The sequence below is a fragment of the Ursus americanus genome, chromosome 2 (assembly GCF_024610735.1).
Source record: "Ursus americanus isolate L20-20 chromosome 2, mUrsAme1.1.p, whole genome shotgun sequence".
Classification (NCBI taxonomy): Eukaryota; Metazoa; Chordata; class Mammalia; order Carnivora; family Ursidae; genus Ursus; species Ursus americanus.
Window position 1 is genome coordinate 81,500,797 of NC_142128.1, and position 71,923 is coordinate 81,572,719.

The window sequence follows — 71,923 nt, forward strand, 5'->3', positions numbered from 1 at the left end:
TTTTTTTTTTTTTAAGATTTTATTTATTTATTTGACAGAGATAGAGACAGCCAGCGAGAGAGGGAACACAAGCAGGGGGAGTGGGAGAGGAAGAAGCAGGCTCCCAGCGGAGGAGCCTGATGTGGGGCTCGATCCCAGAACTCCGGGATCACGCCCTGAGCCGAAGGCAGACGCTTAACCGCTGTGCCACCCAGGCGCCCCCAGGCTGGCCAATCTTAGTGGGAACTTTTGTGAAAGCAGACAGGATGCATCGAATGGTGCGGTGAGGAAAGGGAGTATCATTACAGAGGTCAGAAAGGTTGGATTTGGATTTCTCACATCCAAGCTTCTGGAACACATCACTGGCTGAGAGGTATATTGGTGGGGATGTTTGCGCTCAGGCTCTGCCTGCATTTGCACCAAATGGAGGCGCCCCTGATAATGGAACTACCAGTGTCACCTGGGCAGAAGGTGTTTCTGGGCAAGTGACACCCCAGAGGTGCCAAGGATCACGGTTTGTAGATCAGTTTATGGACTGTGCAACATTGCGGCAGTACGCGCAAGCCTTCCCTTCCTGCGAGTTTCATTTCTGCCTCAGGTCTGCTCTTGTATCGTCAGTGAGTTTTATGTAAGATTTGTAGCCAGTGGGGACCTTTTGAAAGACAGCAAATCATTCTTTTGCTGCACAGCAGAGCCGCCAGTGGGGTCAAGGTGCTGGCCGGCCCAGAACCCTCAGCCTTGTAGCTGCCTGCCTTTCCCCCTTGTCCACACCACACAGTCCACGTTTCCTCGGGCTGGGGTGGGGCTGATTTGCTTTTACCAGGGGGCACACAAAACCATTTCTTCCTCCTAAATCCCTTCCTCCTCAAATATTAACTAGACCTCTCAAAATAAGCCCTCATTCCTCCAGCAAGGCTGGTTATAGGTTGGTTTGCGTTAACCCTCCTCCCTGTTACATTTGGGGAAATCAAGCTGGGGACTGACGAAGGACTGATGTCCCAATTTCTGTGCTAGGTACTGGGGGCGTAGTAAGTGGCTCTGCCTCTCATCAGCTGTGTGACCTTCAGAAATTACTTGTGTCCCAGCTTCCTCATCTGCACATCCGAGATAGTATGAGCTGAGGACACTTCACTATTTCATACAGCCGTTTTAACAATCATCAACATTAGCACAGACGAAGTACCTAGAACAGTGCCAGGCACATAGAAGGTGTTCAGTTAATAGGAGTGAGGATGACGACAAATGGAATGATGAAGGTCCGTGTCCTTAAGGAGCTTCTGTAGCCTCGTCACCTTGTCCCACACAGAACTGAAGGCAGGTTCTTTCAACTGCCAACTGGGATGGCCAATATTCTTGCTGGCCATCACTTCGGTGGCGGGGGGGGGAGGGAATAAAAGACTCAGGTCTGTTTGTGCTCTTGTTTCTCTGCTCCCCACACACTCCTTGTCCCAACTGAAACTGTGCTGTACATAGTGTGGTTATTTTGGGGTTTAGTAATTCATGTGACTTGCCCAGCCAAAGAAAGCACAATTTATAATTCAGATCTTCCAACTGCCACACACTTTCCCCACCGCAGGCGTACGCACATGTCTGTGTTTATGGGGTGGGGGCAGAAGGAGGGCACTGTGTGTAGGGATGAAAGGAAAGAAAAACAAAGACAAAAACAAAACCAACAGAACTTAAAAACAACAACCCAAGACAAAGGTTCATGGTCTCTCCATTTCTCTTTTAATACTGAACAGTATTCTTTGTACAGCTGTAACACGATTTCAAGAGCAGAAGTAAGAAACATTACTGATAGACTTCAGGGTGTAAAAATACCACTTTGAAAGACGGCTAGTTGAGATTTTTCTTACACAAGTATTTTTAAAAAGTTTTCAAGTGTATAGTGTCATCAGTTTGTTTAATGTCAGGATTACACGCAAAGCTGTGGAAGAGGTTTTATTATGCAGGGATGGCTTACTGTAGCCTAAATTCCACGATGCAGTAGCAGTGATTCTGAAACTGGGCGTCAGAACCCCCTTGGAGGGCTTGTGAACTCCCCAGAGTTTGTGACTCAGCAGGGCTGAGGGGGGCCTGAGAACCTGCATTTCCTGCAAACTCGGGGGGTGATGCCGCCCTGGCTAGGCCCACACCACACTTGGAGACCTGGCCTGCAGAAAAAGCAAGAATGCATCTACCTGTGGCGAGAGGCGTGAACTGACACCAGGACCACCGGGTTCCTCTACTGGGGACTGGGGTGCGGGGCGGGGTGGGGGGGGCACCATCTGGAAATCCCCCAGGCATTTGCAATTCTAATCTTTGATCTCACTTCTTTAGTTTGTACCTTCTCCTTATTTAAAAATGAAACACTGTAGGTTGTTTATCCTTCGACGAAAAATACAATGCTTTAGTCCTGCGAGTACGGCCACGTATCACACACTGGATTTTTTTCATTACACTAATTTCTGATTACAAATGAGCCAGTGAAAGCATATTTTTCCACTTATAAAAAACGAATCCACAATCATTTATAGCTTGCTGTCTTTGGCCCCTTCCTGGCTTCCAGGCCACCCTCACCCAGGGCATTCTCCCAGCCTGGGTCAAGCTAGGACGGAGCCACGTCAAGCTTACAAGCAAGTTCCAGTAACTTATTCTAGTGGGGGACACCCGGCTGGCCTCTCCCCGCCCTCCACGGGTAGGACTCGGATGTCTGCCTCTCCCAGGGCGGATTTTACCTACAGGGCTGCAATTCCCACTGAGGAGCAGGGTCTCAGCTAAAACCTACTTTCTGCAGTGCAGAAAGAACGGTGCGCGCGGTCTCAGGCCAGGGCTGACCGAACGCCCGGCTCGTGTGGAGCGCCGGGCTGCCACCAGGGGGTGCACAAGGCCCCAGAGCTTTGCTCAGTGAACAATGAGGCTGGGTGGTCTTAGTTCTAACACCCCCCAGATAACCGAGTGGCTTTTGGGTTCAAGAACTCATAAACTTGAAAAAAAAAAAAAAAGGATAAAATACACTTTCTCATAGGTCCATGCCAAGCAGCCAGGCAGGTGACGGGGACAATCACCCTCTCAGCACAGTTCCCGTCTACACAGCCTTAGGGAAGGGCATTTCTGGACAAAGGTCACATGGGAAGGAAAACAGCACCAACACATTAGCTTATGTCCCAGGGAAACCAATTTCTTTCTCTTTCTTCCCCACCTCGCCACACACCTGTATCGGTAGAGACTAGAACAGAATGAAGAACTCCCGCCTTAGGTAGAGGCAGCAAGACGGCCAAGGCCCCTCGGGAGCCTTCAGAGCTTCAGTGTCTGTCCAAAAGCAAACAACGCCAAATGGCTGGGGTGGGGGATGCGCACGGCAGGTCACAGTGACCAGCCTACCTTGTGACGTTGCCAAGGTCACTTGCTGCCGACCGTGCACGCGCTCCCTGGGGCCAAGTCCAGAACGCTGCGCAGCCCATGACCCCCGCGTCTATCGGGGGAGCTGTGCTCGGCTCATCTCTGAAACAAGAGCTGAGTGAACCTCTCCCGGAGGTTCACCGCACTGCTCTTCTAGTCTGTCCCAACGGCTGTTCTACTCAGAACTGTCTTGATTTTCTGGACCCGGCACCCGACGGCAGCTTCGCAGAGAGGAACCACGGTGAGGCCGGTGTCCACGCCTCCGTACAAGGACTGGCGCGGGCCTGGCGAGAGTAAGACCTCGCTTTAAGCGCAAGCATGGCTGTGAAGGCCGGGAGCCGGGCAAGGGCAGCCGGACAGACCAGCCTGGTGACGCAGCTGCCCCCCACTCAGAAGCAGAGGCCCCGGGAGAAGCCCGCTGCTGCGCCCCCGCCGTCTTCCCGCACGGACTCTGGTCGGGGACGGCGCCGCACGTCAGAGGGCCTGGAAGTCTGCGGGCCCCCCGGTTTCACCTCTCTCTGCTCTTGATGGAGTAAGAACATGTTTTTCGAAAACGTTATTCTTAAAAAACCTGGGAGGGAAAGAAATGCCAGCGAGAGGAAGACAAAGAGCGAGGCGGTGTGAGCCGTGCTTTACAACTTCCGCTTCCGGGGCCGGTCCCCTGCGGCTCGGCTTCCAAGTTCACCCCGCAGCTCGAGGTGAAGCCGGCAGTCCAAGCCCAGGGCGCTGAAAAGCAGCTCCTCCGTATAACTCGGTTCCTACATCTTCAAACGCTATGAATTCTCTAGAAAGGTAACAGTCTCACTTTATAGCCGGGGAAATTACCAAAAGAAAGATCTTGGCTCTGCCACCTTCACTTACAGAAGGTAAAACGCTTCACAGAGACAGATTTCTGTTGGAGTTAGACTAGATTTCTCTTCACAGCCCTGCATCTCACGAGGTGAGAAGGAGTGGGAGTTGCCAAGTGGTTGGCTACCAGACCCATCAGTCTGTTTAACTCTGGCTAAAAGCAGAGAATAATGGGCAAGCGACCAAGTTTCTCCCCCTTCGGCTCTGGCGTGAAGATCCTGGTGTAACACCCACGCTGCGACTTCCAATTACCGCGCGCGGCGGGCACCCAGAGCGAGGCACGCGTGCAGCCCACACAAAGGCAAGATGAGAGATCAGGACTGAAAACTAAAGGTATTCCAGTTTTCCAGCTGGATCCCCACTCTGGCAAACTCTCTCAATGCCTCTCAATGGTTCATTCCCCCAATCTACCCCCAAATCAGCTGATTAGAAAAAGTTCTTCCAATAAGCCGACAAACGTAAGCCGATCTCTCTTCTATCCATCACGTTCTGCCAGTTCCTTAGACATGATAAGCATGTGCCGAGGCGCAGAGGCTGCAGGAACAAGCCCATATGCTACAGGATGTGCCTCTGAGCAGGGCAGAGGGTCACCAGGGTCTACTTCTCTCCCCATTTTATGGGCAGGGGGACCACGGAGGTGCCCCGAAAGCCTGGCAGTGTTAGGATCGCAGATGAGGAAACATTTGTCCTCAAAAACCAACCTACGCCCCTGGCTGGTTCCCTCGGACTGCCCCAGTTTGCCTTCTGAGCGGGCACAAGGGGTCTGACCCAGGATCACGCCCCTGGGCCAGGAGCTCTGCTGGGGCGGAGCCGGCACGGACCATTCCAGTAAGAGGCTGCCTGTCAAAAAGCAGTTCCTTCGAGGCGCAGGCGCGGAGACAGTGGCACCCGCGGGGAGAAGGCCGGCACTGCTTGTATACTGAAGTAAACTCCTAAATAATTCCCCAGATTCACCGAGAGTCTGGTCTACAATAGCCACTGTTTAGGAAACACTTGAAATTAAGTGAGGTCATCATGCCGATTCCAAATCTATCCAGACACTTATTAAGTCTCTGGGTCACAACACTTGCCGCCCCCACCCTCCCCACCCCCGACTTCAGGGAAGCATCTTACTCATAAACGACGAGGCCGTTCCGTTCCCAACAAGCCCCACGGACACACACGACAGTTGTGCAGGGCACAGTAAACCTGGGAATAGCAGAATAGCATGGCTTTGAAATGGCATGATCGTATAGGTCAATATAGGTCATTAGGCTGCCGGCTGCCTCTTGTAATGCGGAGTGTGGATTACAGTACTGAGACAAGGTCCCCATTTACTGTGAACAAAGGCCTGTACATTTTAATGCAAATCTAAGGACCATCCCTGTTCTAAGTTTAGAGAAGACTATTTGAATGAATCTCAAAACTTGTGAAACAAATAATCTAGTACCCTACGTCTGAAGCCCTTTGTAGTAATCTTTTTTTGCTAATTTTTTTGCTAGTTTTTTTGCTAATTTGAAAAAAATAACTTATATATCAAATAGAGTTAAGTGTAAACGTGGATGTCAACCACCCTTAGTTTTACAAATCTGCTTTTAGCTTTTGTCAAGAGGCAGATTTCCTTACCTATCATCATCCTAACCATGAGAAAATACCCTTCTTTAAAAAATTGTTACAAATATTTATTAAAAAGTGCAATTCATAAGTCAGCTGGGCGAGTACATCATTGCAAATCACAAAAAAAGGGGGGGGGAAAGCCCAAAGCAAGTAAACAACAACAAAAAACCCCCCAAGAAATACAGACAAAACATGAAAAAAAGGAAAAAGAAAAAAGTTTGCTGAGGAATGGGCCCCAACAGATGAGGAAACAGGAAGTCAAAGCTAGAGCTCTATCCAGACGTTGCTGTGCTTTCCGAGTGCAGGAGGCAGTGGGGAGAGCGTGGCCGCTGCCCCGGGCTCCGGGTCAGCTGCCACTTCAACATTGGTGACGGCATCGGGGAGGTTACAAAAATATCCTACAGACGCCAGGACGCTGGAGGCGTTTAAAAAGTAATCGGAAGCTTGAAGTTTAGCATCTCAGCAGTTTCAGCTACTAAAACTCAATTAAAGCATCCGTTCTTTAAATTTGGATTGGCTCAGTTATTTGAATGGGTAATGAAAAACTGAGTTGTCATCTTAGGGGAAAAAAAAAACCCCACCCAAGTGCACCTACCCATTCTTGCCATTACTCACAGGGTAAGAGAAGTCCGGTCCAGAACTAGCCTTTTTGGTCATTACGGTTTCTGAGTGAGCGTGGCTGCATTGCCAATGTACTAAGCACCCCACCCCACCCCCACCCCCCATGCAGAGTCCACAGGGATGACCTATCTGGCCACCTGAATCCAGACCATCCAAGTGGGCGGCTGAGCTGCGCAGCAGCCATACAGGTAAGGGGCGTCCGAAAAATACGAGTTGCACCGGGATAGCCACATGAATTCGGCAAGGCTCTGACCTCCGGCAACCTCACCCACCCTTCCCTCAGCTGTGCAAACCCTGGGTCCTGCTGCCCTCTCCTCCCTTCGGTTCAAGCCACCAGCTGTTGGCACCTCCAAAGCCTAGTGCTTCCCATTATTTTCCATTAGGTATTTCTACCACAGAATAATGAGCCTGGAAAACAATTTTATCCCAGCACTTATCCCTGAAAAATGGATCACTGCGTTTTCTGTCACAAACTGCTCCTGGGCCTTTCGTCCCCATTAGCAACCAGCTCTCGGGGGCCACAGGCCGCTGCTGCAATGGGAAATGAGACCTGCCCGGAGCCCGCACTCCCGACGGCGCTCTCTGGGACGGGACAGCGGCGGCTGTCTGAGCCGGGGGAAGGTCTGGCTGGGGGAAAGAGCTGCCCAAGATGGGTGGAATGAGCAACAGCAAGCGCTGGTTGAGCTGCAAACTTCTCTGGATTCCTCAGAGGCTGTCCTGGGGGCCTGAGGCCCCGGGGGCGAAGCAGTGGCGAGCCGTCCTCAGAACAGGACAGGTGGCGCCAGGAGCGCACAGTCGTATGCTTCCTCTTCCCAGCGGCCCCGCCAGCGCTGGGTCGGAGCAGCTGTCTCAGTGGTGGGGTCACAAGGAGGGAAGTCAGTGCAGGCTGTGTTTTCCAGAGAGGAGTGTAAGGAGACGGCAACATTGGGGTGCTGCTTCCCGCCTCCCCCGGGGTTCGTGCGCAGGAGCCACGCCGGGCCACCGTCACAGCACTAAGAAGAAGACGAGGACAACCAGCAGGACCACAAAGAGGACGGCTATGGCACACCACTGGCGCCGGTCTGGAAGGCAGGACACAAGGGTTAGCACTCATGACTCCGCGGTCCCCAAGGTACAGTCACGGAGAAGCCCTGAAGCCGAGAGGGGACAGAATGTGCGCATGACTGGCGCACAGAGGCTCCGGAGCTGCCCGGGGGGCCGGGTATCCCGGCCTGCACTGCGTGTGTGGCCACGGCTCCTGAAACGGGCCTCCTGTAAGTACAAGCTTTGCAGCTCAAGCCTTTCATTAAAATCTGTGGCTCTCGGCTTGCTGCTGGTGGGTACCATGTCCCTGGAAAGGTGCTGGTATCGGCGTTCCAGGTCCAAGCCCGCTGGCTTTCATCCCCCACCGAAGTCAGATCATTTCATTCAACAATAATCACGCCCTTTGCTCAGTGAGAGCTATGGGAGGATGGAGAGGGGAAAAAAGCGCCTGCTGGTCACCTCAGGAAACGAAGAGCTGAAAAAGCAAGCTCTGGGGAGCAAGAGCACGATCAGCAGGACCCCACACCCAGTCAGGAAAGAAGAAAGATCACTTCGCCAGGAACTTACACAGCCTACCTGTCAGTGGAAGCGGAATGTCTTCTCTGGACTTTCCGCCCTACCGACACCTGAGGACCAGCACCGGAAGCACAGTGGCCAGAGTCCATCTGAATGGCCGAGAGCTAGGAGGCTCAAGGGGCAGGAGGGCCCACACCAGTCCCAGGGCAGCCCAAGCTGCACCCACAACCCTGACTGCGGGCCCTCACGCTGCACAGGGACTGCCTGGCGGGGCTTTGTGCGAGTGAACACGGAATCCCTCACACGCTCTGGGCCAGGCCGGCCGTGTGGCCCAGGATGCTGCCACTGCCAGGATGCCTCCTTGACTCATGTCGGTGTAGAAAGAACACGCGGTCTTTCCGTAGACGAGTCCTGCGTTTTCCACAAAGGGTCAGACTGATAGAACAGAATTTCACTGGCCTATGAAAATGCAGTTCAACGGCTAGAAATGATCACTCCGTTTAAACAGAGCTATAAAGGTATGCTGATGCATCGAAAGTTTACTGGAAAGCCTGCAGACTGGGGCACCCCGTAGCTATTGAGACTCACATTATAGAAAGGTCTGGATCTAGGTAAACAGACTGCCAAACTTTCTACAAAGCAGTGCTAAGTCCACACACCAAGCACTTAAATTATTTAAATCTTATGGAGAACAAAATCTTAGAACCGGCCAAGAGATTGCCACCAACGGACAGTAAGCCAAGCAAGTACCTTCTTAGTGGCCGTCACCTTGTTCTACTTCAGTTGTGTCAGAAACTCACTGTGATGAGGGCAAAGACCCAAGTCTGTCACGTCCTTATCTCAACAGGGACTAGTCCAATGGGCATGGGAGGCCGACTCGGCCTACCCAGATAATATTTTCAATCTGTTTATTGCTTCACTGGCCAGGAAAACGTAAGTGTCTAGCATTTTTTCATCTATTTAAAAATGTTTACAATAATTTAAAAAGACATTAAAATGTCAGTATTCTTCCAGGACAAAACAGTCAAGGTAACTGCTTTGTAACCACCCCCCCAGCCTCATACAGATCCCTGCCCCTCCCTCCACCCTGCCATTCTCAAGCCCAGATTCCCAATATTGAACCAGTTTTCCACTTTTTGGCTTTCCATCAGTCACTACCCAATCCCCTCCCACCTCCGATCACTTGCTCTTCCACAACGGCATTAAACAGGGGGTTTCCATCGAGAAGTTGGTCACACAAGCCAGCACAACCCAGGAACGCCCTTTTAAAGCCATCTTCCTCGGCAGTGCTAAGCTCGAAGCACGAACCAGGTAACCTCTGGGAGCTGCTCCCCAGCTGACTTCTCCCCAGAAGGGTGCGTACTGACCACAAAGGCTCCTGTGCTCTCAAGTGAAAAACCTAACCAGCTCAGCAAGGTCAAGACCTGCCTCAAAAAGTCAGATGGGAACAAAGGGAATTCCAATGGCAGGTTTTTTCCCCCCCTTCCAGTATATTTTTCTTCCCCAGAGAGAAAAGATAAACAACAGAATTTTGGAAAACGAGGGGAAGAAAACCTCCATACCCACTCAGAAGAACACTTTCCTTGGGTCACTCGAAAAGGCAGGTGTGACATCCTGGCTGCTCTCCTCCGTGGAGCCGCCAGCCACAGGGAGGGGGCAGGCACCCTCCTCTCCAGAACTGTGCGGTGCGTGCTCAGTGACCTCCTCACCGAACTTCAGTGTGTCTTAATATACTTTAAGAACAGATTAAAAGGTAGTGAACTTGCCCAAAAGTTATGGAGGAGAACAGAGACAAATACAAACTGCCTCGTTGTCAGACTGAAGCCAGCACCATCGTGCGGGAGGCCCTGAGCGAGCTTTCTTTTGGGAGAGAGCAAAGATTAAAATGAAAACCCCAGGCAAGCTGTCCAAACTGAAGGGCCTTTCAGGCTGAATGCTCTGTTTCCTGGCTCTTTTTCTTAGACAAACATAATTGAAGGCCCCACTTTGCTCCCCAAACTTTTCTTTCAGGATAAAGTAGAATAAAGCATAAGTAAGACTCAGTGCTATTTATACACACTGAACGGCTTATCACAATGCAAGTACTTTTCTAAATTATTCATCCCCGGAATGCTGAGAAACAAAGACACAGTGCATCTTTGTTCTTTGCTCTTCCCCAAACAACACTGGGGCTGAAGTAGCTACTTGACTTTGTGACTAATACATACACTAGTGAGAGGCCTGGTGTTTCAGCTGGTTATATAATACTTCATTAATTTTTTTTTTTTTAAGTAGAGGGGTGAAGGTGGGAGAGGAGAGACCACAGAGGAATACGGAAGGCGGCTTTGCAAACCTTCCTCTGAAGTGTGTGAGAGAAGAACTAAGCTGGTGTCTGCTTCAGGCAATGACTTGCTGGAAGCATAAAGGTATTTGTCCCCGGAGAGAGAGAAGGAAGGAAGTCTGGCCGTGAGCTTCCCTCTGTTTAGGATTGAACAGGTCCTTTGTCCCGTAGGGCCATATTCTGCCTTACTATTTTTTTAAAACACATATTACTAAATACTAATATATGGGAGACACTGTTAGACACTTGTACATTAATTACTATTATTTCATTTAATCTTCACAATGATCTTGAGAGGAAGGCATCAACCTTTTTTTTTTTTTAACAGGTAAGAAGCTGAGCCCCAGACAACTGTTCTAGAACTTGACTATGAGTTGAAGTGCTGGAACCCAAATATACATTTGTATTTAAGTTTCAGCTCAAAAGGCTGAACTATTAGATCCCGTAACACAGACCTGATGGGAGGAAACCCAAAGAACGACCTGTGTCAAGAAATAGAGGAGGTTCCAGGGGAAGCTGGGTGCTCTGGTTCAAGAATACCTACATCACCTCAAGGAGCAGCTCAGGTCCTCCCTTCACCAAGTCACCCCCAGCAACTAAAGGAAAAAGGAGATACTGGATTTTCTTTGATTTAAAATATATTATTTCTGGGGCGCCTGGGTGGCTCAGTTAGTTAAGCGTCTGCCTTCGGCTCAGGTCATGATCCCAGGGTCCTGGGATCCAGCCCTGCATTGGGTTCCCTGCTCAGCAGGGAGTCTGCTTCTCCCAGTGCCTCTCCCCCCTGCTTGTGCTCTCTCGCTCACTTGCGCTCTCTCTCTCAAATAAATAAATAAAATCTTAAAAATAAAATAAAACACATTATTTCTAATGTACTAGGGGAGGTGGGTTGTTGCAATAAAAAAAAAAAAACAGAGTCACTGGAACGTATCTTCCTACACAGTGGCTGATCTGAAACCTGTTACTTCTTCATCCCCATCTTGGTGCAAAGCTTCTGGAGTATTTCACTGCAGATTTCAATGAGAACAATTTAAATTAGATCTGTAAGGCCATCTTATTCTGAAACGGTAGGAGTTTCTCAATAAAAGATAGTCCAGGAGAAACAGTAACTGGCTTCTTAATCACTGTTTTATAATAAGTTCCCTACTTCGGCAAGGAAATAGAAAAACTAAAATTAAATAAGAAAGGATTTTCTAACTGCAAAGAGAGTTGATCCGCCAGGAGAAAAGCCACCCACACCAGCAGCCTTGTGCAGCGTGGGAACACAAAGACCACTTCTCCAGTGCAGGCCACAAGCGGCAGACAGGCCCGTGTTACCAGTCTCCCTTCTCTGACCAGAAAGCAGAACCCAAAATGCGCCACAGGACAGATTGGAAGGCACACACCTATCAGAACCCCGTAGACTGTGTTTCTAGAATTAAGTAGGAATTCTTAAGCTTTAAATACCATACATACCACTGGTCATGTGAGATACTTTCGCAAGTTTCTTCATCACATTGTCCAGCCGAGACTGAGTGCTCTCCAGCTCATGAGAAAAATCATCCAACATACTAGAAAGAGAAGCAGACACAGAAGGGTAGCTGGTCAGCACAAAGTCTTGGCAATGCATTGGCCATGGAATGATAACATGATCTACAGCTCAGTTTTAGCAAACCCAAAACAGGTTACTTTGGGATTCAAGTCCCCAATCTATTATCCAAAATCCTTAGCACAAGATATGTTTTTGATTTCAAAATTTTAGGGAATTTTAAAAAGTACTAGGTTACATGTGCTGTATATTAGTCAACACCCTCAAGCAGGTCTGGGGCAGCGTCATAATCAAACATGGTAATATTTCTGCAGAGAAAACTATGAGGAATTATGGTTGCAGTCAGTTCAGGTCAGGTTTTTTGTAGTAGGAGCTTGCTGAAAACTTTTTTTTTTTAAGATTTTTTAGCGCGGGGCGTCTGGGTGGCTCAGTCATTAAGTGTCTGCCTTCGGTTCAGGGCGTGATCCCGGCGTTCTGGGATCGAGCCCCGCATCAAGCTCCACTGCTGGGAGCCTGCTTCTTCCTCTCCCACTCCCCCCGCCTGTGTTCCCTCTCTCGCAGGCAGTCTCCCTCTCTGTCAAATAAGTAAATAAAATCTTTTAAAAAAAATAAATATTAAAGATTTTTTAGCGCTTTCTAGACTTTAGAATCGTATACCAGGCAAGCATGGACCTGACTATATAAGAACACAAGTCAGGGGCAGTGCAGCATACGAGAAGGAAGACAAGTGAAGCCCGACAACCAGGCTCTGCCACTTGCTTACCTTGTGACCTTGACAAAGCACCCCACTTTGGCACTGTGTCCACGTCTGTAAAATGGGGTAGCTCCCCTGCTGGGGTCTTGTGGGCACCAGGTCATAACACAAAGCGCTTTATGGCAATAGGAGTTACACTTTAATCATATAATAATCTCCTTTAATGTGCTCTGTGCTTTGTCATAGAGCTGGGAGGCCCTGGGACTGACACTCCTGACCGTGCACGCTCGTCTATACCCACAGAGAAGTCTGTGTCTGAGTGCTAAGAGAAGCCGCTCTAGGAATCGAATACTATGTGCTGTCCAAGCTGCAGCTGGAAAACACCGAAATACTCTTATTCCAGCGGTGTTCATTTCATAAATGACTCAACATTCCAGACTTTTCAACTTGGGGTTAACATATGATTATCCCGAGTATGGAACCTAACATACCAATTAGTACCAGAGGTCTTATTAAAAAGGCTTTATTACACTGACAGCATCAACGGAAGCTAGAAACGACTGGGCTGGGTCTGTGCCCACACGAGGCACCTGACCGCCTGCAGGACTCGGGGCAACCAACTCCTCATTAAGTCGATTATTCAATAAACTCCATGTTGACAACTAAATAAACAGATCTTTGTCCCATACCTGAAATTTCAAATTAACACATTATTAGCTCATCTAAGATCCTGGTAGCATCTTGGCCTGCAGCTGCAGACCTACCCAGACAGGGCCAAATACTGAAAAACAAGAGCCACCTTTGTATGCTGGGCATGACTTTTCCTACCGAGGACAAAAAGGCCAGTCACCCAACCTCCAGCTCAAGGACACCCACAAAACTAGGTTTCTAGCCCAGCTCTAGCTAACTCGTGCTGTCCAAAAGAAGCAGACTGTGAGTTCGATATGCTATTTAATATTTGCTAGTAGCCACATTTAAAACAAAAAGATGAAATTTTAATAATCTGTTTTATTTGGCCTAATATATCCCAAATATTATCATTCCAACATGTAATTAATATTAAAAAAATCACTCACAGCTACTTTACATTTTTTTTTCATAGGAAGTCTTCAAAATCTGGTGTGCATTTATACTCAGGGCACATCTCTGTTCAGACTGACCACATTTTATGTATTCACTGGCCACAGCTGCCAGTGGTCACCAGTGCTGGATAACACAGGTCAAAGTCCAAGACCCAGGTGCTTTCTTTTTAGTTTATTATTTTTACCACAGTGAGACACAGTTTAAAGAGCTAAACAGCGTGTTCAGGCTTTTTATAAAACAAACCACGGCTGTTTCCCGTCCCCTGGGACAATTGCTGCCAACCCCTCCCACTATTCCCTGGGTGCCTTCTCTATGTGTTCAACGAACACGCTCACACCAGAAATCCTGTCCTACTGGCTCTATTCTAAAAAAGCTAGGATTTAGCCCTGCTCCCACCTCCTTCCCCATCTCTGCATCCATCCCACTTCTCTTCCCCCTTCCTTGCAGTTTGATTATGTCGCAACCTGATGAGCGCCCTTCGGGACTCACACTATGGCGAGTGAATGCTCTCCCCCTGCCGGTGGCCCAGGGCGGGAAATGTGCTTGCTCCTTGGCGCCCCCCCCCCCCCCCAGCTGGTGGAGGATTCAGCTTTCTCCGGTCTGTTGAGCCAGTAACCATTCATTTTCCTACTTTCCAGGACCCAAAATGTTATGGTTACTGCTTCTTATTTCATGTTCTATGTCCCCATAGGTCTTATGCCAGTTTTTAAAAAAGATCCCTCTGCTAGTGCCCTAGTGGGCTCTAAGGAAGAAGCCTAGGGCTCTAGCGAAGGAGCGAGAAAAAGGGTGTGTTCGGTGTGTGCAAGTAGCCATCTGTAACTGAAGGCTTCTCTATCACCTACCAAACCCCAGGGAGTCCAGGCAATTAGTCCTTTTCCATCCACAAACTGAAATTTTAAGGGAAGAATGCATTTTAGACAGAAATTCAACATGCACGCCTAGATTCCCATTCTTCCAGCTTCCCCCCCGGTCTCCCTGCCTCCAGTCTTGCTCCACTGTTGTTTGTCATCTAAACCACAGCTAGATAGGTCTGCCCCAAAAGTAAACCTGTCCATGGCATTACTCCCAACACAACCTTCATGGTTTCCTATCACCCTCAGAGAGAAAGTCCTAACCCCCTGAAGGGGCTTCAAAGGCCTCCCTGCTCTGTTCTCGGCCTCGCAGTCTTGACTTCTGCAACCCTCCTCTACATACACCAGACCTTTCTGTCCCATGCACTCTCTCACTCTAACTCCTGGTCAACCCTCCCCTCACCCTCACCCCTTCCCCGGGCCACCTTCCACTCATCCTTCAGGTTCCAGTTCCACACATCTTCTCAGGGACCTGGGCTAAGTCAGGTCTGCAGCTTGAGCTGAGTGAGGGCTCTCAAGGACCCACACTCTGCCCCCTTACTTCTCTGCACCTCTTACTGACTTGCACTATTTGTAGAACGCCTGTTCTATGTAGTAACTGGTGAACTCTCTGATGGTAGAGACACAGTCTGTTTTGTTTGCTCCTCTATGGAAACCAGGGACCTCCCAGCAGAACAGATACAGAGTTTGAATTTCTGAAGAATGAATGTATAAGGCTGAACTCAAGACTGAGATAGGAGAGGTTCTGAAATATCCTAGTGGATGGTCTTATTTTTTCAGAAAGAAATTTGTAAAATGAAAGCATTTAAGAATGATACTTTTGGTGTCCGACTTCTGAGCACAAAAGGAGACTGTGCTGAAGGAAAACCAAATAAACCCAGTTATGTTTTCGTTTGCTTTGTTTTTACTTTTTGAGAGGGAAGATTTTTTGTATTAATTGAAGTTAATTTATAAACTTTTTTCCATTATGTTAAAGTTCAAGATGCAGAGCAAGAAGTTCTGTTCGATGGAGCAGAAGAGTCCTGGGATGACAGAGGGAAGTCAGCTCATGTCCTATCCTCTTCGGGACCCAAATCTCCAGGGAGGTTCCACAGCCCTGTCTCACGTGCCCATTCGTCACAACACTCTGAGAATCCGCTCCGAGGAATCTGTATCTGTTTTTGCAGGGTGTGAAAGTAATCATGCTAATAACTTTGCCCAAACCCTGTTGAAAATTTTATCTGCTAAATGTGCTTCTTTAGGGGAGGCTAGTCTGTAAGACAGAATAAAGATGCAGCGATAGAAGTAAAACAGCTTTTGGGTTTACTAGCCATAGAACTGTCAGGCTTTTTAGGGGTCTCGTGAGATGGCTTTGCCCCTCAATTTCACTGCAGCACGAGGGGCGTGTCAGTACTCACACGGCCTGTTCCTCCAGCTCCCCTCCGATGCGCTGGGACATGTTCTTCAGCACCCCGATGCTGCCAGAGACCAGCTCCAACTGCTCATCCTGCTGTTCCACGATCAACTGGTGCCAGAGAAATGGGAAATAAGCAATTAAAATCCATCTTACCTGGTTCCAAGCCCAGTACTCTAGCAGCTGCTAGCTTCTTTGCCAACTTGGGACAATTCTCATTCAGAAGCAAAGCCCAGAAATCGAAGGACCAGACCATTGCCTCTGAGAACACGCTGCTCAAAAGGCTGGGCTGTCAAGCTACTGATACTTCCTGCTGATCCAACTTGTGAACAGTCAGCAGGCCCGGAAACCACCAAGAGCGATTTTCTCCGATTGGCTCAAGTCCAACAAGGGAACAAGGCAGGGGCAAACGCACCTGTGCAGTGACCACTGAGACACGGGATGTTGGGGAAGAGGAAGCCCACCGCCAGGGTCAAGGTCTCAATCCACAACAGACTGCCTCGGCCTGACTACGAGAGAGGCCAGCAAATCTGTGAATGTGGCAAAACTGCGTGTAGAGTCCTTTCCTTCCTCCTCAAGGACAAACTAGAGGAGGCCCCGTGGCAGTAAACTGCCTCAAGGACAACTACTTAGTGATAAATCATTACTTTTAATTGTGGTGTAGCCTCCTCGTTTTTTATTTAAAAAAAAAGTTTACCTGATTAATTACAATTTAAATGGACAATTGGTTAAACAGACATGCTAATGGAAAAAGAACACACAAACCTACATGTATAAAACATAATATTTAAGAACCAGTAGTTTCAATGGATAATCCTCAAATCCCCGGATGCATTATTATTAGCTTCCTTTCTAAAATACAGCATGTATCAAATGCCACGATTATAAACATAATCGACCTCACTTTCCTTCTACCCTACAACCTCCACCAAAGTAATCATTTTTACGTATAAGGGAACCAACAATAATTTGCAACAAAAAAACAAGGACTCAGTTTTTCTGAAAGTGCCTTTGTTGAGATGAACAAAAAACTGAGCATACAAGTGGAGGCGGGGGAAGAGGTTGTTGGGGTATTTTTTTGTTTTGTTTTTTTAAAATCAATGGCCTTGTCTGTCCATTTGGATGTCTGGTCTGCTTTTCCTAAGAGAGCTAATCAAGCTTGGTTCTCTTGAAAACGTCGTGCTCTGAAGGAGGTTTTACAAACCCTTCATCTACACAATCGTTGCCCATGTAGACACAGGCGGCCGCAGGCGAGCTCTGGTCCCGCTGGCTGTCACCAGTCACAAAGCCCCATGGCCGGCAGAGGAACGAGGGAAGTGCCCCGCTCCCACCTTGGCCTCTCGGGTACCTGCTGCTGTGCTTGCTGCTCCTCGATGAAATGGGAGTTGGCTAACTGGAGCTCGCGGTCCAGGCGCCCGTACTTGTCTGTCGTTCCCGAGCTCCAGTTCTGGCCGCCACTGTCCCCTAGGAGGGCCTGCAGGAGCGGGGCAGGGGGCAGCCGGGTCAGGGGAAACAAGCTGTTACTTTCTGAACAAATGCTCCACCACAGTGACATAAAGAGTTCACGTATTGCTCACAGTGCATTTTCCACCGGGTCAGCCTTTTGTGCAGTGGTGTAGGTTGGTGCCTGCGTGGCACAATTTCAGGAATGCCAGGAAGGGCACCCGCTGCCTCCAAGCTCTCCCAATGGGGCTCAGAAATGGGCTTTGTCCCATTAAAACACAAATAAAGGTCAACTTTAAATCAACAAACGCCCATCTATACACGGCTTTACAATCTAAAAGCACTTGGTCTCTTCAGGCCAGCTCTCCCCAGCACCCTTGGAAGTTCATCAGAGACCCACAGGTTCTAATCTGATTCCACAGGTCTAGGGTCCTTTTTATTCAAGCATGAGCCAGGAAGGTTTCTGGGTTTCTTCGGAAGGAGGCTGGGAGAGCTCCCTGGAACGACAACAAGCCCAGTCACAGCCCCTCACGTACAGAAGACACCAGAACCACCAATGTGTGTTCAACTGAACCCATGAATCAATCCCAGTACTCTTGGGTTGAACTGAAAGGCTACAGGCTTCCCAAATAGGAACCGGGGGTTGCTTCGGAGGCAGGCATGGTCACAAATGAGCGCTCGACCCTGATAACCCAGGCAAGTGCTGGTCCCGAAGTCAGAACTCTTCCCCAGGGTCAGCTTTCTCAATATGAATTCAAGGAAGTTTGCAGCCAGAACAGGATAAGTCTGGAAAAAGGATAAGTCTCCCTTACATGAAGAGGCCGGCCAGGAATGTGAGAGCTCATTCTCGGTATTGGGCTCTGACCGGGAGCCCCACAAGCTTGTCTGACTAGTTGGTCAAAGTTACCGCTCGCACGAGCCCTGCACAAAGAACCAGATGCTGCTAAGATTCTTTTTCCTTGTGGAGTTGCCAGATCTTCTTACCGGGTACTTCTGATCTCCCTGGAACTGTTAAAAGCCTAACTGGTTACTTGATTTTCTGTCTGAAAAGCCTTTCAACAGCCCCTCAATACGGACGTGGACCTCCTGGCCTGATGTTCAAAGGCGACTTCAGTCAAACGGCAACTCTTCAGGGATGGGGCTCAGGGAAGCTCGGGACGCAGAGCCCAAGCTCAGAGGGAGTCAGGAGAGCTGCCGGCAGCCCAGGGCCTCGGTCCAGCCAAGAAGCTGGATGGGGACTGTCTCTGGCATAAAGCAGACCCTAGGCTTTTGTAGATGGCTCTGCCCAACCTGATCTTAGGGCTGTCAAGTTTAAAAGATCCTGCTCATTCTGAGGCAAAGACTCTAAGAATCTCTACAGAGGACACTGGAGGCCTAGTGACAATTTTTTCAAGGTCAGAAAAAGTCTATATATAGTGCATCATTAGGCTACTGACAGAGAACTGGGGGCTCCACCAGCCTTGTGCACTCCTGGGGTCACAGTAGGGACTATTTTTTCTAGTCTATTCGTGGTCTGCACTTAGGTGGACACACGTCACGCTGTTAAGAGTTGTCTATACTGTGAAGCAGATTAGATGTCATCAGTCTGACTTCCAGGAACGAAGATGGAGAGGGCCCAGAGCGCTAAAGGCCAGCCTGAGCACAGGTGCCAGAGCGGGAGTCCTGGCTGAGCAGGCCGGGGCACAGCACCTGGTCCTGGCATGAAGCCGTGAGGCAGACTCGGCCTGCTCGTGTGTGAGAGAAAACTGGTCCTGCCATTCCCCGAGAATTTGGGACTCTATGACATTTCACTCCACGCCAAAAACAAAATCCCAAGCCACACTTGGAAAGGCAATGTGTAAGAACACATTTTATTCATGGTAGTTCAACTTTCACTATCTAGAGAATAAAACAATTCAAGTTCGGTGTAAACCGCTTCAGGTACCATCCCTCAACTTCTGTAAGCTCCAGTGGAGACAAAAAGGGAACTCTCAAACTGCCAGCCTCGGCCATGTCCTAGCTTCTTTCGAGAGTGAGTGCCAGATGGGCCGGGTTAGCTCCTGTCTTTTCCTCGCTGCACTGTTAAGAGGAAGGGAGGGAGACAGGAAGAAAAACTACAACAGTGACATGAAGAATGAAATGCAGGGAAAAGAAACAGGAAAATTAAGTTAGGTGATATCTGGAGAGCCCCTCCCTTTCTTTGAACTCTAATAATACTATTTTCAAATGTAATGGGTCAACAAACACCTGCAGGTCTAAAGTAAGGATGAACCGATTCCTAGTTAATAATGATGAGCTGTTTCTTAAGAGTCTACTTAGTGGACTCTCAGTAATTTAATGGAGTCTGAATAGAACTGAAGTTAAATCTAAATTTTAGGTGACTGTTGTATATTTTTTAAAAGGATTTTATCAGAGGGGAACTTCTATCCAAACTGTCTAATTTTAAAAAGCCACACTTAAGGGGCACCTGGGTAGCTCAGTCAGTTGAGTGTCTGACTCTTGGTTTTGGCTCAGGTCATGATCTCAGGGTCGTGAGAAGGAGCCCTGCGACCGGCTCCATGCTCAGCAGGGAGTCTGCTTGAGATTCTCTCCCTCTACCCTTCCCCCTACTTGCAAGTGCATGCACACGCTCTCTCTCTCTCAAATAAATAAATAAATGTTTAAAAAGACGAAGAAGAAAGATACAGGGCAGCTGCGTGGCTCAGTCGGTTAAGCTGCTGCCTTCGGCTCAGGTCATGATCTCAGGGTCCTGGGATTGAGCCCCGCCATCAGGCTCCCTGCTCAGCAGGCAGCCTGCTTCTCCCTCTGCCCCTCCTCCCTGCTCATGCTCACTCTCTCTCTCAAATAAATCTTTTTAAAAAATAAAAAATTTTAAAAAAGGTACTTAAATTCAAGGACTGGTCTCTTTTAGCTTTATCTTTGATATGTCATTATCTGTGCTTGGGTTTCTGAAATCAGGTTTCATAATTTACCTGTAATAACTAATAAAAACTGGACTTCATCTCAAAAAAATACTTAAAACAATGAAAGATTTAATTTAACACACATTTAAAGTTCTTCCAACGTCTACATAAAATTTCACTCGTTAGATGTCTATTAAGTTCTATGGGTAATGGAATAGCAGCTAGCGAGTTAAAAACAGCCTATGACAAAATTGCTCCTCACTTTCAAGGAGCTTGGGGTTCAGCAGAGAAAGACAGGAGACAAAGCAATTACGGCACCTCCCAGAGCCCAGCACACGGAATGGGGGCAGCATGTGCAGAGTGAACGGCTGTGTAAGGCCTGCGGGGATAAGCAGAGGGTGCGATGGGGGCCCAGACGAGAGAAGCAGAGGGTGTGAGGGAGGGAGGGACGGGGAGGATGGCACTGGGGCAAGCTGACCAGACTTTCACAACACCTGCCAGCCTCACTCCAGGCTCAGCACGTACAGGTCTTCTGCGTGAACACACAACACACAGACATCAGCATTTTTTAATTCCAAATATCTAACCACACTATTTATTTTGATTGATACTATGTGTTCAGATATTTACTCACCTGTCTGTTTTTTCGCTCAGCTAATGCCTGCACAGATGAAGCTGACATCTGATCCTTCATGTCCTAAACGAGACAAGTAGAAGACCAGAAAACAAACGAAAATAAAATCATGGTTAACATTTTACAGGCTAACAAAATACACATAATTATGGATTTTTTTAAAACGAAAAGACAGCATTCTTTAGCGTCTAAGTCTCAAAAATAAAGGAAATAAAATAGAGAGACTCATATTCCCTTAAAAGAGAGTAACCTGGACACTAAATTCAAACAGGAAGAAAGAGGAAGGGAACTAATGTCCTGGGTACCTACCACAGGCTGCAACACCATTGTGCACTTACACACTTTATCACTGAATTTTCACAACGACCCTGTGAAGCTGCTGTTATTTCCATTTTACAGGTAAGAAGACTGAGATCTAAAAAGGCTAAGATACTTTCTTAATGTCACACAGTCACTAAACGGCAATCCTGGGGCACAAACACAGAAGTCTGTCAAGAGCTAGCATCTTCAAACACACTACACGTGAAACACCACACACTTTGGGATCAAGTACATTTACCATTAAACATCAGAGAACACTTTCTAGTATTCTTATTTATTTAATTTCTGAGTTGAATTCATGTGTAGTATGGACTCCCCTTCCTTCCTCCCTCCCTCCTTCCCATAATCTCTACACCCAAGGTGGGGCTTGAACTTACAACCTTTAAGACCAAAGGCACATGCTCTACTGACTGAGCCAGCCAGGTGCCCCCAGTATAGACTATTTCTAACACAAGAGTGAATTTCCAGAGCGGTACCAAAAATAATTTTGTATAGAAAGAAAAATGAATGGATCCATTACTTAATCTGAAGTAAAACACTTTATTAAATATAAGCCTTTTCCTTATATTTAACTACAACCCAATACACTTTAAAATGATTTGAACTGAATACACGATTACTGTAATACAAATTTTCTTAAAAAAAATACTTATAATTTTCTGTTGGCAAGTAGGCTACTTTATAGATGCAAATGTTGACGTATTAGGCTCTTAGAAACTTCTTCCAAGGGGCGCCTGAGTGGCTCAGTCATTAAGCGTCTGCCTTCGGCTCAGGGCGTGATCCTGGAGTTCTGGGATCGAGCCCCACATCAGGCTCTCCCGCTGGGAGCCTGCTTCTTCCTCTCCCCTCTCCCACTTCCCCTGCTTGTGTTCCCTCTCTTACTGGCTGTCTCTCTCTGTTAAATAAATAAATAAAATCTTTTAAAAAAAAAAAAAAGAAACTTCTTCCAAGACCTATGACAGGTCAATAGCAGACTGGACAGTGCCACAGTTTTTGTAATCCCTACTGTGGTGAATCTGAATAACCACCACCTTGCTTCGACTTTCCAAGCACATCTTTACATTCGGCAAATGCTTGCTGAAGCCTAATTCATGCTCACATAGAGCAGTGAGCAATACAGGCATGGCCCCTGCCCACGTGGAGCACGTACCATGGTGGAGAAGGGGCACACAGTAATCCCACAGACACGTCAACAGAGTGATGACTGTGCTGGGAAGGAAGGGAATAACCAGGGCTGGAACTGAGTGAGGGATGGACATTAGAAGGATGGGGTAACACTGGAATCGAGATCTGAAGCACAAGATGAGCCAACCACAGAAAGAGCTGAAAGCTGAGGATTCCAGGCAAAGGGAACAGCAAGTACAAAAGCCTGGAGGCGGGAAAAAGCTCAGGGCCTTTAGCTCTGGCAAAGGCAGGCCAGGGAGGCTGAAGGAGCCAAGTACGTGTTCAGGGGCAGGGGAAAGAAGAGAAGGTTGGCCAAACACACAGGGTCTTCAGGCTGCTTTGATTTCGTCCTGAGGCACAGGTTGGCAAACTTTGTTTGATAAGGAGTAGATATTAAGTATTCGGTCCTTGTCATACAGTCTTTGTTGTGTGTGTGTTTTCTAATTATCCTTTAAAGAATGTAAAACTGTTCTTACAGAGACGGCAGGCCCCTGTGCAAAGGCAATGGGAAGGCCTTAAGGTACTTGAAGCAGGGCCATGGAGTATTCTGGTTCCTGTTTTAGAAGCTTACTTTGGTTTTTCTGTAGAAAAAAAATGTTAATCAAGCAGAGCAAAAGTAAAGAGATCCTTTTACAATAACCTTTCCCAAAGTACCCGTGCTGCCCCAGATAAGAAAGGGTGCATGCATGGGGCGCCTGGGTGGCTCAGTCGTTAAGCGTCTGCCTTTGGCTCGGGGCGTGATCCCAGGGTTCTGGGATTGAGCCCCACATCGAGCCCCATGCTCTTCTGGGAGCCTGCTTCTTCCTCTCTCACTCCCCCTGCTTGTGTTCCCTCTCTCACTGGCTGTCCCTCTCTCTGTCAAATGAATAAATAAAATCTTTAAAAAAAAAAAAGAAAAAGAAAGGGCACATCCAGATGGAGCAAGCTCCCTGCTGTTGGGGGCCTTCAACAAGAGGATACGTAAGCCCTTGGAAATGACACTGGGTATGCAGCGCATCTGAGGGGTGCTCCTCTAGGGTCTGACCCAGAAATTCTAGGATTCTCTATTTCATCCATTCACAAACCTCAAAAGACAAAAACTAAAAGCCCACCCATAGAAACTGAGAAAAAAACACTTAGTAAAAGAAAGTATCCACCACAAAAATAAAGATATAGATACTAGCATATTTAAAACAAAGGAAACTCAGTGATATCAGCCATATTTCTTAATTATGTGAGATTTGCTTAACTCAGTCACCTGAGGGGAAGTGCAGGTCCCCTGGGCGCCTGGGTGGCTCAGTTGGTAAGTGTCTGACTCTTGGTTTCTTCTCAGGTCATGATCTCAGGGTCCTGAGACTGGGCCCCAAGGGCTCCATGCTCAGCATGGAGGCCACTTGAGATTCTCTCCTTCCCCCTCCCTCTGCCCCCGCCCCCCACTTGCACCTACACTCTCTCTCAAAATAAATAAATAAAATCTTTTAAAAAAAAGGAAAAAATGCAGGTCCCTGGACCCCACCCAGACCTACTCAGGTACAGCTAACAAGTCCCCGGGTGAGTCTTATGAATACTGAAGTTTGAGCTGCTCTGGTCTAGATTCTAGAAGCCTTAAAGTGAGCCTGTCACCTAATAAATATCTCCTGGACTGCAGGGTCCCAATAATTACCAATTAGAGTTTAAGATGACATTCTGATATTCAATCAAACAAAAATAATAGTACAATCCTATATATATTATTAACTATGCAGAGCAAATATCTGAAATGTTCATTGGTTTGGATAATATATGCTTTAAAAAATGCACTTAATACATTTTTATAATAGTCTTTTTTCAAAACAATGAACATTACTTGCATAATGAAAATATCAACACACGTGTATGGAAAAAGTAACAGAAATTCAATTAAACTTTGAACTTCAGCTGTAGAATGTGTTTTTGCTGTTAGAAGTCAGGACAATGGCAGGGAATTAAAAGACTGTAAGGGGGCACAAGAAAGCTTCCAGGGGGTGCCGGGAGTGTTCTGGAATGCTTCTGGGTGCTGTTTCCATGGTTGTGATCAGTTTATAAACTCTTCACGCTGTATTTTTGGGATACATGTACTTTTCTCTATTGTTATACTTCAATAAAAATGTAAAAAACAACAAAACACTACTGTTCTGGAACAATGGCTGGAAGGTGAACTGGATCTGAAAAAACTTGACATTTTGTGTCATGAGCTGTGATATTTGTATCAAATATTCACGGCCTTGACCTAGCAATTCCACTACTAGGATTTATTTTAAGAAAACAATATAAAAGGGGTACTTGGCTGGCTCAGTCGGTAGAGCGTGTGACTCTTGATCTCTGGGTTGTGAGTTAGAACCCCATGTTGGGTGTGGAGATTACTTAAAAATAAAATCTTAAAAAAAAAAAAGACCACGTAAAATATATAACAATAACAACAACAAAGCAAAGATGTACACTGCAGTGTTATTTATAATATGAAAGAGAAACAGAAATAAGCAGCAGATCCAAACAAGAAATAGTATCTTAGAGTAAACCCAGAATAATGTGTCATTTCCTTTAAGAGCCTATTTCAGGGTCATATAATGGCTAGAGATAATATGTAAAACTGTTAACAGTGATTATTTCTAGGGAGTGGAATTACAGAATGGAGGGGGGGAATTTGCACCCTTCTCATACAGCAAAATTATCTGCATTTTAAAAACAGCAAGTATGGATTACCTTTAATTTTAAGAAGGAAAATAAAAAATGCTTATGACTGCTTAACAGTATGATCACAATGATGTAAGAATACAACTGTCACGCGTTAAGAAAATGACTATGAGATTTGAGCTTAGGCTTCTTTTTCTATTTTTTCCTCTTATTAACATTTTTCTAATTTTCTTTAATGAACATGCATTACTTTCATGAAGTACATATTTTAAAAGTTCCAGTTTTTAGGGGCGCCTGGGTGGCACAGCGGTTGAGCGTCTGCCTTCGGCTCAGGGCGTGATCCTGGCGTTATGGGATCGAGCCCCACATCAGGCTCCTTCCTCTGCTATGAGCCTGCTTCTTCCTCTCCCACTCCCCCTGCTTGTGTTCCCTCTCTCGCTGGCTGTCTCTATCTCTGTCAAATAAATAAATAAAATCTTTAAAAAAAAAAAAAGTTCCAGTTTTTAAAGTTTCTGCTTAATAAAATACATGTGTGGGGGGGGGGCAGTTAGCCCTGCTGGCCATGACTTCTCCAACAGCTATGTGGTGTGCATCCTGTGTGTGGCCATGGCAGCAGGTAAAGCACCAGGCTTTCACTTCCAGGATGGCATTTTTTCTACGGACGTTAAAAGTTGTGAGATACCATGCAACAGATTACCTTCTTATTAGGATTTGGAATTTTAAGCTAAGTTACTAAACAGTTGTAAGCATTCTGTGATAACCTGTCAGGCCAAAAACATAATCAATCATTTTTCTAACACATGAAACTTAGAACCAGCAGTCAAGAAGCCGTACCAATACAATCTGGTTCAGAACTCAAAAGAACAATAAATGTCCTGGTTATTTATGCTCCTGTTCCCATCTCATGGTGTCTTCCAAACTGAGAGAACGGGACACTATATATCCCAGTTCTTCCCACTCAGAGGTCTCACGCCCCAATGTCCTCTGTACGCACACCATACACCTCACCCTTTTGGTTAACCATGTCTGTCTTGACTTAGAATGAAATGTGAACACTTTTTGGGTTGGGACAAGTTGGGCTTTTTCCCCCACAGGGAAGTATAGTTCTCATTCCTTTGAAAGTTTAAGTTTGAGAATGTCAGCGAGGACCATTTAACTGATAAAGAAAACACAGAACCAAAGAAGCTAATTGACTTGCTGTGATGAACATTTATTAAGGTCACAGATGAGCCTAGAACTCAGGTCTCCGAACAGCTCATTCCTCTGCCACACACTGCAAAAACTTCCACTACGAAACTAAAACGAGGTCACTCCTGGAACATATTTCCACAACAGAAAAATCCCACATGCAAAATTGCTGGTGTGTAGATAACTCCACAAATGTAAAAATGATTACTTCAAAATTATCGAAGGCTATTTACACACATAAAGAATCACCACAGCTCAGGTGCTGTTAACCTACAACTAGCCAACAATAGCTTCCCAAAACGGGGTCATAATTAAAACAGGAATGACTAAAACTACTCAGTTGGATTATACAGTTGAGTATGATTTAGACCTCAACTCTAGAAGGACTGCAACACTATGTGTGAAGTGCGGACTTGATTTAGAATACTTCTTTCAAAGCATGAACTTAAAAAACCTTTTCAGGTATTAGAAAATGAACTTTCGTTTCTACTTCCAATTATATCAACCAACTTAACTTTCAATGTATTTACCTCTGAATTTCAATTTGCAAAATTTACAGGTACTATCTTGCAAAAAGAACAAATACAATGACTGAGTTCAAGAATTTATGCTTCGCCGCCAGGTACCACTTAAATACCCGCCTCTACAGCAGTGTCTTTCAGAAAACCTATTAGAAAAAATAAAAAAGCAAACTGTATCTATAAAATAAATAATTTGGGGACTTACCTTAATGGAATAAGGGGCTTTTTTATCAGAACAGCATTCTGAACTGGCTAGAAAGTAGGAGTGTCTAACACACATGCTCAGTGTATACAGATGGTGTACCTAGGTCCAAAAAGGTTACTGGCCCATTAAAGTATGGGCTTATTTAACAATAATTTATACACACACACACACACACACACACACACACAGAAAGGCAACAAATGAATAAAAGAAGACTTAAGAATTAAAGTTCAGTGATAACCTACCATTTGAAATAATTTCAAAAGGAAATCACATGACACAAAGTCTTTGGCAAACACATACCAAGGTTCCTGCCTGAGATGACTCCTAAAAAGCCATATGTTAGCGCTGGTCTGATCCCAAGTTTCTTTATTCAAGGAAGCTGCTTTCTAGTACATATGTTAAAGACAGCTGGTTCTCTTACATCTAGTTATGCTAATCAAATGGCTTAGCCATATAGTTTCAAAATACAAACATATCTCAAGGAGACAAGATTTGACTTAAATGATATTTTCTCTCAGTTTTTTTTTTTTAACAATAGGTTATTAGCTATATAATTTGAGACTAGAGACTTGTTCACTTGGAGTGGTGTTTTACACTCTGATGGATGCTTGCTCTAGACAGCTCCTGAAAGGCTGTCAAGCACTTGTATATAGAAATGTCAGTAACATGGGTTGCAAAAGTTCCAGAAGCAATTCAGATGGTGGAAGAGGCCGCTATCCAAACTGGGTAAGAGTCACTCTTCACAATGCAAAGTGATTACCAATCAATCAAGAAACCAAATGGTTTCTACAATAGTAATTCTTCCTTTTGTCCAAAAATACAGTATACAGTGAAATAAAGAGGCAAAAAGACAAATGGTTTGGAGAAACGAGAGCAATGGACAAGTAACCTCCCCAAAGCCAGTCATCTACTCTCATTTTTGCTCCAAGAAATAAGCCAGACAATACTAAAAACAAATTTATTTGAATCAGAGAAATTATGAGGGAAACTGGCATACTAAAAAGCAGTTTCAGAGTTGACCCCTTAGTTTATAATTAAGAAAAAGAGTTCTGAGAAGTGTGGCGACTTCTTGCAAAAATACCACAATAAGCTCATATTCCTTACCCTGACAACTTGCCGAGTACTTGTGATGAAGGTTTTTCTTATACTCAATTCAGTCGCATCAAGGTTGAATTTTCTAGGGTTTGCTTCAACTATGCGTGGGTCAAAAAGTCAAGGGAAAGCAATTTCATCATTAAAAACCTAACAAACCACAAAATCTCTCACAGGTAAGCAATAAAATCTGGCTTGATGTTTCTTAATACACAGTCAACTCGACACACATCACTCTCAAACTTTCTCCTCTCACAGCTATGAAGATCTCTGTGCCTCTGAGTGGAGAAGACCCACCAGATTAAGAAACACAGCCCCTGCCGACTGGGTTCACTACAAACCCATGGCGGGCTGACCACGGCTGAGCTGGGCTTTTCCAGATGCCTGCCAGCACTCTTATCTACTCTCTTCTGACTCTAGATCGCCTTTCCCATGACGGCTTTGCAAGCCTTTTTCATCTGCTGCTCCAAACCATTCCATTTATGTCAAGAAGCTAACCCTGCTTATTAATCTAGAGGTTGAGGCTTCTTCAGCAAAGCTTCCCCGAATCTCCTCACTCCCAGCCTGGTCCTGCTGCCCCATGTCAGACACTCACATGGCTCTCTGGTCTTTTCTCTTACAGTCTGCAAATATATAGTGTTGTTATTAATGTCTGTTCCCCTGTCCCCTGAGCCCCTCACTATACTCCACCATAAATTCTATGAGGGCTGGTACACTGTTTTGCTTTATCAATCCAATCTCAGTAACTAACAAAATATCCAACACATAGTACACTCAATGATTATTCGCTGAATGAATGATGAATACACAGGCATACCTCATTTTATTGTGCTTTGTTTTACTACACTTAGCAGACATTGTGTGTTTTACAAACTGAAGGCTTCTGGCAACCCTGTGTCGAGCAAGTGTATGGGCGCCATTTTTCCGATAGCATTCACTCACTTCCTGTCTCTGTCACATTTTGGTAATTCTCACAGTATTTCAAGCTTTTTCATTATTATACTTGTTGTGGTGATCTGTGATTGTGACTCACTGAAAGCTTAGATGATGACGAGACTTTTTTAGCAATCAAGTATTTTTAAATTAAGGTATATACATTGCTTTTAGACAAAATACTATTGCGCACTTAACAGACTACAGTATGGAGCAGACAACTTTTACATGCACCAGGAAACCCAAAAAATTCACTTGAGTCACTTTACTGAGACCAAGATACTCACCCTACTGTGGTGGCCTGGAAACGAACCCTCAGTATCTCCAAGGTGTGCATGTATCTGTTATTCTGCCCTTTCTCTCACAATTTCTCTGTCTCTCCAGTCTTCTTCTCTTCCCTCCATCTCAACGTATCTCCCTGTACCTGTGCTTTTGATCCCACCCACTCGCACATTTTGTTCCACTAATTTTTATCAATATACTTTTTAAATAATTTAAAATGCACCCAGGGTCACTATGATGAATAGAAATATAAATAGATTATGCCCTCCACTTATTAACTGCCTATGAACCTGAAAAGCTGGTTTCCTAGATTACACTTACAGAGAGAACAAGAGAGAACTGAGAACACACAACTGGCATATCTTCAAAATTTTTGATTAACTGGAATTTTTCCAGCTGAAAAAAGGTCATCATTCTCTGGTTTGTCAGTCAGGTCAGCAGACCTCCCATTGATAGCATGACTTAACAGAACAGACCTGACTTTACTAAATGCAGTTTCATGGTACAAAATACCTCTCTCATGGACACTGGCATTGTCACATCACTTCTTGACCAGGAAAATGACAGTCCACAAAAGGATTTTCTTTTGGTTTCTAATTAACAATGTGGGACACTGGTCTGTATACACCTTTATGGAATAATGACTAACACTCACAGAAGCTCACTGCATGTCAGGCCCCACAGTTACCTGCTCAACTTTCAACAACCCTAAGAGACAGGAACTGTCTGGAAACTGAAGCAGAGAGCAAGGCGCCCAAAGTCACACAATCAGTAACTGATGTAGCCAGGACTTGAACACATGGTCTGCCCCAGGGTCCGAGCTTATAACCACTGCACCACACTGTCTCCATGTTGCTGGATTTATCATGCACCGTAGAAGAAGGTGGCCCCTACACCTTAGCTTACTGGGCAATTATTTCAAGAGTGTCATGGTACAAATAAGAGCAACATCAATCGATTATAAAAGGAAATATCTAATTGATGTACTTGAGACATCTGGATAAAAACGTGTTCACTTTTCTGTTGACCCCAAAGGCAGAGGCACCATAGAAAAGGATATTGATGGTCTCGTCAAGGTCCTCGAGATCCCACTCTATGCTCCGGAGGTTGTTTCTCAGCTCGTTGGTGGTCCAGTCGATTTCTTCCCTTGTTGCTGTGGAGGGGTCCTGGAGGAGCTCTGTCCATCTCTGAAATAATCCCTGGGCAGTGTTGACTGCTTTCTGTACCTCTCTGTAATCAAGGAGAGGGGAAAGGGCTGAAATCACAGACAACATGTTCCATGAACAAGTTAACTACTGCCTGACCTAAGTTAACACTTGTGATCACATACCATCTTCAGCAACTACCATTCCCAAAAGTGTGTTTAGATCTTTATAGAAGGCTCTTCGTGAACAAATACCAAAGTTCAAACCTTTAAAAATAACACTATTATGTTCTCAGCTGATCTTGGAGTAAAATAGTCAGTACTTAAATGCTATATCAGGTTTACTGAGGACAAAATTTAATGTTTCTCTGAACAGCCTATACTTAAAAGTCATATAAGAAGCAATCCTACAAATCAACTAAAGTGCCACTAACATTCACACATGCTGCCATTTGGTGTGACAGTAATTTATATTCACATGAACAAGTCCTAACACAGCTTTCCTTTTCTTTGGGGGGGGGGGGTGAGGGGTAGTGAGGGTAAAAAGGGCTGAGGAAGGGTTACTCATGCAGTTAGTCTTTCAGAAGGGAAGGATTTTAATCTGACTTTAAAAAATTTTTTAAATTCTAGTATAGTTAACAGCCAGTGTTAGGTGAGTTTCAGGTGTACAATACAGTGATTCAACAATTTCATACATTACTCAGTGCTCATCATGATAAGTGTGCTCTTAATTCTCTTTACCTACTTCCCCCATCCCTCCCACCCCCCTTCCCTCTGGTAACCATCAGTTTGTTCTCTTATAATTAAGAGTCTGTTTCTTGGTTTGTCTTTTTTTTTTCCTTAACTTTGCTCATTTGTTTTGTTTCTTAAATTCCATATATGAGCGAAATCATATGATATTTGTCTTTCTCTGACTGACTTGTTTCATTTAGCAGAATGAAACACTAAATTCTACACCTGAAACTAGTATTACATTGTATGTTAACTAACTGAAAATTAAATTAAAACTTGGAAAATAAATAAATAAATAAATAAAAGAAATATAAATATAAATAAATAAAATAAAAATAAATAAATAGAAGTGATACACATTAAAAAAAAAAAAAAGACCAACCACTTTTGAGGTAGCATTCTATACTGCTGTAGTGAGAATGACACTATAACTTTTCAGAAATGCAAATTTCCGACACAGAAGAGAAAAACAAAAAAAGAACTTGGCCTCCTAACAATGGGCCGATAGCCACAATTTAAATGTTATAATTGACTATTACTGCATATAAAAACCAAAAAAGAATCATTTTATAATTATTTGGTCTCTTGTATGCAAAAATTATAATCTTCATGCACCGAAAGGAAGAGATCTGTTTTGATTCTTCAATGATTTCTTAACTAGTTCTTCTGGGTGTTCACTCAGGATGTTTGCTGCCTACAGCTTTAAGACAGAAACTGCGTATGCGTCCTATTCCCTCTGACAGTTTAAGTACCAGAAGATAAAGCACTAATAAAATGAAGAAAAGTGCCTTACAATAATATTTCAGTTTGAGAATACTCATTAGACCATTAAAATGGAGAATACAGCTATGGGGTCAGGCTGAACACATCACTGAGCTATACGGCCAACAGTGACATCACCCCAGGTCTGTTCAACACCCAGTTGACGGGTTAGCAGAGTCCTCTCATTGTTCCTTCCACATCAGCCTTATACTTTCAGTGCTAGTGAGAAACTCTTAACATAAAAAGGGGAGAGACTAAGTACGTGTTTTTACTTTCTCGTAAGGTTTCTGGCTGATTTGGTAGAGAAAGAGGTACACATCTTCCCATAATACCAGGTACTTGGTTTATTTCTAAGTGTTGAACATCAATTATGAGAATAGAAGACAGAGTTAAAGAGGTATCTATAATATCTCATTTTAAAGAATATAAAAATTAACAATTCTGTCAAGTACATATATAAATTCCTTTTTGAGAACTAGAAGCCTTAAACAGAAGAAAGCCTCAGGCCAGGGCATACCACATTCTCCACCCCCAGAACACAACCATATGCTCAAATTAAACTCTCTCTTTTTTTTTTAAAGATTTTATTTATTTATTCGACAGAGATAGAGAAAGCCAGCAAGAGAGGGAACACAAACAGGGGGAGTGGGAGAGGAAGAAGCAGGCTCATAGCGGAGGAGCCTGATGTGGGGCTCGGTTCCATAACGCCGGGATCACGCCCTGAGCCAAAGGCAGACGCTTAACCGCTGTGCCACCCAGGCGCCCCTCAAATTAAACTCTCTTAAGTAGCAATCCCTACACTTTTGGTCTCAGGGCTCCTCTGCGCTCTTCAGAATTACTGAAGACCCCAAAGAAGCTAGACTGATGTGTGCTCTTTATCTATTGCCATTTACCATATTAGAAATTCAAACAGATATTTACAAAGTATTTATCAAGTAATCAAACATAATGAACTACCTACATGTTAATATAATGTTTTTGCAAAAAAATTTTCAAAACAAAAAAAATTACGCTGTTTTATATGTTTGCAGATCTCTTTAGTATCTGGTTTAACAGAAGACAGGTGGATTCTCATATCTCCTTCTACATTCAGTCTCTTGACATGTTTTATTCAAGTATATGAGGAAAATCCAGCCTCATACAGATAGACAGATGGAAAAGGGAGGAATATTTTAATAGACTGTTTAGATAATTGTACATATTCTTTTTTGACCCTAAACCAAAACTCAATAAAGTGGCAGTTTCTTAAAGGTTAGTTGCAATGTGGAACCTGAAACTGTATCAAAGACATTTTGAACTCTTCATATATTACAATCCATTGCCCTACCTTGTATTTTGAATGGATCTTTTACCTACCCATGTTTGATTTTATCACATATACTGGTCATCTGGAAAGTATCAGTTTACTGAGGACCAGAAGTCTTGCAAATGCTGACTCTTTTCATTACACAATATCCCAAATCATATAATATCACCACCAATCTCATCAGAAAAACTTAACTATCAGGAACCTATAAGATGATAGGAGTTGACGCAAGCTTTCCAAAATTTTATTTTTTAAAAAAGGCTCTACTTTTATCATCAGGAAAAACCTGTCAATTGTTTTCTATTAAGTGACAAGTTCACTTTCTTCATTTTTGGGAAAATATCTCAAGTACTTTTTAGATAATTGTGAAATCTGAGAACATGTGCAATAGCGAGTTTGCCAGGCATTCTTTCAAGTAAAAATGAGAGTCTGTGAAGGGAAAAAAAGGAGCTATTTCAGCTAGCAACTCAATCACAAATTGCTTTTCCCAGAGACAGCCATCTTATTTCACAATACAGCAAAAGTGCTTCGGCATACTCTCAGTTTGTCACGCAGATCAGCAAAATGTGTACTAAGGCTGGGAGAAAACGTTTATGAATTACAAAACTGATCAATGTCTTTAGAATATAATTTTTTTAAAACTCTCAAAATTTAACAAAACTAAAACAAACCCAATTAAGAAATGGGGTGGGGGGTAAGGGAAATGGGCAAAAGATGTGAATAGTCACTTTACCAAAGATGACATACAGATGACAGCTCAGCATACAAGATGTCCACTACCATTAGTTATTAGAAAAATGCAAATTAAATCCACAATGAGATACCACGACAAATGACTGAAATGCCAAAGTGCTGACCAGGTGGTGGAGTAACTGAACTCTCATGCATTTCTAGTGGGAATGCAAAATGATACAACCACTTTGGAAAATAATGTGGCTCTTTTGTAAACATGTTTACCATATGACCAAACAACCTCGCTTGTAGGTGACATGAAAACTTACATTCACACAACCATCTGCAAATTCTTATAGTAGCTTTAGTCATAATTGCCACAAATTGAAAACCACCAGCCCTCAAGCGATAGCGACTAACCTAACAAGACCTCCAGTCAGCCGAGACCACCCAGACCAGTTTGAGCGTAACCCCCAACTCAACCCTGCGTAGATGGACCATGGAGTCACCTCTAGAATGACCAACAACTACCTTTGCCTCATTATAATATTAAAATCTTCAGCCAAGGAGGAGCACAAGCCTCATTTACATAACATACAATGTACACATAGGCATGTTTTCTGAAGGCACATGTGCAACCCTCTACCCACCTCTACATATGACAAGGCTCCCCTTTTAAAATATTCATCCTAACCCTAAATAAAAGGAACCCATCCAACACTTGCTCAGGGAGTCACAACTTTGGAAGTTATTCCCTGTGATCTCCTTATTTGCTGCAAATAGAGTTTCCTTTGTGCCAACAACTTACTTGATGTAGTATGTTTTTTTATTTGACTTTATTTAAATTCAATTAATTAACATATAGCGTATTATTAGTTTCAGAGGTAGAGTTCAGTGATTCATCAGTTATATATAACACCCAGTGCTCATTATATCACCTGCTGTAGTTTTTATCTGTGACTCACCAAGGAGCAAACTCACATTAGTTCGGTTACAAAGGGACACAGAGAAACCTTTAGGGGGATGGATCTGTCTTATATCTTATTTGTGGAGGTGGTGGTTACACACAACTGTATCCATTTGCTAAATTCTGAAGAACTGTACACTAAAAATTAGGATCAATTTTACCGAAGGTAAATTATAACTTTAAAAAAATGAACATGTCTTTGAGGATCAAGATTTGATACAATTAATAATTTTTACTGTTTCAATGAAAAACACTTTTAAGGGAATATGACTTTTTTTCTTTTTCACTGCGAGGGAGGAACACAATGACGACTAGTCAGTTTGGTACCACTGCCCTGACCTAGGCTGTTCTACCTGCCACAGCTTTTTCAATCATTGGTGTAAATGTCAGCACAATGGTAAAAGCAAACCACATCTGAGTTATTACGAAAAGCGTTTTAAGCTCAGGGACTTTTCTGTGAAAGGGGTGAGAATCCCTTCAGATCCAAGCACCACACTTTCATAACCACACCTCCTAAGACATTGATAGTCAGACTTGAGGGGAGGAGGGGCACATGGATGGATTCAATTCTAGCAGCACAGAGTGAAATCAAGGAGCCCTCAAGCATGTTCTGAAAAAGACATCAAAGAAATGGCAGGAATCAGAAAAATGCCACAAAGCAATCCCAGGATAACATTCAACACCCCCACAGGCCCGGGCCAGTGACCTGGCTTATTCCACTCTTGATCTCTTATTTTTTAAGAGGTTTCATCTTTAGTTTTCAGTTAGTGGCACATACATAAGAAAGGCAAAGTAGTCATTACTTTGCAGTTCTAAGACAAACATTTCAAGGAATTACAAAGGTGGGAACTATCAGCAATGGTTCACATCTCAAAGCCAGAACCTACAGTGTCTCAAGGAATCCTATTTTAATAGCAGCATGTGGGGTCCCTCAAAGTTTAAAACATCCCCCGACTTCATTTCAGCTTAGTGCTAGCCTGCAAAAGAAGGCATGAAAGGAGAGTAGAAAACATCACGTGTCACAAACTAGCCAAATATTAATGGTAACCAGAATTTTCAAGAGAACTTGGGATTCCTGATCAGTTTCAAGAGCCACGAGACACAGCTAATGATGTGTGAGACTCTAGTGAGACAACTTCTTCAATTAGGAACCATTTGTAAATATCTGGAACTAAATATTTAAAATCACTAGGCATTCCAAGTAAATCAATTAACAGGACAGAGAACAACAAAAAGACGGAGGACCATATAACAGTGTCATCTGTTTGAGATTTGTGAGGGTTTTAACAAGAGAAGGAGAAGAACCCACTCACCGAATTTTCTTCACACTACTTTCTCAGGAAGGGCAAGGGAGCTGTTTCTGTGAGAAGCGGCTAGTTAGGCACTTCCCCCCCCCCCGCCCCCGCCCCACATGCCCGGCACTGCCAGCTCTGCACAGCCCATGTGAGCACAGCGCCCTGTGAGGAGCGCAGCACCCTGACCAGAAAGCAGCAGCTGCTGACTCCTTAGGTGACAGAGAGCCACTTTTGTGTATAGTTTCCAGAAAGGTCAAAATCACAAAACACTGCTTTCCTTTTCCTGTGAAGTCTGGTTTACTTGTTTGAGGTTTTTCTTTCAACTATGTGAAGGGAATGACTGAAATCTGATGCCCAGAACTTTCCATGAGGGGCCAGGTATACCTTGAATTTTTGGAGCTCTTCAGCTTAACAAACTTCTTGGTTAACCATCTGCTCACCAACAGCTCTGGGAATCCTGTCTGGCACCATTTCACCAAAAACTTGCTGTTTACTCTCCTAGGTAGTACAGGTTTAGCTGCTGACGCTGAGAAGTGCCCACAAAAGTCAAACAGATTTTCTGCTGCCACATCTGTTACAGATGTTTCCAAAGTCAGTTCTGTCTGACACAGTCTGTGGCAACAAGAGTCACAGTGTTGGAAAATGCTAAGGGTGAAGATCTTCCACCTTGCTGTCTACCAAATGGTCTATCAAAATCAAGGGACCTGTCATATCCTCATGGATTAAACTCCATGAACACCAGAATGAAGGTCCTTCACTGCAGTCCGCCTCAAAGCCCAGGGAACTACTGGTAAGCAACTGCCAAGAGTGAAAACACAGTCTACATCTTTGAAGAATATATCTTTTCGGCAAAAATGAAGTCATCAAAGCTTTCAAAACCAGGTTCTTCCATTCATTATAAATAAAAAGTTGACACTGTCAGAACTAACCTAGCTTGTTTCCAAAGCCAGTCAAACACTAACCCTCTGTCATTGCTAGCTGAGCCTCTCCCGTACAACATTCTAGTCTGTTCCACCATGCGTAAGGGCCCACCATCCCAACCAACCTCTAGGGCTAAAGGCAATACATCCAGATGTCCATAAAAATCACCAAGTTTTCTTATCTAGATCTTGCCAAGTTTCTCAGTAAAGTTTGAGGAAGGAGTATCTCAACCATGAAGAAGCTTTGGTTTTGCAGAATCTGTCATTCAGCTATGCCAACAAGTTGCACAATAATTGTAGCTGAAACCTCCATCAGCCTACTGATTTCTCCTTTCTTCTTTGATCATGCTGATAGACTCCGAACTGGCATCTGTTCCAGTCACTGTGTCTGTATAACCACCCCCCCAAAACGTAGTGGAGTAAAACAAGCATTTATTACGCTCATGGATTCTGCGGGTCGGGAAATCGTGCCAAACACAGAAGAAATGGCTGGTCCCTGCTTCACAGTGTCTGTGGCTGCAAAAACATAGGCTCCTCGGTAGTGTCTCTGTGTGTGTGTCTCTCCACATGATCTCTCTAGCAGAGCGGCTTCGGTGTAGCTGGACTTCTCACATGTTAGCTCAGGACACCCCAGCCTTGCATCCCGAGTCAGGAAGATGCAGGTGGAAGCTGTACTGGCTGTCTCTTAGGGCTTAAGCTTCAGGAGTCAAGCAGTGTCATTTCTGACTCATTCTGTCAGTTGAGGCAATTACAAAGGTCTTCCCAGGTCCCAGGGAAAGAAATTAGGATCCCAGCTTGATAGAAGAATGCCAGCTTCACAATTTAAGAAAAGCAAATGGGGCAGGATATATACCGGGGTGGCCACCTTTAGAAAAAGACAATCGGCCCCAAGACCAGTATCTAGGGCAGTGCTCCTTCTGCACGACTCTTTACAGAGAGGTTCCTGTTTCATCAATATACTCAGAGGCTAGGAAAGGCAAATGGTTTCCATTCTAGTAACGAAACCTGAAAAACCCAGGCTGTGCAAGCCTCTGCAACCATATCCCCCCTCCGGCCCCCTAGCCTACCAGCCTCTTTCCACTACCAATCCCTTGTGCTAGGTAAGGGAGGAGCTCTTGTTACTGCTTGACTTCCACACTCACATCTTCTGTATTTAAGGGGAAAACCACACACACTCCTTTCACTTGACCTCGCTGTCATTTCCAAATTCAACTGTACGGTGATACCTTTTGCAATTACTCTTGTGGGGGAAAAATTGACTCTACTTAGTTACCCACGGTTATATACAATTTTGACCTCAATTTGCTGCTGCTTCCACAACCCCCCTGGGATAGTGCTACTGCTACCAACGACACCGCAGATCAAAGTCATGATGGCTTGAATGTGTCTTCACTTTCAATGTACTTGCCACTACAGCCTTCAGAGCTATTTTCTTGAAACTCTCACTTCCTTTGTTTTTGTGTCATTGTGCTCTTCTAGTTTCTACCAGTTTTCTCTTTCCTTTTCCTCTATTTGGTCCTAGTGTTTCCTAGCACTTTTCATAGCTTCTAGGCGTTCATCAATACTCACAGGTTCAAAAGATCCCTTTCAGCTGTTGACTCCCCAACCGCATTACCAACCCTAGTCACTCACCAGGATTAATTCCTTTATTTTTAGCTGCCTATAGGACCATTCCATTTGCCTAAAACCAAACTGATCTTATCCTGCCTATAAATTAATTAATTTAAAAAATTTTTAAAAAGTATTCAAACAAAAAGATAAAGCAGAGAAAAAGTCTGCTTCCTTCTCTAGCTTCCCCCTTTCAGTCAATAGTGCCTCTATCTTCCAAGATTTCAAACTTGTCTAGACACTCTTCCTCTTAAAAGTTCTCACCTTGCACAACATCTACTTAAGTGCAGTCACTGGATTTTAGATCTGGAAGGAACTTTCAAGATATCTAGTCTGCACTCGTTGAACAAACAGGAGAATTGGAGCTTAGGCATCTAGGCTGTTTGCCTCAAATGCTTCCGACTCTATGAGGTGCCTTCCAGTACCAAGACCTATTCAATCCTATCTTTGCTAAGCCTTCAGACAAATCTATTTCTTTTATGGAATCAGAAGACCTGATTTGCCCACAGGCTAGTAAACAGTAACTGCTAGTTAAAACTGCCACCTGATTAAGAATTTACAATAGGAAACAGATTAAATTTAAACTTCTCAGCTGGGTATTCCACATCTTCCTCCCCCAAACTGGCCCACTTTAATATCCAACCTGATTTCTCACTGAAACAAAATCTGTGTCAGTTGGCAGTTCTCCTTCCCACCCTCCCCTTTCTCATTCCTGGCTCTAGACTTCTGGTCGCTTCTTTCCCAGCCAAGAGTCCCTACATCTCTGCAAATGAAAAGTAGACATTTTCTTTAAGGGCTAGAATGAGACCCTATTACCTGCTTCACTAAAATGTCCTTGACCAACATTCCCACTGGGGTCTTTCCTTTTTTCAGTCTTCATAACATCTCAACTCTACTCTGAAATCTTCCACACAATGCACATTGTCTTTCGCCTATACTCCGGGTGTCTGCATGGTGTTGTCCAACCAGACTACAATTTCAGCCAAATACAGTATTAGGCATTCAATAAATTTATAACAAACGTTTGCAAACTTTTTACAGTGAAACATCTGATTCTGACTTTAAAAAAGAGAACTGAGATTAGACTTACATTCATTTGTATTAGACTAAAACTACCTTGCAGGCATGTGATTTCTTTTTCAGTGATTAGACCAAGAAACAGTTCTCTCAACATTGTGAATAAAATGCACACGCCTGCCTGCAAGGAACTCATAATCTAGAGTTAAGAAGACTGCACATACGGACAAATGCTGGTTAAAGAATACAACATATACCATATTGCTCATCTGCTTACTTAGGCCATTATTTCAACATTGATCCACAGCCAAGAACCTGGAAACTATCCTTACTCAGGCACACAAAGCCTCCAAAACAACAACATAGTAAAAAGCCGCAACATTCATGCCTTTCACCTACAGAAGAAGCTCACTTGGTACCAACAGACTCTCATATTCCAATGCTCAATTTTGTAGTTTTCTTGGCCATTCAATTGGAAGTTGCAAGTTCTAAAAGGCTTACAGCAAGATAGGGAAAAATACCCAAAACTCAAAATGGATGCACTCATCAAACAAGCACCGCATGAGTCCCTACAAAATACAAAGATTAAAACAACAGGATTCAAATATGATTTTTTTAAAAGATTTTTTATTTATTTATTCAACAGAGATAGAGACAGCCAGCGAGAGAGGGAACACAAGCCGGGGGAGTGGGAGAGGAAGAAGCAGGCTCATAGCGGAAGAGCCTGATGTGGGGCTCGATCCCATAACGCCAGGATTACGCCCTGAGCCAAAGGCAGACGCTTAACCGCTGTGCCACCCAGGCGCCCCTCAAATATGATTTCTTTTTTTCTTTTTTTTAAAGATTTTATTTATCTATGTGACAGAGAGACAGCCAGTGAGAGAGGGAACACAGCAGGGGGAGTGGGAGAGAAAGAAGCAGGCTCCCAGCGGAGGAGCCTGATGTGGGGCTCGATCCCAGAATGCTGGGATCACACCCTGAGCTGAAGGCAGATGCTTAACGACTGAGCCACCCAGGTGCCCTCAAATATGATTTCTTAAAATGAGAATCCCAGGACTGTTAAGAGATCAGGGGAAATGGGTGCGGGTGGGAGATAGAGAGGAGATAGGCGTGTATTCTGGAGGGCAATCTGGTAATATGCATCAGAAGCTTTGAAAATGTGCTTACTCTCTCAATTAGCAAATCTGCTAAAGAAATACAGGCTATGGAAATAGAAGCAGCAATAAAGACCTGTCAGGCATTCATTCTCCTTGCCACTATTTTATTTGTAATAGTGATAAATTAGAAATATCTTAACTGTCATCCTAGGTAATCATTTATATTACATTTGGAAAAAAGATTTTATTTACTTATTTGAGAGAGAGAGCATGCTAGAGAGAGAAAGAGCACAAGCAGAGGGGAGGGGCAGAGAGAGAGGGAGAAGCCGACTCCCCGCTGAGCAGGAAGCCGGAACTCGAACTCAATCCCAGGACCCAGGAATCATGACCTGAGCCAAAGGCAGACATTTAACCGACTGAGCCACCCAGGTGCCCTCATTTATATTACATTTCTATGACAAAATACAATGCAGTCATTAAAAGCCCTCCCACTGAAGACATTTTAAGGATATAAAAAAATACAGATAGCCCTCCCATCCTCTTTCCGCGCTGCCATAATGTGCACGAGAATGTCCTGGCAGATGCTCTCAAGAGCATTAACAATGCTGAAAAGAGGCAAATGTCAGGTTCTTATTAGGCTATGCTCCAAAGTCATCATCCAGTTTCTAACCATGATGATAAAGCATGGTTACACTGGCGAATTTGAAATCAGTAACGTTCACAGAGCGGGAAAAATTGTTGTGAACCTCACGGGCAAGTTAAACAAGTGTGGAGTGATCAGTCCTAGATTTGATGTACAACCCAAAGATCTAGAAAAATGGCAGAATAATCTGCTCCCATCCCACCAGTTTGGTTTCGTTGTACTGACAACCTGTGGCATCAATCAACCTCTGACAACCAATGGCATCACGAACCATGAAGAAGCAAGATGAAAGCACACAGGAGGGAAAATCCTCGGATCCTTTTTCTAGGGATACATATGTGCAAATAAAACGCCTCAATGGAAAAAAAAATAACAGAGGAAAAGATTATAATACAGTATCATGCCAACTTCTGAAACAATTATTCAATAATAATAATACACACATATATAAATTCTGGCCTTTTCACTTATAAGCCTGAAGTTCTGTGTTTTTGTTTTTTTTTTTTTTACTGAGTTTCATTTTCTTCTTCTTAATGATAATAATAGCACCAGTACTTACTTTATAAGGATTAAAAAAAATAATTATTGGGGCGCCTGGGTGGCACAGCGGTTAAGCGTCTGCCTTCGGCTCAGGGCGTGATAACAGGGCGTGATCCTGGTGTTATGGGATCGAGCCCCACATCAGGATCCTCCACTATGAGCCTGCTTCTTCCTCTCCCACTCCCCCTGCTTGTGTTCTCTCTCTCGCTGGCTGTCTCTATCTCTGTTGAATAAATAAATAAAATCTTTAAAAAAATAATAGTAATTATTGTTAGGTTCTTAGCACAATGCCTGATATATCCTGAGATCAAAAACTGATGAAAAGGACTGCCTAAAACTATTAATAGAAATAAAGATCAAAAGACACCAAAATTTTAACAAATTCTTTTTGGATGGTGGCATTTCAATAAATTTTTATTCTCCTTCTTATATTTTTGTTTCCTAGATTTTCTAAAATAAGCATATATTAATTTAACGTTAGTTTAAATGTTACTCAAAAACCAGTAAGACATGGTCTCTCCTCTCAGAAAGGGCAGCTTATTTGGATGGAAACATAGAAACAGACATTTAAAAGAAAGTATTTATTGGGCATTTAGTATGTGCCCCCAACTGCTAGGTAATTTACATACATTAACTCATTTAATCCTTATAACCAATAAAGCAGGTATTTTTAAGCCAATTTTGTACATTGCTAACCCATTTTGTACAAATAGGTTCAAAGAGGAGAATTAACTTGCCCAAAGTTACACCAAGTAACTGAAAGGTGAGATCCCAATGTTAGGTCAGCCTGATTACCAAAAAAACAGTTCTTTCACCAAACTTCGCTGCCTCCTGAAGTCAGATAAAAAGAAAAATTACACCCAGAATCCACTTTTCCTTTCTCTTTAACCCTCTTTATTCTTACAGAACTTATCACCACCTGACATATCACGTTATTTGTCTGTTTCCTGTCCTCAGAATGCAAGCTCCATAAGGATGGGATTTAGTCTGTTCACTGCTATACCCTCAGCTCCCAGCACACAAAAACAGACACTCAATAAGGATGTCAGAATAGAGGATTCTGAATAGAGAAACGACCTGATCGTGTCTGTGTGGATACATCTGTAGCAGTGCAAAGCTTGCTGAAGAAGTCGCTTACAGGAGTCCAGGTGAGAGAGAACGAGGACATGCGCTAGGGTAGAAGAACCATAGCTAGAGAGGGAGAGAAGATTCTAGAAATATCCAAGGGGTGGCACTGATAGGACACGATGATCAAGTGGACATGAGACTGAAGGTGAATGGGGAGTCAGGAGTGGAGGGCTAAGAGGAGGAAAGTCTGGTCAGGCGTTTGTAGGGAGGGGAGAGAATGGGGCCAGAGTGACCAGGATGTGCTCAGGTACACAGGGAGTACCTGACACAATGGGCATAATCAAGCTCCCAGTGAGAGCACATGGAGAGGATCCACCAGAGAGGCTACGAGTTAAGGGCAGGCCAGAGGTGATTTAGGAGAGCCTGGAGTTTCAGGGACCGAGTTCTGGTGCTGTAAATACCACTGTGAATGTCTACGCCAGGTAGGGGCCACATGTGCCCTGAGAGCTCAGCTGCCCCACTGCGGTGGTTTTCTTCTCTGTGTCCTGGGATCCTGCTCTGAACAGGACACTGATAGTGTCAAAACCTCACATAACCAGCCTCAAACATCCAGGCATTAAGAACTGCATATTTCGATTAACACAGCTTTCTAACTAGTCCCCTTCTAAATCTTTCCTCACACTGATGCATCCAACAGTACTACCAAATCAATATTCCTAAAAACGTTCATTTCATTCCACTTCCCAGATTTAAAAATCTCCAATGGCTTCAAAATGAGGCTCTCCTTGACCCTATTCTACCTGCATTGTGACATTTTAACAGTGTGAGTAGAATCAGGCAGTTCAAATTTGAATCCTGGGTCTACCACTTATTAGCTGTGTGACCCCAGGCAAATAACTTAACCCCTCTTTGCTCCCTCAGTTCCTCATCTCTAAAATGGGGCTAGTGCCCACATCACAGAGCTGTTCCCATCAAGTGAAATTTTTTATAAAGTGCTTACGTAGCACAAAATGCCTGGATAGGAGTTGCATCCTTAAAATGTTAGCTATTATTATTACTTCCCTTAAATAAACTTCCTACACCACCTGGGATGCTCTCCTTGATCATTTCTAATACACAATGCCCATCTCAGGGCATCTGCTGGCAATGTTCCCACCCATGAATCACTACTCCTTAACCACCCGCACCACCACCACGAGTATTTATTTAACATTTATGCTGTATATTCAAGGTGCTGGGCTGGAAATACAGGAAAAATAAACAGTCCCAACCCTCAGAGCTCATAGCCTAATAATGAAAGACAGCCAGAGGAAGAGGTGCAATAATGCGTTATGAGTGCCAAGGGAAGCACTTCCTGGAGGCAATGCAGATGCTTACACTGAATCTTCAAAGCTTAGTGGGTGACCCAGGCAGAGCAGGAGTCCGTGGAGTAAGAGCACCCAGGATGGAGTCATACTTACCAAGAACTTACCAAGTCATACTTACCAAGAACTTACCAAGTCTGACCTTGCTGGAGCTCTGTGCTGAGGGTAGGCAGAGTGGGGAGAGGGGAAAAGGACGGCTGGATCACGGTGGTCATGAAGTGTTTGGACTTTACTCTGTAGGCAACAGGCAGCCACTAAATGATGTTAAGTACGGAACCCCTGCTTGAGTTCTAGAAGAGCTATACCTCTGCTACCCAAAGTGGGCTCCACATGTGACCACAGAACGCCTGCGATGCACTGGTGTGACTAAGGAACTAATTTTCTTATTTCAGTTCAATTTAAAACCTGATATGCAATTCCGTTACTGGAAAATTTTTAAATATGTTTGGAATGTTTGGGTATGTGAATCTACTTTTTTTTTTTTTTAAGATTTTATTTATTTATGTGACAGAGAGAGACAGCCAGCGAGAGAGGGAACACAAGCAGGGGGAGTGGGAGAGGAAGAAGCAGGCTCATAGTGGAGGAGCCTGATGTGGGGCTCGATCCCAGAACGCCGGGTTCACGCCCTGAGCCGAAGGCAGACGCTTAACCGCTGTGCCACCCAGGCGCCCCGTGAATCTACTTTTTCAACTGTAAATTTAATGAACTCTAAATACAGATCAAATATTCGTGATGAAAATTTAGTGTCCAAACTGAGATGTGCTATACATATAAAATATATTCCAAATTTGAAAACTTTAAACAAAAAAGTAAACTATCCCATTATAAACTTCATATTAACCACATGCTGAAATATTCTGAATATATTAAAGATAACATTAAAATTAATTTCACCAGTTTCTTTTTTTTTTTTTTAAGATTTTATTTATTTATTTGACAGAGACAGCCAGCGAGAGAGGGAACACAAGCAGGGGGAGTGGGAGAGGAAGAAGCAGGCTCCCAGCAGAAGAGCCTGATGTGGGGCTCGATCCCAGAACGCCGGGATCACGCCCTGAGCCGAAGGCAGACGCTTAACGACTGTGCCACCCAGGCGCCCCTAATTTTACCAGTTTCTTTTCACTTTTTTTTTAAGTGACCTCTATGCCCAATGCCCCGGAGATCAAGAGTTGCATGCTCCACTGATTAAGCCAGCCAGGTGCCCCTTTCTACTTTTTAACATGGCTACTAGGAAATGTAAAATGGCATATATGGCTCACATTATATTTCAGACAGCACTGATCCAACAGAACCAAGCGCAGATGACTAGAAACAGGCAGACCAATTAAGAGAGACACAGGCCTGAATTATCTCAATTCTACCCATCTTCATAACCTAATTCAAGACCTACTACTACTTCTAAAAGCTTTTCCAATCATAACCATTTCTAATGAGTTGCTTTTCTCAGAACTACTGGGGCACTTAATCTTCTGTAACATTTGCTTTATCGCTTAATTTATCACCTGTCATTTCTACTTATTTTGGGGTGAGTTGTTTCTCAGAGCCATCAGCTGCTAGGCTAAGGGCTACAACTTAGGCATCTAATTTTCCATATCGTGCAATGCATTTTCAATACTTTTAATAAATAGGGGTACACGGCTCTCCAAATATTCTGTCACAGCCACCCATGTGGCCAATTATACTTTTTCAGCAGAAGGTCTCGCCAATCTCTTCCTTCAGACACCTTAAGGACATGAGCTAAAATGATATAAAAGTCAACCAAGAATCCAGGCCAATATTCCAATACAGCAGTGATATCTAATCAGTGAGCGAGCACTGGTAGACTATATTGGATACTATCAGGAAAAAAAGGCCAAGATGTCAGAGCAATTTCGCATTTTCACAGGTTCCATTAAAAATCAAACAAACAAAAAATTTCTGATTATCCCTGGTTTCCACTGCCAGAGATAACCTTTGCAACCTAAGCATTAAGAATTTTCATTGGAGGAAAAGATGCACGGCTTTAACATTTAAAAATTAACCCCTAAACTAATCTTTCTAACAAATAACACATTTTCCAGGTAGAGAGCCACATATTACCAATCAATCTGCAACACAGCATTTTCCTTTAAGTAGCAGCATCCTACTTTAAGTAGGATGAAGAAAAAATCCTTTTAGGAAAATGTTAAGAAGTATATAAATATATTTTACTGTATCATGGATAACAAAGTACTTCACCTAAAGTAGCATGTAAATTCTCTGAGAAGAATCCTTAAAAAACACACACACACTCAACCAACTGGTCAGGCAGAAATAGGAAGCTAGCAACTAGCTCCAAGCAGAGGGACGCTTCGTGGTTAATAGGACTGATCTGGGAACTTTGTAGTTCCCAGATTTGTTTATGTCCGACATTTAAAACATAAAGCTGACAAGTTACAATAGCATGAGAATCCACCTTTTTTGCATTTGTTTAATGGCTACAAAGATAATATGGCAAAGTGCAAATGAAGTTTCTATCTCCAAACAAACAATCGAGCAATCAAAGATGGAGTCAGGACAGCTCACAGGGAAAAATAAGTTAAGGCAGTTCTGTTCCGAAAGGCTGGATAAGAAATGGGGGAAACCTGTCAAAGAGCCTGGATGAAATCAGGGAGTTAAAAAGAAAGCACTCACTTCCTTTAGCACTGTGGGAAAATCCCAGTTGCTAATAGAAAGCTGAGGAAAGTTTAGTTTGGCTGATTTCATTTTGTTTTCCTTCCAACATCATCGCCGAGTTCGAACGACTGCTTTCCTCCCCTCACATTACTCAGTAAAAACGCCCCCACTGAATAGAGTTGTCTTCCGGAGCCCTGCTCCCCCGCAGCCCAGCCTGCAAACGTGCTCAGACGCCTCTGGGCGTGTTGTGGTCTCACCACTCTGCGGGCCGGCGCTCCAAACTCAATGGACAATGGGAGCTCACCCCCAACAACGCCAACTACAAAGCTCAGGAGGGCCATTTCCCTTTTCCTGCCCAGATGCTGTTTTCCCTCCTTCGAAGTAGGGCCCCGTGCTCCACTAGAGCCCCAGTGTGGGCTGGGACGCGTGTCTCCCGCCCCACCTGCAGAGCTGCTGATCTCCCTGAACCCCAAATAAGTTGTATCTCCACGCACAGCCCACAAGAAATCCCCTTCCCCAGGGGCTTGGTTGGGGGCACGGTTTTCACAGTCCAGGTAGTACGGGGAGGGGATGCCTCTGGACGCTTGGTCATGGCCCTGCAAGCTAAGCCGTCCTCACTGTCCCCTCCCTAGTCTCCACTTGTCTCCCCTCCCCCTCCAGAGAGAAGAGCGGGGAGGTGCGGGCTGGCAGCACGGCCACCTCCTCCTCCAGTGGAGCTCACGGGGACACTCACCCTTTCACCACAAAGAAGGGGTCCTCCATGGACATGGCGTCCCGGCAACCGGCTGCCTCACGCCTGCTCCGCGCACAGGGCGCCCGCGCCCTCCAAGCCTCTCTCTGCCCACCCTACCGGTCTGCCGCAGCCGCCGGCGCCTCGGCCTGGGGAACCCAAAGCAACTGGCGCGCGCAGGCCGGGGCGCACCGGACCGCCGCCGGTCCAGCACTCGATTACCTCGCAGACCAAGTCCCCGACTCTGACGCCGGCCCCTGCGCCTGCCTCCTCCCCCGGCTCCTCCCGGCGCGTCTGGCCGGCTTGACCCCGCCCCGGGACCCGCGGCCGCGGCCAACCACAGACGCGGCCCGCTGCACCACTTCCGCACCCGGTCTCACGTGACCAGGGCCAGCCCCACCCCCCGTCGGCGGGGCTTGGGCGCCGCGTCACGCAACCCTGGAGGCGGGGCTCTGAGGCGGGTGGGCGAGAGTCCGTGTTCCCCCACCTTCCCCACTCAGGCTTGGGGGGAGGAGCTGCTTGTTGCCTTATGGGGGGCAATTAGGTTTTCAAGGTATGCACTAGTACCTGATTTGTACAATCATTTTACCTTTCCTGTACCTTTAAGGCTTGATTTTGATGACATATGATTTATAAATCTATCTTGTCCTTGCAATAAATCACGCTTACATACATTATCTGACAATGATAATGTTGCACACCTCCTTTTTGTAGGTCTTACTTGTGTCCCCAATGCCCTAAAGGCTGCCATGTGCATTATCTCAATTTTCCTGGTGGGAAGGTATTATTTCCAATTCGTAAATGACAAAAGTTCAGAGGTTTCAAGATTTCCTGGGGTCACACCCTGGACAGGGTGGAGTCACAGGTTCTGTGTGCTCTCCACTAGACTGGATGTATTTCCTATTGCTGCGTATCCTGCAAGTGAGCAATAAGGTAATTCATACAGCCTACAGTGCTTCCCTGGAGAGAGCTCCTCTGAGAGTCTAAGAAGGGGCCAGGTACGGCAATTTCTTCCCAGCTATACTTCAAGAGCCCTTCCAGATAGCGTTTTGGTCACAGCAATTAGCCAGCTCTCATGCTGTGTATGCTATAGGCTTTGCGAACTTTAATTGCTAATTATCACCCAGCACTTACCGTGTGTCAGGCACTGTGCTGTTATCTCAGTTGCTCTCATAATGAGGTAATTACCATTATTATCCCCATTTTACGAATGAGAAATCTGAGACTCTTGGAGGTTAAGTGACTTGCTCAAGGTCACCAGTCCTTTTGGAGATGAAAGAGTCCTCAAAAGCCAGACAAACCCTGTTTGAACCTGGATTCTATTATTTGGTTTCTCATCTACAAAACATGAATAGTAATATTTAGCTTGTGGATTATCTGAAGGTTAAATAATACCGCATGTAAGCCCCAAGGCCCCCAAAGAGTGGGGAAGCAATTGTAAAGGTACAACCAAACCAATGTGGGTTCGCTCCTTGGTAAGTCAGAAACTGAACCACGTTGTCTCACAAAGAAAACTTTTATTTGCCGCAGATAAGGAGATCAAGGGGAATGGCTTCCGAAGCCTTGACTCCCCAAGAGAGGGTGAACGGGTTCCTTTTGTTTAGGGTGAGGATGAATATTTAGATAGGGAAGCCTTGTTCCTACGTAGAGGCTAGAGGCGGGCATAAGGTTGCCCAAGTGCCTTAAGGAAACATGCCGATATGTGCATTGTATGTTATGTAAATGAGTCTAAGTCTCCTCCTTGAGCCAATATTTTAGAATTATGATGAAGTAAAGGTAGTTGTAGGTCATTCCAGTGGTCACTCCATGGTCCATCTACGCAGCCATGAGTGGGGGTCTAGCTCAAAAGGTCTAGGTGGTCTGGGCTGGTGGAAGGTCTTATCAGGGCCTTCACCATCACTGGAGGGGTGGTTTTGGGTTTCATGTGCCTAAGAGGTAAGCCAGAAAGAAGAGCTTAGGGGCGCCTGGGTAGCACAGTCGTTAAACGTCTGCCTTCGGCTCAGGGCGTGATCCCAGCGTTCTGGGATCCAGCCCCACATCAGGCTCCTCCGCTATGAGCCTGCTTCTTCCTCTCCCACTCCCCCTGCTTGTGTTCCCTCTCTCACTGGCTGTCTCTCTCTGTCAAATAAATAAATTAAAATCTTTAAAAAAAAAGAAAGAAAGAAGAGCTTAAGGGAAAATGTAAGACAAAGATTAGTGAGTGTAACAGGTAGGCAGGTAGGCAGTAAATTAGGCTGGGGAGGAGAGAGGTGGAAGTCTCCATGCTGGGTGGTTCAGTTGGTTAAGCGTCTGCCTTCTGCTCAGGTCACAATCCCAGGGCCCTGGCCCTGAATCCCTCATTCGGCTCCTTGCTTGCCTGGAGCCTGCTTCTCCCTCTGCCTGCTGCTCCCCCTGCTTGTGCTGTCTCTCTCTCTCTCTCTCTCTCTGTCAAATAAATAAATAAAATCTTTTTTTAAAAAAATAAAATAAGAGAGACTTTCCATGTTTCTTTGAGACCCAGGAGGAACAGTGAGGTCCGATGTGGGGAAAAGAAGTTTTGGGGAGAGAACCATTTACTTTGGCTATGGACATATTGAGATGGGAAGGCAAAAAAGAATTGTTCATTCTTTCAACAAACACATGTAATTGGGGGCAGATGAGAATACTGATTAAGAGCCATGCTTGGAGCCAGATGGCTTGAGTTCAAATCTCAATTCTGCGGCTTCCTGACTATGATATCTTGGGCAAGCTGTTAAATCTCTCACTGTCCTCATCTGTGAAATGGACTGCATCCTAACACCTTCCTCATAGAGCATCACAAGGATTAAATGAATTAATGTGTGAAAGGTGCTTAGAACAGTGCCTGGTACCTGTTACGCTCTTATGGCTGCTAGGCACTGAGGACACAGAGATGAATAGGCTTGGTCCCTGCCTTCAGGGGACTCTCAGATTGGTGGGACAGACAGGCCCCATGGAAAGGAAAGCTATAATTAAAATGAGGGAGAAAAAAGGAAGCTACTTCTTTTTTCTTTTCTTTTCTGTTGTGGTTTTTTGTTTTGTTTTTTTTTTTTTTTGGTTTAATAGGCCCCGGGTCCTGGCATAAACAATCACTCAGGAAGAATACTCAGCAAAAAGCCTTCTCCTCCCAACCCCCTGCCAAAAAAACAAAAGAATTAAAAATTCTCCTGGAATAAAAAATCAAAACGGTAGTTGCCTTGGGGTGGGAGTATTGACTGGGAAAGGAAACTTTCTGAGGCAATGGAAATGTTCTATATCCTGATAAGAGTGTGGCTTATACAGTTATATGCCTTTGTTAGAACTCATTAAACTATAACACTTAGATTCTGTTCATTTTGCTGGAAGAGGCTACCACGCCATCTCTGAGTTTTCTGTACAGCCTCAAGAGGGCTTCCAGACTCCGGTCTCGGAGTGAGTCTGCAAAGTTAGAAGAGTGAGTGACGGAGGGAGCCTGCTGGGGGCCAGGTTCAGGTCAGTAGGCCACAGATTAGATGAGAATGAGGATCAGAAAGTACGGAATCGCAACCTGTCATGAAAGGTTCCAGGGCAGACCGGAGCCATCCCTTTCGCCTAAAAGCTGTGGAGGCCCCATGACACCCTACAAGGGAATCTCTTCTACTCTAAAATGAATAAAAATATCTCATCTGCTCCCTCACTAGGGTTGTTTTAAAGATCAAGTGGGATGTTGAATGTGAAAGCATTTTGGAAAGTAGGGGGTACTGTAAGTACCCTAAATCCTTTTTTAAAAGTAGTTAAAAATGCTTTCCTTGTGGTAAAACGCAAGTAACAAAATTTACCATCTTCCCCACTTTTAAGTATACTGTTCAGTAGTGGTCAGCGCACTCACAGTGCTGCTCAACCAATGTCCAGAGCTCTTTTCATCTTTATAAAAACGAAACTCTAACCAATTAAACAACTATCTCCGTTCCCCCCACCCCCTGGCAAGCAGCATTCTACTTTGCATCTGTGGATTTGACTACTGTAGGAATCCCGTAACTGAACACATACAGTATTTGTCTTTTTGTGATCAGCTCATTTGACTTGGCATAATGTCCCCAAGGACATTCATGTTGTAGCATGTGTCAGAATTTCCTTCCTTTTTAAGGCTGGATAAGATTTAGTTGTGTGAACATACCACATTTGGTTTATCTGTTCATCTATTCGTGGTCCCTTGGGTTCCTTCTACATTTTGGCTATCGTGAATCATGATGCGTGAACATAGGTGCGCAAAAATTGCTTCAAGACCCTACTTTCAATTCTTTTGGGTCTAGATCTGGAAGTGGAATTGCTGGATCATATGTTAATTCTTTTTTTTCTTTTAATTAAACAATGTTTGGTTTTTTTTAAAAGATTTTATTTATTTATTCGACAGAGATAGAGACAGCCAGCGAGAGAGGGAACACAAGCAGGGGGAGTGGGAGAGGAAGCAGCAGGCTTCCAGCGGAGGAGCCTGATGTGGGGCTCGATCCCAGAACGCCGGGATCACGCCCTGAGCCGAAGGCAGACGCTTAACCGCTGTGCCATGCTGCCGCCCCTCATATGTTAATTCTATTTTTAATTTTTTGAGAAACCACCAGACTGTTTCCACAGTGGCTGCACCATTTTACAATCCCACTAACAGGGCACAAGGGTTTCAATTTCTCCACATCCTTTCCAACACTTGTTATTGTGTTTGTTTGTTTGTTTGTTTGTTTGTTTGTTTTTAATAGTACCCATCCTAACGGGTATGAAGCAATATCTCGTTGTGGTTTTGCTTTACATTTCCCTGATGATTAGTGATGTTGACCATCTTTTTGTGTGCTTATTGACCATTTGTGTATCTTCTTTGGCAAAATGTCTATTCAGATTCTTTTTTTTTAAAGATTTTATTTTTACGTAGTCTCTACACCCAATGTGAGGCTCGCACTCACAACTCCAAGATCAAGAGTCGCAGGCTCTACCAACCAAGTCAGCCAGGCTTCCCTCAAATTCCTTGCTCATTTTTTTAATTGAGTTGTTTTCTGTTGTTGAGTTCACCCTAAATCCTTTTTGAAACAGCACAGAGTAAGGGAGAAAAGTGTTACATACATGTTAGGTATTATATTTTTCATTATTTTCCTAATTTTTAAAAAACCCTGATACACATATGTATGTTCTAGAACACTCCAGGAAACATTCACTTATGTTGGTTTCCATTGATTCTCTTATGGCTGTCTATGTTTCCCAGCCCCAGCCCCAGGAAATATGCACACAGTGGTTTTGTTATGTTTTCTTTCCTCTCCTTGGGTGTTACCAACATCTCCCACTCTTACTCTCTACATACTGCTTTAAAATAAATAAGGAGGTGACTAACATAATATAATAAAAAATCATTAAAATAAAAAAATAAAATAAAATAAATAATAAAAATAAAAAATAAATAAGGAGGAATTCTAGTCAACTTATATATCCCAACACTAAGAAGTGATTAAGAATTTTTTTTTTTAAGTAGGCTCCATGCCCAGTGTGGAGCCCAAAGCAGGGCTTGAACTCACAACCTTGAGATCAAGACCTGAGCTGAGATCAAGAGTCAGACACTTAACTGACTGAGCCACCCAATTGCCTGGTGATTAAGACTTTATGGAATATATATTTGATGATTATTAGAAATGTTTAAAAGTGCGTAATGACAGATGTAGAAAATAGCAAGACAAAATTGTATATATGTTATACATTTTTATATACACTGTTCATTTTATGTATACATTTATACATATATACACTGTTCATCTTATATATACATTTCTACATATATACAAACATTTTTACACATAGAAAATTCTTATATGTACAAGAAAGGAAATGTATTTAAAATTTGGCAATTTTTACTTGGATAACAGAAATACAAAAAGTAAAAAAAAATTTAAAAAAAAGAGAAGTGAGAAAGCCAAGTGACCACATAGTCAAAAACTACATCAAAAGTTAGCCTTCTTAAATCCTTTCTAGAATAAGGCAAGTTAGGCACGTATGAATGAATGGATATTGGTAAATGTTAAAAGTTAAAATATGTTGTTGGAATTCAGTGGCCTCCTTGACAAAACAGTGAATTTGAGCCATTGTAGAAGGGCAGGTTGACCTTCACCGTTTTCTATGAATTTGTCAGGGCACGACTCTCTCCTGGTAATCACAAGCATAGTAACAACGATTGCTCACATTTACGTACTATGTACCAGACACTGTGCTAAGTGATATCCATGCACAATCTTCAGAAGTGGCTCCAGAACTTCTACAGAGATGGGGCGCCTGGGTGGCACAGCGATTAAAGCGTCTGCCTTCCGCTCAGGGCGTGATCCCGGCGTTATGGGATCGAGCCCCACATCAGGCTCTTCTGCTATGAGCCTGCTTCTTTCTCTCCCACTCCCCCTGCTTGTTCCCTCTCTCGCTGGCCGTCTCTATCTCTGTCAAATAAATAAATAAAATCTTTAAAAAAAAAAAAAAAGAACTTCTACATAGGGCAGGTTTTAGAACTTGTTTGTACACCAGGGCTAGGAGCCTTGAACTGAGGTTACAAGATAGACCCACTGTCTTCTCTTAAACTACAGGTTTATTTGGGATGGCTCAAGAGCGCCGGTGGTGATTGTGCGTGTGATAATGGTGCTCTGAAGTCCCAACAAGTGACCAGTCACCTCTTGGTGCTGCCACTGGGGATCTCATTGAACCCTCACAACTCTGTAAGGAGGGTAGTGTCCTTACGCTACTTTTCCACAGGAGAAATCTGAGGCTTAGAGAGGTTGATAATTGGCCCAAGATCTCATGGCAGGAAGTGGCAGAGCCCCATTTGAAAACAAGTTTGACTCCTGAACCCATGTTCTTTGCTACACTATTCTACTGCCTATTTGCACAAGGGCTAGCCTTTTCCAAAAATTAGCAAATGGATTTTTACCTCAGCACAGAAAATGGCTCAGATCGGACTTTACACACATACCCATGCGCACACACACACCCCCCCAAGCACTCACCCACAGGCACACCTGCTTGAGCACATGCACACCGATTGAATTTTTAACAATAGCCAAGAGGAAACTATTTACTGACTGTGATAATCTAGATTACATGGACAATAGCATTGTTTAACAAACAAGACCCTCCTGCTAAACTGGGTAATTTGTCTTTTGGTTTTTGAGGATGACCCGTCCCAATGGGTCAGATTCTTTGGATGGGCCTTATGATACATAGGTATTAAAAAGCCAAGACACACACACACACACGCACACACACACACACACACATATACACATGACCAAGACACAATTAAAGGGATCCATAGTGAACAAAATAAGCACAGGACACTGAAAAGTGCAGCCCGAGATTTAAGGATAGATAATTGCTCAGAGGGAGGGCTTGGTTCTTCCCAAGGAGAATTCGCAGGACTCTTCCCTACCCCAGTGACTCCCAGCTTAGTGGGTGGGGCAAGTCTCACCTGTCCTGGAGGATCCTGACTGTCATCAAATCTACTTATTTAAGAATTTAAGGACTGTTAAATGATTCCACTTTTTTTTAAGATCTTATTTATTTGACAGAGAGAGCACAAGCAGGGGGAGCGGGCTCCATCCTGGGTGGGTCTCCATTCTGGGGGGGTTCACTGGGGGGGTGCTTGGTCCTGGGACTCTGGGATCATATCTTGAGCGGAAGGCAGATGCTTAATGACTGAGCCACCCAGGCGCCCCCAGCGATTCCACTTCTTAAAATGCATTTTTAAATGAAGACCAGAGGGAAGAACAAAGGAGAGGAGGAAGAAGGAAAGGAAGAAAGAATACAAAGATCTGAGAAGAGAAAGTGCTAGGAGGGGCTGAGAGGTCGCCAAATATTAATTTCATTACTTGGCTTCTTTTTTCTTTGGGGAAATGAAAGACAAATAGTTTCCTATTGCCACTGTAACAAGTGACCATAAATTTAGTGACCTAAAACAACACAAATGTATTATTTTACAGTTCTGGAGGTCAGAAGTTTGAAAATGGGTCTCATGAGCTAAAATCAAAGTATTGAGAGGGTTGCTTGCATTCCTTCTTGGGGTCCTAGGGGAGACTCTGTTCCTTCTTTTTCCAGTTCTAGAGGCTGTCTGCATTCCTTGGCATAGGTCCCCTTTCAACAATGGCATCCCTTCGATCTTGCTTCCATTGTCACATCTCTGAATCTGACCCCTTGGCCTTCCTTTTATAAGGACCCTTGTGATTACATTGGCCCCAGATAATCCAGGATAATCTCCTATCTCAAGATTATTGATTTAATCATACCTGCTAAATCCCATGTAAGGTAACATTTTCACAGGTTCTGGAGATTAGGATGTGGGTATCTTTCAGGTGATGGGGGTGGGGACATTATTCTGCCTACCACGGATGGAAACCAATGTTTACAGCTGTGCTCCACCAGGTGCACCATAAACAGAACCTCATCTGATACTCCAGCAACCTTGTGCAATATATGCCAGGATTTGCTTTTAAAGTTGGAGAGACTGAGTCTTGGTGCAATTTGGAATTCTGCCCAAAGTCAAGCAGGACCTGCAGACCCAGGTCCCTGAACCCCAGTGCAAGCCAGCCTGCCTCATGGCCCTGCCTCTACTCATCTCTCCCATTCACCTCTGCTTCCTCTTTCCCATCTGGGCCTGTGCCCCAGCTCCCTGGACAAGCTTAAGCTGCATGTTCTCCTGATGATGATGATGGTGTAGTCACAGCTTGATCCTGGGGATTTCTAATCAAGCAAGCCAAGTGGCTGCCTCTCCGGATCTTGATTTAGGACTTTTTCTTGCCTTCCTTTATTCAACAAGCATTTTTTGAGCTTGTTGTGCTGGGTACTAGAGCAGCAAGGAAGATAGACCCAAGCTAAAAATAACCGGACAGTCAGTGATACATACTGTATCAGACAAAAGGGGTCTAAGATTGTAGGAAGCCAGAGCAGGGAGTTCCAAGTCCTGGGAGCTTTGTGTGAAACTTTTATGCTGACCCTGGGTGAAATCTAAGCTCCAGTGAAGAACCAAAGGCTTCTTTTCTTTTGAGCTCCTTAAGGGACCAGGTATTGTTAGTCTTTCTGTGCCTTGCACATAGCTGTGCTCCATAAATAATTAAAAGTTGGGAATTGGGTCAAGACAGGCACACTAAAAGAAGGAAGCAGTGTGTGAGACTAATAAAGGGTTAAAAGTCACCTTGGAAGGCAGTCAGCACTGCCATTTTGTCTCTCTATTTTACCTAGCAACTGATGACACCAAGTATTACTCCCTGTTTTTATTAGTAGAGGGCCCTGAGTGTTGCGCAGTTGTTGAGTCACTGAAGACCAAGAGCTGGATGAGCTGGTGTCGACTTTTGATGTCATCTACCTTCCGAGGGCTAAAAGCCATTCTGGAAATACCCTCCTGGTAACTTCCTCGCTTTCCTTCTGAGCTTTGCTACCCTTCTTTTTTGCTCATCTCCTTTCCTTTCCTTTTGTTTCTCTTTACTAGCTTAGTGAATCTCAGGGGGATGGGGGTGTGGTCAGAGTTTCAGGGGCACTGAATAGTGGAGCAGATCCATTGCTCAGGTTTATTTCTGTTTTTTTCTCCTCACCATAAGCCCTACCTGTCACAAAAGATCCCAGAAAGATAAAAATATGGTTCTGGACTTGTTTACTGGGTGTAAAGAGATATCAACTGAGTAGGAGGATTTTTTTTATTTTTATTTTTTATTTTTTAGGGGATCCATGTCACTGGGAAAGCAGATGCCTTCTGTTGTCTAAATTACATGAGAGGGCCCACGGGCTGGAAACAGTAGGCTTCTCTGTCTTAAGCAATTGGTCTCCCAGTGGGGGCTGGTTCTCCTGAGTGGTTTAGCAGGCAATGTCTAGAACTCAGTCTGGGCCACCACCATAAGTGGTGATTCATGTACTTGACAGTCAAGATCTCTTGCAAATCATCTGTGTATTAATTCCACAAATGTCGGTTGATGAACTACCATAGGCAAAGCTCTTTTGGAGATATGACAGTGAATAAGACAGACATAATTCCTGCTTCTACAGAAATTTAATCCAGAGAAGTCCCACCATTCAAGTCAGAAACGGGAAAGACTAGGGGTGAGGATAAGAGACAAATGATGGAAAGAGGAAGGGAGGAAGGAGGAAACAGGTGATATTTCTAGAAGCTCAAAATTTATATATCATCTACATTTGATTGTCAAAGAATGTAATATGACCATAATATCTACCCTGCACATAATCTTTCATGTGGTAGTCTTACTAACCCTTTGTGGTAGGCTAAGAAAATACCCCCATTTCAAGATAAGGAAACCCAGGCCTAGAGTAGGGAAGCTGACTCAGCTCACGTAATGAAGAGAGTCCAGAGTAGACACAGGTCCTCCAGCCCGTAGTCCCAGGCACTACCACAATGTCAGAGCGCCTTTGGATGTAGATATTTGGCATGTTGATCACTGTTGGAATTTGAAATAAAACCAGTCTGCTCTAAAGGGCAGGAAAGGTTGCTTTGTGCTGGTTATTCTTCTTTTGACTCCTTAGACTCCAATCTTTCTCTGTCCTGTCTTGTGCCCTGGGAAGCTGACTTCTACAAGACTGCATGACCTAGCTGCTCTTGCAGGCTGATATCCATCTGGGTTCACCCATGGGAGGCACTGAGAGGAGAGCAATCAGAGAGCAGGGAGGAAAGAGAGGTCGGAGTATTTCCTTCTTCCTCCTTGCCCTCATTCCGTAATGTGTCAGTAGTAGCTGTGTCCCTCTGCTATATAGTTTTCCCTGAATGGTCCCTTCTTAATGGTTCTAGCTCCCAATGAGCCCCAGTAACACTATTTGCTACTCTTATCTCTGCAACTCTATGGGCAGTAAGGGCTTTCCATGGTTGCTAGCTTCTGTGTGCCCCAGCACCCCTCATTTATTCCCTTATTATTGCCCATACATATGCAAAGAGTACCTTCCTTCAGGTCTTTTCATGTGACTCACCTGGAGTGAAGGCTGTTTCCTTCCAGAACCCTGACCAAGCATTCTTGAGCACTGAGGGATGTTGACAAAGAAGGGAGGCAGGGTTATAAAAAAGGCTCGGTCTACTTGATGTTTGTGTCTTATGCTGGTGCTGGTTAAGGTTAAGTTTAGGGTTAGGGCCAGATGGGGAAATACAGGGACGAGATGCCAGAGTGTTTGGGGTCAGGAAATGTGAAGATAACTCCAATGTCACTTCCAGTGTGTTGCTTTCATAGACTCCATAGCCTGTGGTAGACTGCTCTTTCTCTGTAGTCCCATGGTGCCTGTCCACAGTTCCATAGTTTCTATTTGCAAAACTCTTCCCTTAAAGGCAGGGAGAGATCTCCTCATTTTCCTCTTCTTTATTTCCCAGGCACTACCTAGTGACCAGTAGGTACTTAATAAATGATTCCTGAGTGAATTTATGTTCAAAAGTAATGTCTCTAAGAAACTGAAGTTATCTGACTATGATGAGCCATATAGAATTTGGACAGCAATAATGACTACAAAATTGCACCTGTGGTTTACTGTAGTTGTAAAATTTGTATTTAAAAAAACCAACAACAGGTGTTTCACACTTTATAACTCATCCTGTTCTTCGATTCAGCCTATGTGAACTTGTGACCTGGTGTGAGGGGGTCATACGTGGGATCTCTCTTGCATAGCCATATGTGGTTTATGTGTTTAATCTAGAAATAATCGAGGTCAGTCTCTTGGTATTACTCACAATTTTATGGATGTATCACTCTGCTATATCGATCTGCTTCACAAGTGGTTGAATCCTTCACAAACAAGGACTGATGATGGATAAGCACCCTAAATTACCAACCAGGTTAGTGTTAAAAGGCAGACTTGGGGGGCGACTGGGTGGCACAGCGGTTAAGCATCTGCCTTCGGCTCAGGGCGTGATCCCGGCGTTATGGGATCGAGCCCCACATCAGGCTCTTCTGCTATGAGCCTGCTTCTTCCTCTCCCACTCCCCCTGCTTGTGTTCCCTCTCTCACTGGCTGTCTCTATCTCTGTCAAATAAATAAATAAAATCTTAAAAAAAAAAAAGGCAGACTTGGAGATTATCTGTTTAGAAATAGCCTAGAGTTCAAAGAGTTAACATGAGAAAATGTGGGCCTTTGCTGTAGACTTTATTAGACTTCAGTCTGTTTCCATGGAGCTGTTGCCAAGGTGCGTGCAACCGAAATTTTCTAAGACAATGTTCCACTCCCCTAAGGCCCTCTTCTTCTTGGTTGACATTGAATCTATCTAAATCTGAGAAATTCAACTCATTTGTAGCTTTTTCTTCTGACTAGTTGAAATATCTGCCTATTCTTTCTTAAAGCCCATTGACTTCAATCCTCGTACCCCAGGGGGTTACCCAGAACTGGAGGGAGGAGGCCTAAGGTAAAGATGAAGCACATGGCTCTTTACACACTAGTTTTGTGAAACCCAAATTAAGGCAGATGACAAAAGACATTCTTTCTGATGTCCGAATTTATATTTATTCTGGAAAACCTTTCAAGAGTATGCATATCAAATCACATTTTGTTACTACCTCAACGAATCATGTAAAAAGAATAAAATTCATTAATTAGAATTCTTCTGGGAAATATGAGACATATGGTCATCATTATATACAGAGAATACTAAGAAAAAAACCCAACAGACCTCGTTCATTCATTCTCTAAAGCTCTACGTAGCCCTACTGTGTTCTCCTTGCTATTCCTCAAACACATGTGGTGTGCACCCTCCTGGAAGACTTGCTGTTCTGTCTGGAAGGTTCCTCTCCCATGGCTTACTTCTCTGTATCCAAATTTCTTCTCAAATGACACCAGCTCAGAGAGGCCTTTCCTGGTCCCTCTATCTAAAAGATCGGCTCTCTTCACACTGTCTCCTTTCTCTGCTTTACTTTTCTTCACACACTTTGTCACCACTTAATCTTGTTTTATATAATTATCTATTGCCAGTCATTCTCATAGAAATTAGCTCGGAGAAACAGACTTTGATGTGTTCATTGCTGTGTCCCTAGCAGCTAGGACTCTGCCTACTGGAAATTCAGAAAAAAATAAAATTTATATGAAATAAGACATTGGTAACCTCCAAAAAGGGTAACCTCAAAAGAGTAGCTAAAAAATTCAAATTGTCACATTCAGCACACGAAGCAGTATAAGTTCCTGTAGTTAGGTGAGTGGTTAAGAGAGAGACTAGCAGTTTCTGCTAGGGGTAGAAGCACCCACGTGACTGCGTGGTTTGAGAAGCGTCCAGATCCTTATAACTAAAAATATCACCATCCGCTTCTCCTCCTCATTCCCATAATGCCTGAAATTCCAAAGAGTAGCTCCCAGAAATCATAATCACTTTGATTATATTGAGGCATTGGGCCATTTGGGAAAACCAATGAATAATAATTAGAATGGCGTTGACCTAGTTATCCAATCAGGACGCACAGCCACTTGTAGGAAGATCTGGAGCCTGGGCCCCCAAGGACCGGAATATCAGGGACAATGAGTCATTGTGACACAAGGGGGCGGGAGAGAGCAGGGATGACCAGGCAAGGAGAAGACTGGAACAGAATCTAGTTGGGGAACTGCCCCTACCTTAGAGCCAGTTGGGTCATCTAAGGTGGAGAGACTTCACATGCAAGACATCAAGAGTGTGATTCCTGGCTCCTCCACTTACGGATTCTAGGGAGGACCTTAGGCAATTTTCTTCACTTCTCTGCACTTATTTTCTGTCTGCTAGATGGGAATTATAAGACCTACCTCAAAGGGTTGGTGAGGAATAAATGAGACTCCTGTTTATCTAGGACTTAGCATGGTACCCAACACATGGCACGTACTCAATAAATAAATTGCAGTTCTGATGGTTACGTTTCAGATGCTGCTGCCCTTCACCACTCATTGGAGGCCCAACTTCATGGAAGGTTTGCCACCTCCTTCTTGGAGCGTTTCTGGATTCCTTCATACGAGAAGAGCGTCTCTCTCTGCTGAGCTGGCGGAGCACTCCGTTGGTCCTTCCTTCATAGCCCTTACTGCCTGCTGCCATGGGTTTATTTATACACTGTGTTTATTTTTGTTACATGCTTTAGTTTTCCAATAATACTATCACTTCCTGGAGGACAGAACTGGTATCTGATTTATTTTACTATTCCTGACATTGCCTCACAATTCCTTGTACATCACAGATACCCAATAAGTATAAATTGCCCCATGGACGAATATCTGTAAACCCTTGATCAATTATTTTATGATCCAATGATTTTTCAAAGTCTTTTGTAAAAATGGCCCAACCAGTTCATCTACAATTTAAAGGGGACATAATTTAGAAAGTGAAGTAACCACTACCTCTAGTCTAAGGGTATTTAGTTGTGTTATTCAGGCTTTCCAGCAATGTCTATCAGAGGCTGCTGGGACAGGGCAGCAAATATCCTTTTTTTTTTTTTAAAGATTTTATTTATTTATTTGACAGAGATAGAGACAGCCAGCGAAAGAGGGAACACAAGCAGGGGGAGTGGGAGAGGAAGAAGCAGGCTCATAGTGGAGGAGCCTGACGTGGGGCTCGATCCCGTAACACCAGGATCACGCCCTGAGCTGAAGGCAGACGCTCAACCGCTGTGACACCAGGCGCCCCAGGGCAGCAGATATCCTTGAAGAGGCAGTTGGATTAGCCTGGATGGAAGACTAAATTCTAAATAGCAGATTTCAGTTCAATAAGTAAATTGATGCTGATAATCTATTCATGAAAAAGGAGAGAAAAATCTAGTTTCATAATTATTGGAGCAAGAAGAGAGAATCGAAAGCTTACATTAAATTGTATGAAATCAAAAATGGTCAGTTATAGGTTTTTTCAAATGATTCAACCTGCATAATTATGCTAGAAATCTGATCATCTGGGCTACGTGTCGGTAGGATATAAAGCACCCTAAGGACTAACGTACCGTGAGAGAGAGGGTACATGGATTTTCCCCTCTCTCCTCTGTTCTGAGTTACTGACTTCACATCTGTCAACCAACTTCCATCACGGCTGAGGTAGCATTTTGGAAGCCCAACTTAGGAGCAAGCGTGACTTGTACTTGTGAACACAGCAGATGGGTAAGTGGGCCCATGGCAAACCAAGGGGACAGGACCGTGATGGCCCTGGAGCAGAGCCACACCGCAGCTGCACAAGGGGAGACGAGCAGATGACCGGCAGATGGAGGCCAGCCTTCAGGGGCAGAGCAGCCTTTGAAGTCAGGGCTGGCTGGTGGAGACAAACTGCTCTGAAATCAGGAACTGGATTGAGATCGAGGTTGGCAAAAAGGACATTACACTGTACTTGGACAGTATTGTCAACAGACCATGTTTTTATTTCCCTCTTACAAACTCCAGACAATGCAGATTTTTATGAGATTATATTTTGGTAAGAAAGTGAAACTAGGGGCGCCTGGGTGGCTCAGTCAGTTAAGTGCCTGCCTTCGGCTCAGGTCATGATCCCAGGGTCCTGGGATTGAGCCCCACTTCAGGCTCCCTGCTCAGTGGGGAGTCTGCTTCTTCCTCTGCCTGCCTCTCCCCCTGCTTGTGCTCGCTCTCTCGTGCTCACACACACTCTCTCCCTGACAAATAAATAAATAAAATCTTCTAAAAATTTTTTTAAAAAAGAAAGTGAAATTATAGGGGCGCCTGGGTGGCACAGCGGTTAAGCATCTGCCTTCGGCTCAGGGCGTGATCCCGGTGTTACGGGATAGAGCCCCACATCAGGCTCCTCCGCTATGAGCCTGCTTCTTCTTCCTCTCCCACTCCCCCTGCTTGTGTTCCCTCTCTCACTGGCTATCTCTATCTCTGTTGAACAAATAAATAAAATCTTTTAAAAAAAAAGAAATTATAGGAATTGTAAATATTATATGTGAAATTATAGGAATTGTAAATATTATATGTGGAGATGACGTCGTTGACACTCACATAGACAAAATCTTCCCATTGAGCAAGTAATGCCCCAAGTTGTTAATACTTTTTGGTGGTTTTTTGTTTTTTGGGGTTTTTTTTTTTTTTTTTTTTTTGCTTGTTGGCATGTCCTAGGCATGTAGACCCCAGATGTCATAAGAAGAACCTCAGATTCCAAGGGAAGTTCTATACCAATCCAGCTTTGCTCAGACACACAGTTTCTGGGGCGCCTGGGTGGCACAGCGGTTAAGCGTCTGCCTTCAGCTCAGGGCGTGATCCCGGCGTTCTGGGATCGAGCCCCACATCAGGCTTCTCTGCTAGGAGCCTGCTGCTTCCTCTCCCACTCCCCCTGCTTGTGTTCCCTCTCTCGCTGGCTGTCTCTCTCTGTCAAATAAATAAATAAAATCTTTAAAAAAAAAAAAAGAAAGAAAAAGAAACACAGTTTCTTTTTAAATCCCTTCTTCCTTCTCCTCTCCCAATCTTTGCCTGGAATTTAATTTCTGTGAGTTTTTTTTCCCTATCAATAAGTGTGGAAGCAATTCTTACCTATTTCTTTCCCCCTCACTCCCTAGGCTCCAGTCACGGGCCTTCTTGTTGCTCCTGGACCTTGCCAGACCCGTCCTTTCCTCCAGGTCTTGTACAGCCCCCCGCCTGGACTGGTGACCCCATATCCCTGCCTGGCTCCCTCATTCTCTGCAGGCACGTATTCTGAAGTCACCCTCTTGGGGAGCCCTTTCTTAAGCATCGCTGTTTTAAATTGCATTGCTTCGTCCCTTTGCAGCTTTGTTTTTCTCCATTGCACTTTCCAAAAGACATGATGTATGTTTCATGTATTTTGTGTTGTCTGTCTTCCTCCCCTCCATCTATTAAGGTGTAGCTTCCACAAGGGCAGACATTTGTATCTGTCTTGTCTGCTGTGTTCTCAGGGCCTAGAACAGTGCCTGGCACAGAGGAAGCCCTCATATGTTTATTGAATACACAGATGGATGCTAAGAAGGTGTGAGAACTAATGTCCATAACTTGTTCTTCCTTCTGCCTCCCTCTCTAAGCAGTTGGGTATCTGCAGAGTAGCCACCAAACCTTTCCAGATGTGGAGAAATGGAAGAGTTTCAAAATCGGTTGCAGATGCAAGCATATACACCTTTTGCAGGTTCCAGACTAGGCGTAAATGAGATTTCAGCTCTGCTCCCCGTTCGCCAGCCTGCACTTTCTGAAAAGCATTTTGAAACGTATACATTCCGGGTTAAATAGATTCATACTCATTTCAGCATCTTTCAGAGCAGAGAAACCAAATGCTTTGCCAACAACTTAATTCACAAATATTTACGAAGCTCCTACCATGTGCCAAGCTCCCCGCGGTAGGCCTTGGCAGGAACTACAAAGGAAATAAGCGAAGTCCCAGTCCTCAAGTGCCTTAGGGTCAAGAAGGGAGTAGAAGGTAAGCAAAGATACAGAGGATAGAAGGCAGAATATGATAACTACTGATTTGGGGGTAGTATTTGTACTGCTGCTTCAATCTCTGGCTCTTAGTTTCATAAGAACGAGCACTTCCACGATGAGAGACTCTTAGGTCCAATTTGAGAGCCTTCCACTGGGTGGCTTCCTCATCCAAACCCTGCTCCCCCCAACCCCCCAGCCCCAGGAAGGAAAAGGAGAAGGAAAAGCTGAGAGCAATGAAAAGGGCCTTGAGGCCTTCCATTCTGCCCGGGCCTAGGGAGGACCAGACTTCTCCATCTTGCTCAGCGCTACAGCTGACAGGCAGGACCCCACTCCACGGAGGGGCCCACGGGGCTGGGCACCTACTCTGAACCCGCCCAAGCTGCCCCCAGCCCAGCCAGAGGAGCAGAGAGAAAGGAGAGGACAGTTCAGCTTTTACAGAACTGGTGCAGTCAGGCGGAAGGGGCCCTGGCAGGACCTGGTTCAGTCTCAGGGACTCCTGCCTTCCTTCGAGGTTAAGGTAATGGTACCCCGGCCTTGTGGTGGCCCTTTCTCAAAGACAGTCTCCATGTGATGAATGCTTCAGAAACAGTTTTAGAGAAAAGGAAAGTATAGACAGACTTGCATGTACCAAAACCATCCCAACCGTTTTGTGAGATGATTTTTTTTAATTTGATATTTTTTTCTTAAATATATATTTACAAATAAAGACGAAGGAGTCAACATCATTAAGTGGTATTCAGCCTGGGGAATGGGAGCCTGAAACGGTCCAAGGCTCCCTGCCATGGCAAGGGCCACATGGGGAAAAGATCTGAGTGCTAGGGGAGTTCCCAAAGGGACAAGAGCATTTGGCTGGGCAATCTGGAAACACTGTGGAGAGGTAGTGTCTAGCACAGTCCTTAGGCAAGAGAAGTCCCTGGAAGTGGATGTGACTCCACACAGTAGAGGGCCCCACTCATCCACAGCCTTCCCCGCAGAGCACTGTGCTTTTAAAACACTTTTTCTCAGGAGGCCAGAGTCCTTATGCGGGCTCTGAGACTGATCTGGTGTGTGTGTGTGTGTGTGTGTGTGTGTGTGTGTGTGTGTGTGTGTGTGTGTACCTGCACAGGGTAGGGAAGGAGCCCTCATTTACCCACTTAGAGCCTTTATTCATAAAACAAGGGGGCGGGTTATCAGGATTATTAAGCCCTCTGACAGCAACCCCGGGGGACCAAGGAGTGGTCCTGGGCCCTTCTCCCCTAAAGTCCAGAGCAAGGCTCCCTACTTCACTTCCAAGTTGAGATTACCTGTAAAATTTCATCCTAAGGTTTCCAAACTAGGATAAAAAAGCCTCCAGGTCTTGAGCTGGAGATCTTCGGTCCTTTCCAGGCTCCAGTGCCTGGGTTCTGTGATGGTGTAAAATGAAATAGCAGCTAGGTCCTAGGAGGAACGCCGCCAAACACAGCACTGACGTGGGTTGCGATTGTCCGTGACTCTAAATATCTTCTTTCTTTGCCTCCCTTCTAAGGATTCACTGGCTGACATAGTTTCACCTGGGCATTTCAGATGTGATCACTGACTCTCTTTCTCATCCCATCATTACACATGAGTGTCTCTTGGCAGAAGGAGCCGTGGGCTCCGTGGACGGTGGAGAACCCCTTGCCTGGTCACTGGAAGGGGTACACCCAGCTGCCGAGGGGCTGGAATGCAAGCACCTGCAGAGTCACCACGATCACTCAGGTGGTGAAGGCAGCAGAGCTGAATGCTTGCCCTCACTAGCCCCCATTCCTGCAGAGAGGTCCCGGGGCCGGCAGTGAACACAAGCAGTTGCTGACTTGCACTCTTTTGGCAAAGCCTGGACAATCTGGCTGATCGCGTTCAGTGCCTGCCATCTGCCTGAAGCATCTTCCAAATCCTCTCTTCCTTGGAAGCCCTTCGTCCTTTGCCCCCCCCATCCCGATGCCGCCCCCATTCAGGCTTCTAGGCTGTATCTACTCCTTTCTCATTCTAAATTTGGCCGTTCTGCATCTCATTTCCTGGTGGTAGGCTCAGTGAGCCACGTGCTGTGCACAATGACTTACTACATTAACTTTCCCACGATATTTCTGGCCCTTTCATATCTTCCTCTCCTTTACTGCATTATAAAGTTAATCAATTGATCATTCCCGTTATTGGGTAATTCCCCAAGGCAAAAATTATCATGGTCCTATGGAGGACAAATATCTGTTGCTAGGTGGGTCATGTCCTAGGAACCTCCTGGAGGCATGCCTGTGGGATGATGTATTCGGGGGCAGAGGATGCTTCCAGCCATACCCCTGGTCACCCACTGGATGCCCACCTCTATGTCCCTGTCTAAACCCCTTCCTGCCCCACATGTGTGAGCCAGGGTTTCACACTTACCAGACGCTGACTGGCTAGGAGTTGCTGGAGGACAGAAGCACCACATTTGTCCAGCATGCCTATGAAGGACAAGGTTTTATTATCTTCAATTAAGATATCTTTTTCTGGATGGCTACAGATAATATGGCTCACATCACCAAGTGGGCATGGGAGGCCAGTTGGCATGAGTTATAATATCGAAAGAACTAGCTGGAAGAAGAACTTATTACCCTGGAGTATGGGGAAGATACTTACAAAGGGCAGGTAAAGAGAAAGGAGAACACCGGGTCCCCTGAGCCACTTATAGTCACCCTATTCTGAAATCCATCTTGTGAGTCGGACGATGGTGGCCTGTAAGTCCCTGTGAAAACTTCCCATAGTTATTTTTTATCAGCATCTGGACAAGATTCAGCAATTCCATCTGTCTTGACAATGGAGTACCTCCAGGGACACCTCTTTTTTTGGGGTATCCAATGAGACCAATACATCCACCTCCTGTCAACGATAAGCTGGGAAATACTTTGGGACGTGGAGCAATCCTCACTTACCGAGGGCTCGCACGACACCAGCACGAGTGACAATCTGGACTCACAAAGAGGACAAACGGTCTTTGCTTTACTAAAGGATTTATGTTAAGATTTCTTTCAGTTAAAAGCTCCTCTTACACATCAAAGATGAGACTCAATTGGTCCACTTTTAGTTAATGCAGACTTTTCACCTATAATCTTATTATTTTAGAAAATTCTATAGCATGCTATGGGTAACTCCTGGACACAATGTGCCTTTCCCACTGGAGTTATCTTGAATGGTGGAATTTTCCAGAGCTGCGGTGGGCCTTGGGAAGACATCTGGGTCACAGTTATGATTCTAGACTCTCTGTCTAAGAATATCGGCTTTGGAGGCAGGTGACTAGAGTTTGAATGTCAACCCTCCCACTCATTAGCTGAATTAGACATCTGAATTGCACTGGTTGCAGGTAACAGAAACCCACTCAAACTGTCTTAGAAACACAGAGGGAAGCCATTTGAAAGGCAGGAATCAGGGCAGGATGAGGACCTCAGGAATTAAAACTAAGATGCAAAAGAAGGGGGGATGTGGCAGCCAGCCTAAAGCTCAGAGATACCCTCAGCCCTTTACCATTCCAAAAGAATGGGCTTCTGGGAATCTCCCAGCTCTGGTTACAAACACTTTTTTCCACAGGAGAACTGTGGTTGGTCTGAACTGGATCACGGGCCACCCCTCGGACTCATTGCTGTGACCGTCAGGAAGCGTGTCTAAGGTCGGCTGCGGGCAACAGAGTCCTGGTCAGAAGTAAGTGACGCACTCAATGTGATTTAGCTGAGGAGAATTCAATCACGGGATTATTCGCAGAGGGACCATCAGGACTGAGGACACCGGAAGTCAAGTATGTGCAACAGAGGGAAGCCATACATCCCCAATCTGAAGGGGCAAGCGAAGGCCGGTGCCCTGGGAGAAGCGCCTTCTAGCAAGTCCTGTGCCTCTGGACAGACACAGTCGCTGGCGGACTGCAGTGAGGTGCGTGGAGAATGGGTGCTGAGAACCCCAAGCTTTCTCTCCTCTGGCTCTCTGACATCTGCCCAGGATGTTCCTCTGAGCGGGCGGCCAGACCCGCCCAGGCCAGGGAGCTCTGGAGGCGCCGTCTGAGGAGCACAGCCTTCCAGGGCACAAGGCAGAGAATAGACTGGGTCTGGGGGCTAGCAGCGAGACAGCAACCAGTGCACGCTGGGCCGTGTCTGGGTTCCAGGGTTAAGATTGGTACTTCTCAACAGAAGTGCGCATTGGAGTCAGGAGAACTGATTTTCCAAAGCATGTCATGTGTTTGTAAGAGCAGGGGCTCCTATTATCAGAAAAAAGGGGAGCTCGTAGATGCGAAGCCGGCAAAGCAATAATCTTGAGTAAAACAGACAGTTGGGAGGACGCCTGCCTGCATCACAGACATTGGTGCGAGAAATGTGCATGAAAGCACTTTGTACAGGTAGTTCTCTGCTTACACACTATATCTCATTATTGTCGCCGGACTGAAGAAGGTCTGACAGCTTAGGATCTGGCTGAAATCTACGGCCAAACTGGGGTCGTACTGGACGCTTAGTCCCTGAGACATTGTAGGCCAAGACTAGACAGGTATGAAGAGGGGCCCTGGGAGTCTCCACTCCCAGATCTTCGTGAGTGGCATAGTCTTTGACTGCAAACAAGGAGAACCCTTGGTTGCCTGACCTCCTGCTCTCAGGGAAGGGAGGGAAACTGGGGGGACGGTAGGAAAACTGGAACAAAGTTGCCATTAGTTGGGATTTGAGGGTTGATACTAATCCTGTTGATTCTCTCTGGGGTGAGGAGCTCTTTGAAAGAAAGAGACACCTGGACTCCTGGGTTGTATAGGAAGCATGGGTTCCGTGTATCTGCTCCCCCTCCAAGCCTCCTCTCTACCGACCGGGAGTGTCCTAATAGGCTCTCAACCGTTTGGTCAAAACCCATTCCTAGAAAAGTATCTGGGAACGATTTCTTCCGGGCCCTGTCAAAAAGCAGTATCTCTCCTTGTGGCGTTTATGTTTTATTTTTCATGTTGGGAAGCCTTTTTGTCCTACTAAATTTCATGCCTCAGGAAAAATGGAAGGAAGGCACTGTTGAGGTAAGGCCCTTCCCTGTGTCCGAGGGCCAGACAGTAAGGGGGGCGGTGGTGAAAATGTGACGCCGACAGACGAACAGGAGGCAGTCCTTCCAGGATGCCGTCAGCCTCCGTCTGGATCACATCTGCATGGGACCCAAATCAGTGGGAATATTAAGGACAGCACCATCTGGAAAATTAGCAGAGTAGTCAAGAGGAAGCGAGGCCCCAGATGGACAGTTTTTTGTTGTCACTACTGGAGCCCCTTTGTGATAGGAATTTCTGGAGTTCCTTCAAGGGCATAACCACGACGTGATCTGTTGGTTACATACGTTTGCTTCTGATGACAGTCACTGTTTCAGTCCATTTGGCTGTATAAGAAAACACCAGAGGCTGGGGGACTTACAAACAATAGAAATGTATTTCTCACAGTTCTGGAGACTGCAAGTCTGAGATCAGGGTGTCAGTAGGGTTGGAAGGAGGCCCTGTTCTCAGTTGCAGACTGTGGGCTTCTCGTGGTATCCTCACATGTTAGAATTGGGCCAGGGATCTCTCAGAGCCTCTTCTATAAAGGCCCTAATCCCATTTATGAGGGTTCCACTGGCATGACTTATGCACGTCCCAAAAGCCCCACCTACTAATACCACCACCCTTGCTGTCAGGGTTTCAACATGTGAATCTGGGAGCGACACAAACATTCAGACCATAGCAATCACGCAAGTGCCAGCCCAAGGACACAAGACGGTTCAGAGCCAAAACAGAGCCGAGGTGGCTGGGATATCTCTTTGCATTAGCAAGGAACTGAGAAAAAAGGAAGCCTGACTTCTAATCTCTAGGCTTTTGCTGAATTACTCATCACAGTCACACATTTTGTAACTCAGTTTTCCTTTTCTGTGACTCATAAAAGTATTTCAAAGGTTAACAGTAAATGATCCTGACACACTTTCCAAACACTCAAAACTATGAGGCTTTTCCCCCCCTTAGAGGACAGAACATGGCTCAACTCCACATGCGTCATTCCCCAGCACGCTGCCCTGGTAGGAGATACACGATAAATATGCCTGTTGTTGACGGACCTGGGCTCCGGGTCATTTTTGGTTTTAGATGTTTCCTGCAATAAAAAAAATAAATTGGGGGACCCAGTGGCCAAGTTCTGGTATTGTATGCTCTGTACCTATAATACTTGTGCTTAACTTTATTTCTTTTTCCTGGAGCCCCCACGGGTCAGAGCAAATCACAACTTTTCCAAGGATTACAACTCCATTCTGCAGAATTCATGGCTTTTACTACCCCCATCCCCACCCCCCAGAAATCTGCATGATTTGGTTGAAAAACAGGGAAGAAATTGTCCAAGAAATAGTGTAGGGAGACATTCTTCCCAAAGGGGATGGAACCTATGTGCCATGGGTATCGGTTGACCTGGACCCTCAGAGTGGTGACCCCTGCCCATGCAGACTGTGGCCTCTATGTGGATCTTTGGGTCCCCCAGGGTAAGGACGGGTTGTGGCTGTCTGGGGAGTGAGAGGAAGGGAAAGGGCAGAGCAGGAAGCACTGTGTGCTTTTTTTTTTTTTTTTAATTTTATTTATTTATTTATTTAACTGAGAGCTTGAGAAAGCACAAGCAGGGGGAGCAGTAGGAGAGGGAGGAGCAGACTCCCCACCAAGCCCCATGCGGGACTCAATCCCAGGACCCTGGGATCATGACCTGAGCCAAAGACAGATGCCTAACCATCTGAGCCACGCAGGTGCCCCATGGTGTGCTTTTTTTAAATCAGTGGTTCTCTCACTCTTTGGCCTTAAAGCTCCTTTATTCTTAACATTCTTATTCTTAATTATTGAGGACACCAAAGAGCTTTTGTTTCTGTGGGTTCTATCTATTGCTATTTACTGTATTACAAATTAAAAATTTAAAAGATGTTTAAGTACAAGAAAACGCAAGCACGTATCTATTAGCCATCAGAGAGACAATGTCATCATGTGTCATGTAGCCTCCAGAAAACTCCAATGGGCACAAGTGAGAGA

General features: G+C 44.7%; 2 protein-coding genes and 1 pseudogene across 3 annotated transcripts; 2 read left to right on the top strand and 1 right to left on the bottom strand.

Annotated features, from left to right (window-relative positions):
* Positions 1-1,684: 1,684 nt before the first annotated feature.
* On the bottom strand, positions 1,685-47,912 carry STX6 (syntaxin 6). Of its 2 annotated transcripts, none has more exons than XM_087858241.1 (8): positions 47,630-47,911; positions 30,191-30,360; positions 27,928-28,022; positions 20,791-20,853; positions 17,180-17,305; positions 15,836-15,942; positions 11,738-11,832; positions 1,685-7,487 (listed from the first exon to the last, which is right to left on the bottom strand). In XM_087858241.1, the coding sequence occupies exons 1-8, from the start codon at positions 47,662-47,664 to the stop codon at positions 7,411-7,413; spliced, it is 768 nt and encodes a 255-aa protein (XP_087714367.1). In that variant the 5' UTR covers positions 47,665-47,911; the 3' UTR covers positions 1,685-7,410. The 2 variants fall into 2 exon arrangements, with proteins under 2 accessions (XP_087714367.1, XP_087714368.1); XM_087858242.1 differs by lacking the exon at positions 1,685-7,487 and adding an exon at positions 9,575-11,289 and having other exon boundaries at positions 47,630-47,912.
* Positions 37,025-41,582, top strand: LOC123801352 (small ribosomal subunit protein uS8 pseudogene; annotated as a pseudogene).
* A 16,910-nt stretch (positions 47,913-64,822) lies between the features above and the next one.
* LOC123801374 (major histocompatibility complex class I-related protein 1) lies at positions 64,823-68,556 on the top strand. The gene is given in 6 exon segments (XM_087866047.1): positions 64,823-64,841; positions 66,466-66,505; positions 66,507-66,604; positions 66,607-66,639; positions 67,286-67,542; positions 68,479-68,556. Coding segments are annotated over 6 exon segments (525 nt in total).
* The last annotated feature ends 3,367 nt before the right edge of the window (positions 68,557-71,923 follow it).

Coding starts and splice junctions, on each gene's coding strand:
- STX6 (XM_087858241.1), bottom strand. CDS start 47,664: ATGTCCATGGAGGACCCCTTCTTTGTGGTGAAAGG. Junction 17,306..20,790: donor CTGAGCGAAAAAACAGACAG/GTGAGTAAATAT, acceptor CCGCTCCTGCAG/GCCCTCCTAGGGGACAGTGG. Junction 11,833..15,835: donor GAGCTGGAGGAACAGGCCGT/GTGAGTACTGAC, acceptor TTCTCTTTCTAG/TATGTTGGATGATTTTTCTC.